The following is a 55,157-nucleotide window of genomic DNA, read 5'->3' on the forward strand; positions in this document are numbered from 1 at the left end:
CGATGAAATTAATATGTGGGTAGGGGAAAGTTATATATATATTAATTTCCCAAATTAAAACCAATCTATTTAAATAAAATAATATTATAGATAATTATTGTCGTATTTTTTGTCATTTTAAACTATTATTATTTCAGTTTAAATATATTGATAATTCTAGAAATAATAATATTATTAACTAGCATAGAAACTTCTTTGAAAGAAAAATCAATATTGATTAGATTAATATTATTAAAATCAAATATTTGACGAGATATAATAAATTAATATAAATTATATATATATATATATATATATATATATATATATATATATATATTTTTTTTTTAATTATTTCGTTGATTATTTAGAAATATAATAGAAAAATAGAAAGAAAAAAAGAAAGGAAAATTGATAAATTTCACGTCGATTGGTAAATTTCGAAGAAATCCAATTGGCATTCGAGAGAATCCGATAAATTCAACTGCATGTTGTCGATAATAACATTTTCCTCGTACCCGTTGATTTATTTATCGAGACGTGTTACCGGCCAACGTCTCTCACCAAGACGAAATTCGAACGATACAGATGAAATATACATATCGAATATCCAAAACTGTTCGATGGAATACGATCGCCGATAGAGGAACGATCAAACACTATAGGATCGTTATGACCGCACGTATTCCAGGCAATTCCCATTCTATGCAAATATTCGTATATTTCAAAAGTTCATGGGAAGGGGGAGGGGGTGGGATAGAGATGAGGGGTAGGTACTTGAAGTGGGGATTAACAGAAACGAATGAAAGGGCTGTGTCTGTTATTGGGGGATGTTCAACTATATCTAACTATTAAATTTGACATGCATACAAAGACATGAATCATATCCAATGAACAATATTCTTAATTTTCTTTTTTTTTCTTTTCCAACGTTCCATTCCTTTTTTTTTTTGTCTTTTTCTTTTTTAACACGAAATTGTACAAGTTTACCGTATTTTTAATGTGAACCATAAATCGTTTTATAATTTACGATATTTTTTGTATTATTAACTTTATGTAATAGTAAAATCAGGATCATATAAAATCATTTAAGGTGCAGCATCATTGCATTCAATATCAAAGAACCGTAATTTCGAATATTTACTGTAAATATTATACTTATTTTTTTTTTTTTTTTTTAAATATTATCCTTGAATGACAATATATAATCTTAAAGTTATACGTCATTATACTGCATTCGTGACTAATTATCACGCTATAAGAAAAGAACATATGCATTTATTAAAAAAAGAAAATAATCAAGGTGATCTTAAAACCTTCGATATGCCATTACACTCATGCAAAAAAAATTTACACCACTTTTTGTCCCTCCCCTCACACCTCATTCCTCATGTTCATGTCATATAAGTTTCGTATGAAACATTTTTTTATATTACGACGAATAACAAAGATATTTAAGTATCAACAGTTAGTGTGTACCACCCTGTATATAATGTAATACCATAATAAATACATTTACATATAATTATGAATTCATAATACGTCATAAATATTACAAATGTTGTTTATAATCAACTGCACAATAAAACTCGATTAAATGGTAAACCCAATGCAAATATTCCTCACATATTTCTTGTATATATATATATACATATATACATATGTTTATACACACACACACACACACACACACACACACACACACACACACACACACACAATAGTTACTTACATTTACGATTTAGCAATCGCATAACTTTCTGCAACAATAAGTACGATAACGAATGGCTATAAAAGATTGTACAGTGTAACTCATATGATCTTACTCTTTCTCTCTTTTTATTTCTACTATTTAAAATGTTTCTTTTCTATTGATTTTTTTATTTATTTTTGGGTAATACTAACACGAGCATCAATTAACCAACGTATTCCACGTTGATGAAAATATCAAAAAAAGAAAGCAAGAAGATTTTATAGCAGGTTTCATCTGACACAATAGTACATACCATAAAACGAAAAAAAAATCAAATTAGAAAATAAAACATACGAATTTATGCTACTACAGTATACATAATATATACTACATTATATATATATATACAGAAGTTTCATTGGGATTTCGTTAAACCAACAAATAGAATCGTTATATATTCATAAATATGAATATGAACAAATAAAATTAAAAAAAAAAGAAAAATAAAGTAAATCAATAAAATAATAATAATAATAATAATAATAATAAAAACTCTGGTATAACGAATCCATAAGTAAATAAGGTAAATAAATAAATAAATAAATAAATAAATAAATAAATAAATAATTGCAAATAGCAAAGCACATTGGGTTCGACGTTTGAAAAAATATTTTTTTGCATTGCGACCTACAATTCACCTGTACTCGCGAAACTCGTCTAGTTCGTTAGAAAACTTTAATTGAATAAAGGAAAATAATATTTAGTCTTCATTAAGTACCTCCTTTCCCCACCCCCTTTCTCTCACCTCCTTTCCCTTCTTCCCTTTTATCTCTCTCTCTCTCTCTCTCTCTCTCTCTTTCTGTCTGTTCTTATCTTTCTTTATCTATCCCTTACCTTTGTTACTTTTCATTCTCGTTTAACTTCTTGCACCAATTGTTTCCATCCCTACGGGTACAAACAGGTCAACCGTATTTGGAATCCTTACGATTAACCTTTACAAAGTCGCAACTATGTCGACCCATCGAGATTTAAACTCGATGCCCAATTAAAGGCTTACTAAGATTAACGCGAATGAGTATTCAAAGCCACGCGCGATTCCCTTCAACCCTACACCCAATCCCCCGCCATCTTAAAGTGTGCCCTTTTAATCTGACGATCCTAATGCGCAAAGAAAAAGGTTTGCGGTTAAGAAATTTATTGAATAAGATTAAATAACTCTGTCTCGTTACTGTTATTATTATTTTGTTTGAAATATATGAGTAATAGATCTTATTCATATTTAAGAAATTTATTTTATAATATTAATTTATTATTTATAATAATATATATATATATATATAATTTATATAATTATATAATTTAATTAATATTAATTAAATAATTTAAATTACTATTATTATTTAATATTAATTTTAATATTAATGTTAAGAAAATTATTTTAATAATAATTTTCTTTCGTTTTCCTTCGTATAAATTTCTAATCCTGATAGTATGATAAAAAAGAATGCAAATATTAGGAAAAACAAAAAGTTCGTCGAATTGATTTATAAAAATATGTTTTCTTCTTTCTTTCTTTCTTTCCTTTTTTTTCTTTTTTTTTTTTTTTTTAACTAAAGCATCTATTATAACGAACAATATTTATTTCACGAATACAAAACGTTGTTTTTTTTTTGGAAATAAAGTATGGGTATTCATTGCTCATTTTCTTTTCTTCTTTTCTTTTTTCTGGTTTGACAAATGTTTAAACATTAATTGAAAGAAGAAGAAAACAAAAATAGAAAATGTATTAAAAATAAATACGAGCTAATACGAATAACGAATGATTTTTATTCAGTTTTAAATTTTATTAAAAATAAATACGAGCTAATACGAATAACGAATGATGTTTGTTCATTTTGTTTTGTTTTATTTATTTATTTTTTTTTTTAAATAAATCGAACCAATTGAAAAAAAGTTGTTACAAAAAATTAACTTGTTATTCAAATATTCCAATCGCAAAAGAAAAATAGAGAGAGAGAGAGAAAGAGAGAGAAATAGAGAAACGCCCACACACATTCACATGAACGATTAAACGTGAACGATTAAAATTTATAAAAATCCACGAACGAATCTATCTTTGATAGTATCTATTAAAATAATCTTCAGCCTACTACACTCGTCGTGATTTCGAGAGAGAGAAGATTTATATTATATATTTTATTTATTTTTTTTTTTTTTTAATTCTCCTTTCAAACAAATTCGAATATCTTTTTTAACATCATTCAAAATCTCTCCTCTTGAATAATATTTTACGAGGTCAACTATAAATATAGTTTATAATATATAACTTATATACTTAATACACTAATATATACTAATATATATATATTTATTAATTTATAATAAATATATTTTATTTATAAAAAATATATTTATTAATATATATATTATTAATTTATTAATTATTAAATTTTTAATAAATTATTTTATTACTATTTTACTACAATATTATACGATTTTATTAAAATTATATAATTTATAATAACATATTACTATAAATAAATAATATATTAATTATAATTTTATATTACATTATATAATTATTATTATTATATAATATCTTATGTCATTTGCAATTACAGAAATACAAGGACAAGGTTCCTTCTTTTTTTTTTTTAATCTTTCTACTTCTCTTCTATTTCTTCTTCTTCTTCTTTAATTTTTTTTGTTATCTTCCTTCATTTTCAAAAACCTTTTTATCCTTTAGCGCATAATCTTCGAGTCGCTTAGTAGTTCATTAATTATTTAATTAGAATTTGAAAGGTAATTTGAAAAAAAAATGGAACGAATTTTACATCGTGAAATCCTTTTAATCTTTGAAGATAAAAATAGAGAAAGAGAAAGACAAGGATGGAGACAGATGGAAGATAAACGATGGTAAATAGAAGAGATCAAGAGATGAAAATAAGATTTTACGAATCTTTAAATAGTGAGGAGAATATCGAATATCGATATCTCGATATTCGAGTTGAACGTCTAATTCCGTTGACTGCGGAGCTCGCGTTAAATTCTGCAATATTAATCAATTTGGCCGATTACGTTGGACGATGTGTCCCATGAAATAGAGCTCATTAATAATAACCAGAATATGCGAGCGGAATATGCCACTATTCTGTATATAAGATTATTAATCATGTTTCTGTGACGTAAATTTGCAAGGATAAAGAAGAGATCGTCTGCTAAACGTATGCATGTTTTTATCCTAACGATAATCTCAAATATTATCAAATGAAACAAAAAATAAATGTAATATCCCATATCAAAATTATTATACCCTCATGTTATGGTTAAAATAAAAATTAAAAAAAAAAAAAAACAACGACGTATTATAAAAATGATTATTATAATAATTATAATATTAAAGAAAAGATTTTCACATTGCAATTTTTCAACATTTACGATAAAAAAAAACGTACGAATTACTCGATTAAATATTTTTTGTTTGCTATTATATTGTTTTGTTTTTTTTTTATATATATATATTATTTTATTTTTATATTTGTATTATTTTTATTTTTATTTTTATTATATTTTTATTATACAATATTATAATAATATATTGTATGTTTTGTTTTAAAATTGAGCTAAGATTTTATACGGGTTCTTTTTATTACTTTTATCTGTTTTTTTTTTCTTTGATAAAATGTACATAAATTAATACGTTTTAAATATTTTACAATCGAATGCATTTACGTATCTTATTTTAAAATAAAATTTTATTGTTCTTTTTATAAATCAATGTATTATTCATCGCAATAAATAATATTAGTCATTTTATCGAATATTAAACGTACAATGGATTATTTATTTGATTATTTAATATTACGTATTTGAATAAAAATTATTACACGAGATAATAATGTTGAATAATAAGTTAACAACTAGATTTACGAACTGAACCAATTTGACTCATTTCAAATTTGTTTACTACATATATATGAAACTTAAATATTATTTTTTTTTTTTTTAAATATACCTTGTAGTTTTTAATTACGTAATGAAATATATATTTAAATATGAATTATTACCATCTATTCAATCCTTCATTCAAACAATATTTGAAAGACATTAAAAAATAATAAACAAAACATCCGTAAATTTAGTGTTAATTTAACAAAAATCAACTTAGTCATAATGACCGTCCATTATCATTTCTTTGCATTAAGTTAAAATATATTTTCAAAAGTAAAATAGACAACGGTAATATCGGTAAATAAGATTGACCGAATCGATTTTTAATAGAAATTATTTTTTCTCAGTTTGTCCAAACTCTTGAGTTATTCAAACATGAAATCCCATAATCAAACATAAATGGCAGATACAATGAAAAAACCGGTTTAGCTATACTTTAATAGTCTTTAAGGTTTATTTTTAGTATTTCTAACTGTACTATTCCTCTTAAATCAACAAACGGAAAGATTATTTCCAAGAATTGATAATAATACAAATAACTTTTGCCATACTAAGTAATTCATGTTATACGTACTCTCATACATCTACGTATATATAATACATAAATGTATCAATTTTTCTTTACATTATTGTAATATTTATTAATTTTTCTCATATTTCAAAAAACAGAAAATTATTATAATCACGTGTTCAAAATTTTCTATACAATAATTCATATAAATTAAAATCTCATTTCTATTTAAATGAATTCATTTTTATAGACACACCTACATATAATATACTCTATGCATGTATAAATTAGATAAAAATTCTTTTTAACATAAACCAAATTTAATGTTCACCTTAGATAAAAGGAAAAGATTCTTATTAAGAAAATAACCACACGTGTTCGAGAACTTCTTGCACAATTCCCCATACAAATTAAAGTACGTTTTCTATTCTAATTAATTAATCTCAGTTGGGATGCATTAGGTAGTATCGTTCATAGGTATACACTACTATACATGCTTACATGCGTGTATGTACTTACTTACTTACTAACATACATACATACATGGGATAGTCGAATCAGAGTAAATTAACAAGGGACGCGCGAAATTGCGCCGGCCACGAGGGCGTTCTCGAGAATCCGAGTGTGTTGGATTATAATAGGGTTAACAACTGACTCTGAAACATCCTCGTGAAGTTATGGTAACGCAAATATAAGCCTTGCGACAAAACGAAGGACTTGTGATAAAAGCAAAGTTACACGTAAAGGGTGTAACACCCCCCCTCCTATTCCCCCTTCCTTTTCCTTCGTGGCGATCGCAACATTGAAGTATAGTTCGTACGTGCGGTATTAACGTGATTTCAAGCTTTGTCTACAATGAACCAATGTTCCTCAAGCAAGTACTTGTGAGTTAGTTCTCTAGTATTATGTTACCCCCATACTCCCATAGTGGTCAGTGTCCATTAAATAATGACAACTTATATACGTAGCACACGTTCTATCGTCTCTTAAGTTAGACGCACGTTTTAATGCAACAAACCATTCATTATTTCTATGGTCAACTCTATTATATAATTTTCATTTAAATTATTAATAATAACACGTATATACGATAATTATCTTTTGGTTTATTCTTTGTTCTTTTTCTTTCTTTTTTTTTTTTTTATGTTTAATGGTCATTCTTTTTCATTTTAAAACAAAATTTGTTATAATCTTTTGCTAACACCGTACATATGTTGAATTATAAACCGCGTAACGAGTTCAGTAATATAATATAATAAAGTATAGTATAATAATAAAAAATAGTATAATAATAAATTATAGTATAATATTTATAATATTTTACTAATATATAAATATAATAATATTTATATTATATAATATTATAATATTATACACAATAACTAATTAATATATATTAAACTATATGTACTATAATATATAAATACTAATATATATAATATATAAACACATTAATAATATTACTATAATATTATATTTATACAAATTAAATAGTATTAAAATTATATTAGTATAAATTATAATTATAAATATTAGTATATTTATATATTAGTATAATATATTTATAATATTATATATATATATAATATATAATATATAATAATAATGCTCTAATATATAATATAGTATTTATAATGAATATAAAATAATAGTATAATAATAAAGGATTTAAATAAATATTATTTTGTACTTCTTTTTGTTTCTTAATTTTTTTTTTTTTTCGTCTTTTTATTATCCACTCTATCTCATTTGTTTATTGATACTATCGTCATAATTATTCTCACGAATTTTAATTAATAATAAAAATATATATTTACGTATTACATTTTACGTTAAATCATTATTCATCCTATACTATTATGTTACAGAATGTAAAACTAATTTTACCAACCTCACGTAAAATCAATTCGTATTCATTTTATTGCTTCGGCCTTTACTTTTATGAACCTTACTGACGCAATAATACTCACACCGCATAATAATAATAATAATTATTATTATTATTATTATTATTAAAATTATAATAAATATATATGCATAAACAGAGACAGAAAGATAAAAAAAATTTCGTCTTATTGAACCCGTCTCTCCCAAGGACTTGTAAAACCTGTCTCTTGGGAAAGTTTTATTCACGTACTTAAACACACATATACACACATACATATATTTACATTTATGGAAATATATCTGAGGATATATTTTTTTGTTAAGTCCAATAGTTCACGTTTGTATGACGAATTTTTTTCAACAAAACTCGAACGTAATACTTTCCTTTATTATTCAATGATATTTAACGAGTATTACTCATTCAAAATGTTTCATAAAAGGAGACAAACATCTACGTAATGTTTAATCTTAAAAAAATATTGTTTCCTTCTTTTTTTTTTTTTTTTTTTTTTTTTTGACTATGACAAACACTTTACGAATCAATTTGTATAGACACTCACACACAAACACAAGTAAAAAGAGACAAATTCACGTATGTGAATTGAAAGATTTTTTTAAACCCAAATTTTTCGTCATTCCATTACGTTAAAATGTAAATGTAAATATATGAATGTACCTACTACATGCATATCAATGTAAAATAATAAATTCATATTATTATTATTATTATTATTATTATAATAAACGATGTCTATGATAATTTATACACCACCGGTAAAAAAATATTGGACCATTACGTAAATATTCCGAGAAACTAGATATTTTTTTATGAAAAGAAAACAAAAAATGAAACAAAAAAATAAATAAATAAATACCTTTAGAGAAAAACCGTGGTGTAGAATTCATTAGTAAAACAAATTTACGAGTAGTATAGTTTCACATGTTGTATTATTTTTATTTTATTTTGTTTTTTTCGTTTTTTTTTGAATCAAAAAAAATTGAATATTTTTCAATCAAATTAAACCTGTTATCAAAAAAAAAAATAAATAAATAAATAAATAAACGTCGCATTTATTTGCAGAACAAAAGTCCTGACATATATTCCCGTGACATTACGGAAATTAATTTTTTGAAACTAATTTTTAATTGAATATTTATTCCTGATTCTTTCGTAAAAATTATCAAAGATATTTTCAGTAGAAAGGTTCATACAGTATTAGAAGCACAAATAAAAAATTTCCTCTGGGGAAAGATCTATTTTTAAGGATTCTATTTCTTGCAAATTCATATTCCTCGCAAATACTAAAAATTTTATCTTAATAAAGTAATGAATCTTCACTTACAATTAGATAAGGATACCAACTTAGAAAAGAGTATATTTTCTATTTTTAGGGGGCCAACAATTGTGCAAGTAATGTTCGAAAAATCTCAAATCGTTAAGTAGAAGAGAAAATAATACTTTAAACGAAAATTAACAAAGATTTATTAACAATCTTTTCTTCACCTTATTTCTAAATATATATATACAAAAAAAAGCCAAATACAAAAACTACAATCAATAAGGGAATCGTTCCTTTCATCTGTGAATTGAGTTTTAAGAAATATATTTAATTTTAGAAACTGAAACTTAACTTAACAGATAATTAACCCTTTTCGGACGTATTCAATTTGGATATGGGTGTCATAGTGGTCAGAATTAATTCATATATATATTTATTATGTAAAATACATATTATGTAAAAATACATATAAAATATATATTCTACATAAATAGAAATTATAATTATAATATTTTAATAATAATACGTCAAATAATAATATTATAATTAAATACAATATAAATTATAATTAAATACAATATAAATTATAATTATAATATTATTAATATTTCAATAATAAATTTAAATACTTAAAATAATGATATTATAATTAATTACAATAGAAATTATAATTATAATATTTTAACAATAATACGTCAAATAATAATATTATAATTAAATACAATATAAATTATAATTGTAATATTATTAATATTTATATAAATATAAAAGTTGTAAAAAGGCTTTGGTGGCTGAGATTGGACACGCGTCCGAAAAGGGTTAAACTCGTTAATAGTCGATATAATAATAAAATGTATCGAAATATTCAATTCTTTTTTTATTTCATGGCAATCGGCAAACGTTTCATTACAAGTGAAATAAAAAAAAAAATAAAATAATGAATTCCTAGTGAAGAAAATAAAAATAAAAAGACTTGTCAATGAGAATGTCGTATATTCGTGCAAATATTTGAAACGATCGGTATAAGATCAGACCTCCCATTACCATTTTCCCGAAAAGGATTTCCCATTGTTCTCATCGGTCGTTAATTCGTTCGACGGATATGGTTAGAGAGCGAGAGAGAAAGAGAGAGAGAGAGAGATAAAGAGAGAGAATTGCGTATGCGTTGCACATCCGATGTTTCCTGGAGCGTTGTCATTATATAGCGGTGATTATGCATATTCGGATAAGCAATCAACACCATTGAAGTACTTGTACTACGACAACACATGTACATAATACACACGTGGGGGTGGGGGGTGGGTTAGAGAGAGGTTTGGTAAAAGGGCCAAAGGTCGCAAGCTAGTAATAATAATTCGAGTATCTTCTCCAATGTTTCCTCTTTCCTAGAGCTAGAGAATTATAGGGAATTATCATCATTTTATCACAAATAACATGTATAGAAACTTTGCAATGTCTATCATAGCGATTGACAAAAAAAAAGAAAATTTAAAAAGAAAAACAACATTCTATTTAATATTTTTTTTCTTTTTTTTTTTTTTTGGAAAAAAAAATCATGAAAAAGAAAACAAATAATAAGTATAAAGATAAAGGAAAGAAAAACATGATGAAAATTGCATAAAAATGGGTAGGTATTCCTTGTTATAAAAAATGATCACAACAGTATTAAGATTATCCAGCTCATACTACTCCAGTACCTTCGGACTAATGAAGTACTGAATATCAAAAAGATGTAGGGATATACGATGCTTTACGTGGAACAGAAATAGTACAGGTAATATCTTTCGCATGCTACTTACGAACTGTTTTGAGAAGAAGAACCCACCACCAGCACCTGCAGCAGCAGCGCCTGCAGCAGCTGCAGCAGCAACAGCAACCTTCATCCCTTTCTCCTCTTCTTCATCTCATTTTCCTCCTTCTCTTTTACCCACCCATATCCTACAACCATCCACTTACCCACCTACCTCAAACCCCCATGTTCTAAAGCATGGCATCGCGAAAAGGGGTAGACGTGGGTTCTCTCGTTCGATGATGGAAGAGAGACGACAAGCCACTGGAGAAAGATGTGCTACGTGCACAACGTTGAATATAATTAAGCTTTCCGAGACGTCAAAGCGAAATACAGCTCGCTTCATTAAGAACAGAGTTATACTTGCAATACTACTATATTCCCCTGTCATAAACCCCTACCCCTTTCTTTCTCCCTCCTCTATCAAATGAAAGATAGAAAGAGGATAGATAGAAAGATGAAATATGATTTATATAGTAAAATATATTTTAACGAAAATAAAGGATCAATATAATAAAACTATGTAATAATTATGGATCTATTAAAAATAAACCACCCTTTATCGATGCACACATGTGTACACTGGGAATATTTGACTACCATCCTATATTATTAACCTGTTAACCAAAGAGATCCCTTTTTAATTGAGCACCTTTTTTTTATTTATTATTTTTTATATATTTATTTATTTATTTATTTATTATTTATTATTATGCTTAAAGTAAATGAAAAGACTATGAAATATATATAAAGTGCAAAGGTTTGTACCTTTAGCTTTAAAGCTACGTTAAAGCTATATATTCGTATATAGAATAATACGTTTGACGTATTAATACGTCCCGCCCGGTTAACAAGTTAAAAAAATTTTAATTGAATTATTATTCTTATTATTAACTTTTTTCTGATGTCTTTATATTACATTATTCCTTTATTAATAACAAAATAATAAAACTCTGTATAATTTATAAAGAACTATACTTTTGTTGCAACAGAAACCTTTTTATTTTCTCAAATTTCATGCTTCAAAAGATTAAAAACCAACCATGCCATCTCGCTCGATGATATTTCTAAACGATTTTGATTATGCATATTGAAATAAATATGACTACTTGTAATTATTCTTCTCTCTATTACTTTTCTAATTATTAATACACTCAACCGAACTTTAACACAATTATTCATGCCGTGCTGCATGAAGGTTGATTCGAGTTTATTAAGTCGAACTATATGGAAATTATGTTACATAAAGGGCTGTCGCAATTTTCCTATGTGCGTTTACAGCATATCAGGTTATAAGATGATTTAGTGTATATATATGTATAAATTATTCATTAAACAAAATTACAAGTATCTGCATTACTTGCGTACTATATAAGGATAGGAAAATTTAATGTTATATTAAATAAACATTATACAAAAAGTTATCTAATGATATATAATTTCTTATACATTAAATATAATAATTTAAATAATATGATAACGTGTGTGTATCAAATGAAACTGTGCATAGATACAAAAACAATGAGAAAATATTATTCAAAGTTAATACATAATACACGAACGGATGTTAATTATGAGAGATGGTAAAGTGATCCTACAAGACTAATTCGTAAGATGATAAGCAAGCAAGAAAAGTGCCATTTCCAGCACGTGAGAACAATTCGTGGCAAACAAGCCACCGAGTTTCGTAGCTGCTCATTAACACGTCAGCGTTGAAGAAATAATGCTTCGAAACTGACGTAACGATCATCATTAGGCTTCTCCAATTTCTACGGACTTCGGGATTGATGATGAGTCATTTTCTAAATCTAACATATGTAGAAACTTTCCCAAGAATTCTGCGTCTATTCGCAAATTTCCCTAATTTCATTATTTTATTCTCACATTTCTATATCTAATTAGATCACTTACATATATATATGTAAAAGCATATATATATATATATTTTTGTTTATGAATGAATATCTTTTAAACGATTAATTTAATCGCCAAAACATAAGACACCATTTTTATAGAACAGTTAATTTTCTACAAAAATTTGTATTGTACACTTTTTAATAGTCATTTATTGTCGAGTTATAAAATTCATAGACAAAAATGAAATTTGTCTTAAAATAATCAAACTTAAATCTTCAATATCATTCAAATGGTGACGTTTACGGAAAAAATATAAGATACCTTTTTTGTAGAGCATTAAATTTCCTACAAAATTCTTCCACAACATTTTTCTCTACAATCAATTAATGACGAACTATGAATTTTATTCTATTGGACTGAGAAAAAAATAAAAAAACTGCAATGCGGAGGATCTTCCTATTAAAATTAAGAGCTCACATTTGATGTGAATTTTTTTAAGGTGTCTAGCAACCCATTTTTCCGTGGCACTTGTAAAAAAAAAAAATTGATTTTTTCGACCCACCCTATATATATATATTTCCTCGAAAATCGATGGTAAATGTTACAGAATGAATAAAGCAAACCCTTGAAACGTTGCTTTATTGCTATTAAAAGAAGATAATGGTAGGAAGAACGATTAAACCTTCTGAAAAATAAAATAGCCAAGGGAAACGAAGGAAACGAGCTACTTATCGGTTACTTCAATACATCATGGCTGTTAAACGAAAATAGAAGGTTTCAAGCGTGAGTTTCAAGATCGATTAGGTACTATCGCAAAATAAAAAAGAAGGTAAAAGTGTCAATCAACATTATACTAAACATATAAATACGTTATCGCCCATAAATCACGCTTAAATATCCCATTATTTCTATTAACGTTATTATTAACTATTTAAATTATGCAAAAGAAAATAATATGAAAAATATACAGTAAAACGTAGCAACAATTTTCTATTGATATTAATTAACTTAATTCTTTTTTTTTTTTGTTTTTTTTTGATTACTCCAAGAAACCCTTATGATTTATGGTCCGATTGTTTCTAATAAAATTAATTGAAACTCTACTTACAAAAAATATATAGTACTATTTACAAAAATATACAGTAAAACGTAGCAACAATTTTCTATTGATATTAATTAACTTAATTCTTTTTTTTTTGTTTTTTTTTTTGATTACTCCAAGAAACCCTTATGATTTATGGTCCGATTGTTTCTAATAAAATTAATTGAAACTCTACTTACAAAAAATATATAGTACTATTTACAAAAATATACAGTAAAACGTAGCAACAATTTTCTATTGATATTAATTAACTTATCTCTTTTTTTTTGTTGCTTCAAGAAACCCTTATGATTTAGGGTCCGATTGTTTCTAACAAAATTATTAAATTAAAACTACGTACAAAAAAATATACAGCAATATTTACAACATGAAAAATGGCCAAATATTTTTAATATAAAATTGTTAACTTATTAACTATATTCAATTTCTTATTATAATAAAAAAGTATACTAAGCAATACTAATAAATTTAAATAACAATCTCCTATATATATATATACGTAATATCATACCCTCAATCCCATGAAGTATTGATCTTTAAAAGGACTTTCTAAATACGTTTTAAATCACTATACTATAACATAAAATGTTGAAAATTATTCTCCCTAAAGGGCCGTAACCTTATTCTAAGAACTTCTAACATAAGAGAATAATACCTTAACCAGAAAAAGCATTATGGAGTCATATCGTGTAAACGCATAATCGGCACTTTTTTTCTCGCTGAACACAGCGAATTAAAGGGAAGATGTATAAGGGGCAGACATTTAACTTCGAAGGTAGAGAAAATGAAAGAGAAAGAAGGACAAAGATAGGAAGCAAGTAGTAGTAATCCACAGCAAAGGGAATCTACACAGCATGGAATATATAATATTTTAATTTCGTGGAAAATCTGATGATGTAATTTCAGGAGTAGGGCAACGCCCAGCAATTGTTTCAACGGGCTTTCACTCTTACATTATTCATGAATCCTTTAGTTTTTCTCTCTCTCTCTCTCTCTCTTTCTATCCTTTTATATCTCCTTTTTTTTACTTCCCTACCAAAAGAAAAAGTCATTCCTATTTCTTTCTTTTTTCTTCTTCTTCTTTCTTAATTTGAAGTTTAAAAAAGTCATTTAAAAAATATAGATTAGTAACATATGAAAATTATTTTCTACTTAAAATACCCTGATAGATCAGTAATGTTTAAAACAAATATATATATATATATATATATATATATATATATAATTGTTTGTATTTTTAATTATTGTACAAGCACATTGAAATATAATCAAATAGTAATTATTATGCAATAATTATTTACAAATGTTTAAATTTTTTACCTTTAAATTATACAAGAATCTAAATTTAGTTAAATCGTATTAAAACAAATTTCAATTAGAAATAAACGTCCTAGTTGTGTTGTAAGGATCAAAAAGGGATATTTACAAGTGCTAAAGTGTCACACCCTTCGTATCGTCTGCGTGCTAATTTGTAAAGAAAACGTACGCGCAGTGATCAACCACAGTGCTGGAAAGTTGGCCTCGTTACTACTGTAAATAGACATTAGCGCCGTTTCGTGTAAATATACAGTTTTCGCACCTAATTGCCGTATACGCGTAAACGTATCCAGAATCGTCCGTAAAATAAAAGGAAATACTTAAATGATCATCGTGATCGTAATATTGATACAACAACCAAATGGTTATAATAATAACGTAGTACCCTAGACAATTAAATATTTCATTTTTTAATAAATACGCTAACGTATGTATTAGTTTAAATAAATATTTATCAGCACCGATTACGTAAACGCGTTTAATTACATGATGTACAACAGTTGTCTTATAATAAAAAAAAATATATTAAAAAATAAAATTCTAGAAATTGATATTTCTAACGATAATCCTAATAATTTATATTTCAACATACTTTAGGATGAACTCGTTACAGTTCAAAATCAATATTATTAGATTACTATATTACTGTTAAATTTATTACGGATATTCATAAATAGTATTGTTTTCTAACACTGTAAAATATTTTATTTTATTTATGAATTAATCTAATTTAAGATCTAATATTAATTATCGAAATATATTCAACAAAAATGTTAATTCATAATTTGTGTAATGAAAAACATCGAAATTCTTTCCTTCGTATAAGTTTTAAATGATTATTTTTCAATTGTTTCAATAAAATAAAATATACACGGGATATAAATAAATTCTATTTAAACAATATATATAGTACATTTAATTAAATTAATATTACCTACCTATTAATGTACTTCGAATATTAAATAATTTTTATTTGGTATTTTATTAGATCAAAATTTTCAACTAAAACTCACCATTGGTCACAAACTTTAAAACAATCCAAAATATTAGTAAAGTATATTAGAGTATTCGACATATTACCTTAAATAATTATTAATTAAACAAAGGAAATATATATTATAATTTAAAAGTACAGAATATAGGTCCAAGCGTGCCATCCTCTTCGAAATTCACTGTTAAACTGAATCTTTGTCATTTTTTAAAGTCATTCAAATTTCTTTTATTGATTGTTGTTTGTATGATTTTCTGAAGGTATAATTTAATAATAGACTAAGAAATTTTATACACAATTACATATTATAATTTTTATATAATGTTCACAACAATCAACAAAAGTAATGTTTAGTAATTTGGAATAAAATGAATGAACTTGAAGGTAACCATACGGTATCTTGTAATTATATTCGGTGATTAACTTTTTTATTATATATAATTTATAATATTAAAAAACCATTCGTTTCATAAAACGTAAGAAAAATATCAACCCATTATTTTCCTATCATTATTATTATTATTATTATAGTATTTATAGATAGATATAAAAAATTAACGGAATTACCATGACATATGTTCCATTTGCAACGATCCGGAATCCAAATAAATTGTTGACTTCAAATAAATCTTCATTACCACAGCCAAAGTGATAACTGTAAAATATATTTTCATTTTGTAATATTTACAGTCTAAATAAAAGTATTTAAATAAAAAAAGAAAATAATAAAATATCAGTTAGCAAATACATGAACTAATCATGGCACTCATAGATCTCGGTGGTAAAGAACTTCATCATAAGATAATAAATTTAAGGAAAAATTAAAGAAATATTCAATTTTATATATATATATATATATACTCATCTTTTAATTGCAATTGTCCGCTTGAATTATCTTCATTAAATTCTCTTGTCCAAACTGTAACAATAAATTTTATATAAGTAATTTAGGTAACATTACAGGAAATATTAAAGATTATAAATTAATATGTTATCAGAAGTAGCAAATAAAATATTATCATGGCACTCATAGATCTTGGTGGTTGCAATATCATCACGACTGATTTTAATTATAATTAATTATTTTTTTCTAAAGTAAAATTCATAGACGAGTATAATTGGAAATATAAAATGTACATGTATTATTTGTATATGTATTTATATATGTATTATTTAAAAACAACCAAAAATGATATTTACCATTATTTCACATATAATTCTTTTCTTTCTCTACAAATTTCCTTGTAGCCAGATCATGCATGAAACACTGTAAAATAAAATTCAAATTACTTATACTTGTATAAAACATATATCTTTAAAGATATTGTAATTGTTTTATATCAGTTAGCAAATACAAGAACTAATCATGGCATTCATAGATCTTGGTGGTTGAGTTATCATCATATATATTTGATTTTATAAAAAAAATTATTTATAATATTATTAATTACCATTTTTTTACATAAATTCCTTTCATCTTTAAAAGTTTGCTTCCTCTTCTATAGACCATACTAAAAATACTGTAATATAAAATTCAAATTATTTTCATCAAAATATAACAATTATCAATTAAAGATTATAAATTAAAATATTATCAGAAGTAGCAAATAAAATATTATCATGGCACTCATAGATCTTGGTGGTTGCAATTAACATCATCATTGATTTTATTAATAAATAATTATTTTTAAAAATAATAATTACCTTCATTTCATATAGATTCCTCTCCTACATATTTATTTGTAGTTAAACCATACCAGAAAATTCTACAAAATAAAATTTTGATTATTTTTATCTGTATTTGAAATATATATCATTAAAGATAATAAAATTATTTTACATCAGTTAGCAAATACAAAAACTAATCATGGCATTCATAGATCTTGGTGGTTGAAACTATCATCATAATTGATTTTATTAATATATAATTATTTTAAAAAATAATAATTACCTTCATTTTATATAGATTCCTCTCCTACATATTTCTTTGTAGTCAAACCATACCAGGAAATCCTACAAAATAAAAATTTTGATTATTTTTATCTGTATTTGAAATATATATCATTAAAGGTAATAAAATTATTTTACATCAGTTAGCAAATACAAAAACTAATCATGGCATTCATAGATCTTGGTGGTTGAGTTATCATCATATATATTTGATTTTATTAATAAATAATTATTTTTAAAAATAATAATAATAATAATAATTACCATTATTTCACGTACATTCCTTTTCTACAAATTTCCTTGTAGTCAGACCATACCGAAAAACTCTATAAAATAAAATTAAAATTACTTATACTGGTATAAAATATATATCTTTAAAAATATAAAAAATGTTTTATATCAGTTAGCAAATACAAGAACTAATCATGGCATTCATAGATCTTGGTGGTTAAAACTATCATCATATTTGATTTTATAAAAAATTATTTATAATATTAATGATAATTACCATTTTTTTTACGTTAAGTTCCATCCTTAATAGTTTCCTTTCTCTTCTACTAGACCATACTAAAAATACTGTAAAATAAAATTCAAATTATTTGCATCTGTATGAAACATATATTATAAAAAATATAAAAAGATTATTTTGCATCAGATAGCAAATACAAAAACTAATCATGGCACTCATAGATCTTGGTGGTAAATATAATTTCATCATGAACAATTAATTTAGAAAATTGTAAAATTGTACTATATTCAAATAAACCTTCTTACCAATTTTTTAATGGTCCACTTCTCATGCATCTTCTTGTGCTATTTTTTTTCTTTTTTCAATCCTTCATATTCAAAATACTTTTGATAAATCTAAAAGCATGAAAAATTGTTTAAATCTTTGTTGTTATTATGAAATACAAGTAAACCGTATGTACTCACCAAACATCAGTTATAATATTAATATTAAGACAAAAAAGGTGTGTATAATATCTTAAATAAAATTAAAATAAACTTTAACAAAGCAGAAATGAGTGATCATTTCACTTTAAATAAAATATACGTTTACATGAATTATGAATAAAGAAATATAATTAAACATGAAATATAATTAAAATTAATAATCCCACATATCTGCTTTGTTCAATTAATTGATATAAAATGTTTTATTAATATGAAGATTTATTTAGATGTACAATTATTCTGTTTTCTTAGGTACACGTGTCTTTTTAGCTGGTAAAGGTTTCTGCGACCTCAAAACTGCACTTGCACGACGTAATGCAACCTGATCAATAATAAATATTAAATAGTAACAAAATTGAAAATAAAAGGTGTAATATGTTAATTTTCAATTTACCTTGGTAAGATCTACACGATATTTGTTTGCCTTGAGCAGTCTTCGTAGCTTGTACAAAGAACGTCGAGCTCCACTCTTCATCGTGCTTCGAACAGTAGCCTTTGCAGGCTTGTTCATTTTACTTGCTTTCTTATAAACGACTGTGAATCCTTTTTTATCAGGTGTATCCACAATTCCAACACTTTTCTTATGAACTAAACCGGAATAACGATAGCTACTGAGATTGGTCAAGTTGCTTGGTTCCTACAATATTGTTCAAGAATAATTATAACCTATAACTTTTATTAGAATATTTTATTATAAATTATGAGACACAGCGGATTAAATGTATTTTAAACAAACCGTGGAAAAAGGTTTATTGATGTTACGTTTCTTCAAAAGAAACGCATTATTGTTGCGAATAATCATCCAGTTCAGATGGGACGACATTTTGAGTTTTTCTATAACTAACAAACATCAAATTTTCTTCAATTAAAATGTATTCAAAGATATCTAAATTATATTAATGCATATAACAAGCGAATGCATCAAAAGCAAAGATGCACATAAGTTACACATCGAAATACGAAATCATAGTAAACTAACCAAAATATGGTATATAAATAAAATTTTATATAAATTATATAATACGATTGTAATATTATATATTTTGATAAAAAATATATATAATTTGCATATTAAAAATATTACAAATAACAAATAAAATTCGATAATGTACTCACCACGTGTGTCGTTGCAGGAAATTCACTAAAAAGAACTTTTCAATATGGCGACCACTTACACTCATCGACAATGAATATGGTAGAGATAGAAACTACCTACTAGACTAACCCTAAAACTTATCGCAACGCCATCTAGTGTAAGAATAACGAATCATATCTTATAAGCTAAATACACGTGAGTGAGTTGCATATAACAAAATATATATTATAAAAACATAATTATACAGAATAAGTAAGATCATAACATATATATATATTTTTTATTAGAAATAATTATTACTTTTTCTCCAAAGATTTAATATAAACTTTTTCAAAAGGCATTGGCGCTATGTGGCCTTCTGTACTATCAAAATTATGAACTATTACCTTACTGAATTCCAAATCAAAGTTTACAATTCTATTTTTTACATGGGACATTTCTTCAAATTCGGCTATTGTTGTATCTGTTTTATCGATTATTAACTTTTCAGTCAAACTTGGATTTTCAGGATACATACAGTCTCCAGGTAAAACAGATAATTTGCCATCTCGTAGCATTACAATGATCTGAAGATTCAAAATTATACATTATTTCATCATTATGTCAACATTATTATATCACATGATTGAAAAGTTATTTATATATCATACCGGTAAATATAATTCTACTCCACGTTTACTTCTCTCTATTGCAAAGTCTAATAAATTTTCCAAACACTCAAATCTGGCTATTCTTGAAATTTCATAGTATTGTGGTGGTGCCATTATCATATTTGGAGTTGAACACAGATCTTTTGGTGTATCCCACTAAATATAAAATTTAATCATGATTTTTTTTTTTTACAAGTACTGCAAATGAAAAATTGTTTTTTATATTAAAAAATAAGTCTTACTTTCATATCTTCCATTTCAGTAGTTTCATAATTGGAATATGGCATCGATGGCATACAAGCAATATAAAAAATTGTATCAAAACGTTTTTTAAAATGTGTTGGTGTTAACCAATTACTCCATTCGTGCAGTGACCATAAATCTGGATAACATTTTAACTTTTCACACATTTTATAAAATTCTGTAGCATCTTCATGTACTTTGGTTTGCCAATCTTGTATATCTTCTTGAGGAACTAAACAAATAATCTATTCATTAGAGAAAATCATATTATATTGTAAATAATTTATCTGTTATAAAGAAATTTATATGGACAAGGTGAAAAGTAAATATGTTATTTAAAAAAAGCATTACTTGGTATAGTATTGGCCCAATTTGAAAGAATACCATCTCTTTTAACTTGCTTGCAAAGTAAAATACCACATTCTTCAAAAGTTTCACGAATAGCTGTTATACGCAATGAAATTTCTTTTGGTAATTGGTCTGGCTTAGCTTGAAATATTTGTGGACGTAAAGTAGTATTTGGAATAAGAAAATTGAAGCTGTTGGTGTCAAAACCAAAGGTACGAAACAATTCATGCCATTTTAAATCAGCATCAGATGGATGTATAGCTCCTCCAGGAAATACATAAGATTCTGGATAAAAACTTGAATTTCGATGACGTTTCAAACATAATAATTTATAATTATACTGAAACTATATAAAAATAATATCCATGTCAATAATATACTGTCTTAAAAGTTTATCATTGTAAAACAAGAAAAAGATTTATTTGTTTAATTATTTAAACTCACAACTACAGGTGGTAGAGCTCGATTAAATTTTTTTCCATTACGTGCAGCTAAAATTAAACTTGCTGATTCTTTCCAAGCTTTCATTTTTTGTTATTCCGTATATATTTTCTTTTATAAATTTAAATATCACAAGTAGATTTTTTTACTAAAAATTAAACAAAAAGTTCATAATTACCTAACCTTTTTAATACTATGTTAATTATAAAAAGTATCGATATTTACCGATATCGATTTATATAGTCTCGATTAAAAATATACATTAAGAAAGTGATAAATTCGATTCCTATTTCATTATATGTTTATATAATACTTTTATGTTATTAAAACTAAATTATAATGAAAAAGTATACTAAACATCAAACACATATATACTACACAGTATTTATAATTACATAACCAAAAAGATAACTTAAATCTCAATTCTTTTAAATAATATAACATTTGTATATCTTATTTGAAATAAGTACTAGAGATTAGTATCTTTCTATTCTTTACTTTACGTTCATAAATATTGAATTTATGATTTATCTGATTTATTTTCTGATTTTCCTGTTGCTGCTACCATTAATTCATATAATTGATGTAATTGTTCATCCTTTAATTTATCCAAATCTCCTTCTGTTAAACTTTTTCCTAGTGGTTGTGATGTCTTTGGTCCACGCAATCCAAGTTGTTTAGCTAATGACAATGCATAATCCTGTACATCAAGTAATAAGATAAACATATGTCAATTTTTAATAATCAGATCAATAATGAACAATGCAATATGGGTAATTACAGATACATCAATTAGAATTTTATTAAATTTAACATAATCTATGTTACTCTCTCTCTCTCTCTTAAATATTTTTATATTATAACATAGTATTTGTTTATATTATAATATAATTACCGTCCATTCATTTAAAAAAATATGTGATTCAGTAGGATTGCACGTTTTATGTCTTCTAAATTCATCATGAACATAATCATTTCCAAGAGATTGCATTTCAACAGGTAAACCACGATGTAACCTCAAAATCATTTTGTATAACATTCGTACACGTTGCACATGTGTAAGAGTTTTCATAATTGATTTTAAAAATAAACAATTATTTAGTATAAATGTTTCCAAGACTATGTGTTTACTTTCTTAAGTTTAAATTAATTGAATTATTGTCTTTAAAAATAACAATATATTATAATATAAATGGAATACAAGTGGACACAGTGCATTATAAATGTGGCACTCAGTGGCGCGAAATTTAAATTATAATAAATTAAACTATATTTTTATTTCACATTACTATGCATTACAGATCGTAATATTATAATCATAAGTATTATAATTTACAAAGATAACAATTTTTATTCTTATTTTTTAATTTTATTTTTTAAAATACGAGAATATTATTTAAAATAATGTATTTTTCTATACTATCATTTAAATATATACATACCTTTTAAGTTTAATTTAATATTTCAAACATCATTATTTAATAATAAATTTAAATATATTTGGATATTCAGATAGCTGCCTTATTATATGATCTAAAATTAAATTGATAAGGTACCGTACATTGTATAATAAATTTTGATTTATTAATTGTCCTCGGGATCTCTGGTGTTTTGGATTTGCTGTAAATATAAAGAAACAAATAATTAATTTTACTTATTTATATAAATTATTATAAATTTAAAACAAAAGATATATTTTATCTTACACGATTTCGTTTCTCTCCATATTTGGACCAAAACGTAACAGCAGCTGCAATTCTGCGTCCAGTTTGTTTATTAAAAACCGAACAAGTGGAAAATGGGGGAGAATAAAGGTGTAACGATACAGAAGGATTAATAATACTCGAATTTTCAACTCTATGCAATCCTAAGGAATCTAAAAAATAAAAATGATCAGTAATAATTAAATTGAATTTTTTTATTTAAGACAAAGTATTTATTTAATACCATTGATGTAACAAATCTCGTTGCATTTGAGCGTGCTCCTTCCAATTTCTTTTAATTCGTTTTCCGATTCTTTCGTCGTATCGTTGTTTTCTAAGATAGAAGGCCACTCGTACCGTGTCTTCATTGACAACATAAAACATTTATATTAATTTATTGTACATTGACAAAAAACGAAAAAAAAAAAACAAAAACAAAGACAATCATAATTTATAAACTTGAAGTATCGAATAAGAGAAAGACTTGTTGAAAAAAATACTGTTATTGAATATCATGGTCATTGACCACTTTGATAACTGCATTATATAAATGTGTATTTTAAAACCAATGTGATATGATATTAAAAAAAGAAAAAAATGTAACAAAAAAGTTTATTCTGATTGTATTAAAATAAATAAATAACCTCCTGAAGTTCTCCTTGAAGAACTTTCATTACGCAGTGTGCATTAGCGTGATCATGAATGGCCGAACCATGACCTTCGCCCCAACATAACACCATAAGATTAAACCTTCCATTTCCTTCATCGACTAAATTCCTTGTATACCTATAAACAAAGAATTCACCTAAATTAGAAATATTCATACTAATTATTTATTTTTTATTCAACAGGAAGTAAAAAAAGGATTTACACCAAATAAGTCAAGTATTGTCATTGATATGTTTTTATTCTTGATTACTCATTGAAATGATTTTTCTCTTGATTCTAATTTTAAAATTTAATAAGATAGATTTAGAAATAAAAAAAAGAAATTAATATACTTGTAAGGTACCTGTTTTTTTTTTTTTTTTTACTTTTTCTTTGATATCTTATGCTTATATTTATTTCACGAATTGTGAAATTGGAATTTACAAAATGGTTTGCCGCAAAGTATACACTGTAGTTATAGTAATTACCATATTTTCTTCGTAATACTTACAGTCTTTCGATCGGATGTCAAAGAACCGATGTTCTGGATCGTATAGAATGTCTACATACAGAGAAGGGGACATACGTGGAAAGTATGGGTAACGAGCCATTCACCGGATAAGTGCATTTACAGTGATATACTTGTACGGTCAGCGTGTACAATTTAGTCAATTTGTATAACTATAACTTTCTCTAATATTAATCTACAATTATAGTAAAACGATATGAGATGCATATTATTTAAACAAAAATTTTTGTTTACAATATAATGTCCTAATCAAACATATTTAAATATTTCATTTGCTATGACCCAATAACTAGGTTTTCATAATTAAATAATAATAACACTAGGAAATGTTTATTGCATAAATTTGATTTACAATTTCCAAGTGCGTCGCTCGTTATCTCTTTTATTTTATCTTGAAATTATTCTATTTCACATCGACAATAATACGATACAAAATTCTGGAACAATCTACGTTATTTCTCGACTAGGTCAATGTATATTATTCGTTGTAAATGTTTATTGTGTATGTGCATATAAGAAATATATATATATATATATATATATGTAACTATTTCATAACGTTTGGGTTTTTTCCCCCTACTAAACTCAAGAAATATGATGCTTATGTGCATCCCTTATCAACAAGAGATTTTCTTCGTTCAATTCGATAATTCATTTCTCACAGATACGCGATAAAAATGTATTCTACAGACATGATTGATGATTATTCTCATTGGCGAACAAAACAGAAAATTTAACGAAGAGAAGAATTTAATGAATACAAACATAAGAAAAGAAAGAAAATAAATAAACGATAACCTTTGTTATGATCTTAGTCGTGTGTTATATTATATTTCGTCAATGTATCGTCGAAAATGTATTAACATATGTTTGTAAATGTTAACACAAATAATAAAAAAAAAAAAATAAAAAAAACTAAAAACATTTATCTCTCAGAGTTGAACCAACACAGAGACAGTAACGAATATCTACGATCGTTCTTGAGTAGCTCTGGTGAATAATCTGCACACGTTGAAATATTTTATATCATTTTTCTCCTTTATCATTATCTAAAAATTTTTGTGATCTTTTTATTTTTTCAGTTTCTTGACCCATCGACATTTGACGAGATTATTATAATTTTATCGGTTACTTCTTGAATGAAGAAGACTGTTTTAAAGTGTTAACTTTTCAAATGCAATATTTGAAATTCTTTAACGAAAGCAATGTTAATGATAGTATTGGCAAACAAGGTGTCGGTTTGATCTAATGCATGCAATATAAGACTAATGCTTTCAATCGCAGTTAACTCGATATCTATTTAATAGAATGTTTATAGTCACCTGTGTCTATCAAACTTAGCGTATTTCTTCCACTCCAATGGATTACTCTTATATGATTTCATTAAATCTTGAACATGATCGATGTCCACGTGGTCGGTCTTGAATGCATCGTGCAATCCATCGATGAGCTCACTAAGAGTAGAAACCTTCCCTTGACGAGAATTTTCATCCCCCAAACTATTATCTTGACAGGGCTCGAAAAATTCTTCAGATTTACGCTTACAAACGTTCATTTTTCTTTCTTTTATGTTTTATCTTCCTTTTTTTGTCCGTAATTGAATTTTTTTTTAATCTTATTTTTAAGAATATAATTAAATTGATTGTAGAAGAGACACGTTATTATTTAAAATTTATGAAACACTTTTTCTTTGATTTTTAAGATTAAAATTAGTGCACGTTCTTTTCTTTTCTTTTTTTTTTTTTTTTTTTGTCGAATTACAAAGTAAAAAGAAAAATGATATTATTTATATTTATATATGTTTGATCGTTTAATTCGCACAAGGAATACTGTCTAATGCGTATCACTACTACGACTTTTACTCGTCTACAGCTCATACAGGTCTAGTACAACTCAACTACAGCATCTTATATGCAACCTAAGATGCTCCCTACTCCTTCAGCCTGTCCATAGTCTGGAATTTTCGTTAAAAGTTCAGAATACTTGTATTTTTGTTTATCTCATATCCAAATAACTATATCTGTTTCAACATCAAAGTTTGATACGGTCATTCAACGATTACAGTTTACCAAATAGATTATGTGTTTACTCAACGAAAGAGAAAGTAAAGAAAAATTGATAAAATTATTTACATTTTGACTCATCATTTATTTAACAACGAACAAATTGTTTTCCTATCGAGATTATGATCATTAGAAAAAATGTAATATTTAAAATCGATTTTATCCGTAGTTTTCTACAAATGTTTGCACTTAAGTTGATTCGTTTGCAACAAATATTGTATGCTGTTTGAATTTTATTTTATTTTTTTTTATTTCGTTGCTCATATGACGAAAATTAGTGGTGTCACTAAACTCATATATACCAACCGGTTTATGGTAATTTTGCTACAGTTATTACCAGTGTTCCTCAACTTATGAGAAACGTCAACTAGATTTCAAGTATTTTGAAATATTGTATTATACGTTTTGATAAGACTATCTGTTTTCTATGCAACTGAAGAAATATCGCGTAATAAATTTGACCAATAATTTTCTTTCGAGATATCGTTAATACGTTCTAATGTGATTTATTATTATTATTATTATTGTTATGTTATGTTATTTATTGTAATACATGGAACAAAATTGAATGATTAAATTCCTACCTCTAATTGCGATAATAATATTTCTAAACTACGACAATATGTTATTGCATTATTTGACGTATGATCAAAAAATAAATAATAAATATTCGTACTTGTTTGTAACTTTTCAAAAGAAAAAGAAAAAGACGAAAACAGAAGAAAAAAAAAATACGAGCATGAGAAACGCGATAAAACATTTTATTATTATCGAAGTGTCTTGTTTAGCATTCAACTGGTTACGTCTTTTATCTTCGTACTTATTTATATTTTATAATAAAATATTTTGTGCAATAGACTTTTTATAACTTCGGTATAGTTTCGTTAACGGTCAGGTGGAAAAATTTTAATCACGGCTACAAAGTATCTTTTCTTCGTTTTTCTTCCGTGCATCATTGAATGCCTTTCCACATACCGCAGTTTCCTTTTCTTTAGTGCGACACGTTGAATCACCACACTTGCATGACCTCGACTTGTTTAGTTGTCTTCCACTGATACAGCTGTAAAATATTATTGTTAATTAATACCACGAAGAAAGTAACTATTTTTTAATTGATAATATTTTTCCTTTAAAAAAGTGTTAATAGAACTGGTTAGTATTATTTGAGAATATTTGATTTAAACTTACGTGCAGGGACAACTTTTACAGTAATAACATTTAGCTCGTGGTCTTTTTGTAGTTGCCTTTCCTTTTTTACATTTACAAGGTAACGCTTTACAGGAATAACAAATACGAGAAATAGGCATCGTTCTTCTTTGAATATTTCTGTCCGGACTTCTACCGTATCTGTAGTTTTTACAAGATAAACCTCTAACGTGCTCTACTTCCGGACTTCTCGACCTTTGTCTTAATATATTTGTTATAAAATTTTGATGATTTTTATTTAAAAAACAAAACACAATACACAAATCGTATTAAAAATAAGATAATTTACCTGACATAACATCTTCCCTTCCTCTCGTCATTCCCCACGTTTTTAGAACAACTTGCTCCTCTGCAACAACAAGGAGTCATTTTACATCTCTCGCAACACACAGAATCACTTATTTTTTGTTGTAGCTCGCTCATAACATCCGAAAAGACGCTTAATCGTTGATAAGGAAGTTCGTTATAACCATATGCTTTATGGATTTTACGACAATAACATTCGTCAAGGGAATCCGATGTAAATGCATCGAAATTTCTTGAAAAATATCGTTTAACTTCGGATTTGGGTTTCCAAGCAGTAACGCATATTTTTTGATCACCGTCACAATCGGTGGTAACGATCGGTCGACCATTATAAATTTGAAATTCATGACATTTACATATGTCAAAACTGAGATTGCAATATGAACATTTACGAATTGGTGATCTACAAATACATTTATCTCGAGGATATTCACAATAAACGCAAATCATTGTCTCGTTACATGGATTTTCGTAATTTGGAATGTAATGATCGATCTGAATCGTATTACAACAACATTTGTCCCTTGGTTTTTGACAATCGAGACACAATACGTCATACCTGTATATCATATTATTTAAACTATTATATTTTAACGTTTAATAATCGATTATTTTATTACCTTGAATAAATATCCGATGTTTGACAAAGTTCGTCGCAAGTCAATGGTTTGTCGCATTCACAATTATCCACTAAAACAGGACGACAATCGCATGCTGCAGGACGATCTTTAAAAAAACATGAAAAATACATTTTGTCAAAATGAAATTTTCTGAGAAATATGTAAATGTGTAAAAATGTTTTTTTTTTTTTTACATTCACAAGTACAATCGACAACAGGTAGACGACAGTAACTGCATCTATTTATCGTGGGTTTCGAGCACTTTTCTCCGTAAGAATAATGATCTGCCATAGAACCAAGATTTTCCGGTTTCCTTTCACAAGTCACTTCCTTATTCGTAGAAGTTTCTTCAAAATCACCTTTAGCATCTTTACCCGTTAAATGTTGTTCCCTTTTATCTTTTTTATCTTGCACCTTTTCAAGTGGTTTTGTATCTTTCGATTCTTCTTGAAGCGGTTTCAACGTTTTCTTACTTGCCAAAATATTTTGCAATTTAGTTTTGGGACGTTTATTTGGATTTCCAATTAATTTAGAAGATTCTAACGTTTCTTCATCTCTTCGCGAAGTTCCTGGATTTCCAATATTCTTGGTTTCTAAAAAAGAAAAATAATAACATATTTAAATATAACAATTGAAAATTCCTAAATAGAAAAAAAAAGAAATTTCAAAATTTATTTCAAATACCTGGAGAAAATGTTTCGATTTCAGATTTGTTAGGTTGAATTGTTTTCGAAATTATTGGAAAATTCGTAGGATTATCTTTTGGATTGTTATCATAACTATCCTTTCCAGGATTAGTCGGTTGATTTTTATTTTGTCTTACTATATTCATCGCCCTTTTAAACGATCTACCCAAAAACGAACTCTTAGATTTCTTCTCCGATATGTTCTTTTGTTTTTGTCCTTTTTCTTCTGACATTTCTGACCCTTCGTCTTGTAGATTTTTATCAGCATTACTAGAAACTTGTTTTACCGAACTATTACTTTTCTTTTCGGATGAAGGAACAACAGTTTTTTGTTGTCTGGTTACTATCTTAACTTTGGGTATTTCTATGATATCGTTGGTAACAGAATATTTGATAACAGGATTTATCTTTTGTGTAGATGACATTTCAACTTCTGTTTTTGAAATGTCTTCTAATTTTCTCGAAAATTTAGGATTGTCCAGACTTTTCGATGACGTTTTATTAAAAATTTCATTATCTCTTTCTAAAGTATCTTCGTTTTTCATAACATTTTCTGGATTATTCATTAAATTCTTATTTTTATCATCTGTACTTTTATTAATCCTACGATCATGATAATTATTCATCGTTTCATTATGATCATCAATATTATTAATATTATCAAAATTATTTCGACAAATTGTATGTTGTATTGGAACATTGGTGCATTGATCTTCTAATTCGTCTTCTTCAATGATACAAGAACATTTCGACCATTTTCTATATAATCCTCTGGCGTGTATTATATCAAACGAATTTCTTCTTCCTCTTCTTCTGATTGATCGAAATACCGGTCGTTTTTTACAACAACATTCGGAAATATCACCGTAATAATCGCAAGGTTGTTCAATCGATCGATCATACGAATCGTGACAACGCAAACGTTCCGGTTCTTTAGTACAAATCGATCTTTGTATCCAAGATTCGCTAATTCTATCATCATCCTGACATCTTGGATAAATTGTTGCCGTGCAAGGACCTTCCAATTTGTCACCGTAAATTGTAAATCTTGGTTTTAAATGCGATAAATCCGAATGATGCAAGTCAATGTAACCAGATGCAGTGTCGCGACAACAACAACCATCTCTCGTTGATGAAATGGTTGATGAAATCACGCTATCTTCAACGTTTATACTTTTACTTGACAAACTTGAACACTCCAAATGATCATCCATGTTTGAATCATCCAACGAATCGTCGTATTTTCCCTCGCAACAAGTTTCATTACATTTATTGCTATCAACCACACACGGTGCTTCCCTCATCAAAAATGAATTGTCCGAATGTTCTTCCTCCACCAAATTAGGACACCTCGTTTGTATATTATTCGCTAATTTGTTGTTAGATGAGCCACTTGACGTTCTTGCGCATGTTGAATCCGTTCGTTCCGTTGTCGTTTCGGAACTCGATTCTGTGCAGGATTGAGACTTTTGTTTTTGTTTTTCTTTGCGCTAAGAACAATATATATTTACATAATAATACTAATTAACTATAATACCAACCCCCCCTACAAAAATCGTTTCAATTCATTTACCTGAGTCTTATCGTTAGCTTCAGAACATATATAAATGTTAACGTTTCCAGTCATACGACGATTATCCGTTTTCACGTTTTTTGCTGTTTTACAATCCTTCTTATCTTTATCATGACAAGTATCTTTTACATTATGACATTGGGAAATGATCGAACCCTCGCATAAATCTTCTTTAACGTGTCTACCTTTGGATGATTTTATACTTGTTCCTCGTTTATCAAATTTTTTCGAATAATCACATGGATGAGAATGGTAATGCGTTCTTTGCATACACCTGTTATTATCCTCGTTAAATTTTCGAATCATTGCTGTATCCTGTCTCTTTCTACGGGGTGATCTTCCACGTTCCTTATATTTTTCTTCTAATGGAATTGATTTTTTTCCATCCTAAAGTATTAACAGATTAATGATTACTTTATATGTTGATTAATATTAAAATATTAACCCTTTCGTTATGGTATGTTCGTTTTTGTGTGAACAACCCGTATATGGGTCGCTAATAACAAAAGAGTTAAGAAAGAATTAAATAAAATAAAACTTTGGACAAAAATTGGAATTTAACATACACTAATGTAACACAAAACTTAATTCTTAAGTTTATCGTGGATACTTGCATCTTAAATACCATTGCACACTGCTTTATTAACGTCTGCATAGCTTCTTTGATCGAACTGTTAATCATCTCGTTTAATTTTAATTGATCTATATCTTTTTCAGATAATCGCTTTTTATCTATCTCTCGATTGCAAAGACTCGAATTACAATTTTCGTTAGAACACGTCTTAGAGTTGCAAGCATCTTCAGAATATTGTTTTTTCACTTTGGTTATACTTTCTTTGCTATCTTCTTTTCCTTGCGATTTGGAATTCTCTACTTTGGTTTCCAATTGTTTATCATTTAATTGCAATTTTAATTCTTGCGACGCTGAAGTTTTTTCGAAGGTTGGTATAGATGTTCCTCTTTCTTGATGCTTTGAAATTGACTCATTCTTTGATTGAGAGCTTGATAATTTTGTTTGATTATTAGGATTGTTGTTTTGTTGAACAGACGTATATGAATATTGAATTCCTTTTTGTTCTTTTTGTTTAATTCCAAGTTCTGATTCAAGATTTGACAATTTCGATGCTTGATTACAAAGTATTTTACCCAATTTAAACATTTTTACCTTTTTTTAATTTTATTTTAAGTTGATGAAAAGTTGGTTAAAATTTTGTACACAACACTTGAATTGATTGAGATTTGTTTTCTTTTTAATTTTCTTTTCCACGTTCTAAAAAAATTTCTTCAGGAACGAGTTAACGTCTACTCTCGTCGACATCTCTGCTTAGGAAAAATGATTCGACAAGGATATTCGTATTTTTTATTTATAAATTTGTTCTCTTCATCGTAATTTTGTTGACACATGTCTCTCAAATTTTTTCTTAACTTTTAACAATTTTTACAAATATTCATTACTTGTTTTCATTATCGGTATAGTTAACATTGTTTGAGTATTATTTTGTTATTGTTTTACTGTTAAATAAAATAAATGTATTTAAATTTTCGTTTTATATACTTATATAAGAAGATCACTTGATAATTTTTATAATTTAGGTTAATCTTATAAAATTTTGTTAAATTTTTTTAATAAGAAAAGAAATAGAAATAAAATGGTAAAACAATCGATAATTTCTGACAACTTCACGGTATATTAAAATATGTTTACGTAAACAAAATAATTTTTTTTTTTTTACTAGACTTACTAAATTTAATTATTTTACCAATCATTGTTATCTGTTGTATCATCTGATGAAGATGAAACGTCAGATAAATGTCTTCTACATTGTGGCTCGTAAACATTCGATGACATTTCATGAATTTCGGGACTTTTTCTAACACATTTTGTATGATGATGCATTGGCTGTGTGTAAAAATAAAAATAAAATAATCAACAAATACAAATAGAAATATTTTTCATAATTTTATATAATTCAAATTGACGTATTAATTACTTTAAATGCATTGACTATTCTGTGAGTGATATCAGAAACAAAGTTGGATGATTTTAGATTCTTTTCATTTGGTGGAAACAATTGTTTGACTTCTTTAGATTTATCTGCATTTTTTGATTGTGAAATTAAAGGCACAGTTTCATCTTTTTTCGTAGATAAAGTTCGTTTACGAAATTCTTTTGTCACTTCCTTAAATGCTTTAGTTTCTTGATAAGGAAGTTTTTCATTTTTGATTACAGGGTACTGCAAAATAATGTTTATTTAATTTAAATTAATTTAAAACTTATAAAAAAATTCTACAAAATTTAATCCTATTTCTTATTAGAAAAAAAACCCTGTAAAAAATTTAAAATGTTTTAATTATAAAAAAAGAAACAAAATAAATTAATAATAAATAATTTGTAATACATTCACTGATTTTCCACGATCGCAATCAACGAAAGGTTCGCTCAAAGTTCGTTCTTTTTTCATTTTAGCAATAAATGATAACTTCCTACATTCCAAAGGATTTGAAGTAACACATCTCATAGCTTCCTTTTCCCTAATCAATCTCATTCTATCGTGTTCCTTTAATTCTTCGATCAATTCCGATCTTTGATACATAGGCAAATATTTTCTAATTACAGGAGGATGAAATTTATCTGGAGATGTTGCGGCATGATAAATATTTTGTTTATAACAATGTTCCTCGTCACGTTTGCATCTTTTCATAGTTGGTGATAAACTTTCTGTAGAATTAGTTTTATTTTCTGTACAAGTAGTAATTTCTTCTTCAACATGTTCTTCATTCGGATGATACCGATAACTGATTGAATAAAAATATAATCATTAATATTTAATTACCTAACTTATATAGTAATTTAGTAATTATTAAATATAATATTAGGCTATAAAATAAAAATAGTACATTTATAAATTATTTAAATATAAAATATATTAGCTATTAAATATAATAGTAATATATAGTAAGTATATATTATATACTAAGTTATATAGTAATAAATAAATATTTAATTAAATTAAAAATATGTTTATATGAAAAGAAGACGTTACTCTTGGTGTCTACTATCATCAGTTTGTTGATCATCTTCATGTTGACGAGTATCACGATATTTTTTATAATAATATCGCGATTTATCGTCATCCCGTTTAGATTTACTAATTCGTGAATTATATTGCTGAAAAATTGGTCCAATATCACTCGTTTGTTCTTGCTTCGATATTTTTTCACGATCTCTTTCGTGTAAATCAAAACACGGTTTGTAATTTTGCAAATGTTCAGGATAAACGATCGGTATGAAACCAGAAATTAATTGTCTTTGTTTTTCTTTAGGATAAATTCTTTCATGCATAAATTCTCTTTCATTATTTTCAGGAAATTGATGAGACTCGTCACACGTTTTTCTAATATTTTGAATTAATTAATAATCGTGATCAAACAAATTATAATATACAATAAATTCTAACCGTTTGTAAATAGTTTTATTCTTCTTACGATTTTTTCTCGTTAAATAAAATTTGTCTTTCATAGTTAATTTATTTTTTAAATCGCGTTCCTTCCAATAAGATTTGCCATCAAAATCGTTCGATTGTTTATTTTTATGCCTGTTTGAAAAATAAAAAAAAATATTGTGTTGTTCGGAAAGTAATTTCGTTTTATTTCTATAAAAATGAAAACAATTTTTTGTTTCGAGGTTAAACTTAGGATTTTCGAGTGAGTTTAAATAGTTAAATTTGATAACTTTAAACTATCAACGATTTCACGTGTTATTATTTGCCAATTTGCATTAACTAATTCCAAAATTGTGTTAAGAAAAAACGAAATTACTTTCCGAACAATCAACAATAATTTTATCAAACATATATATATTTTTTTTTTGCAATTACCTTTTACGTTTTTTATATTCCTCGATACATTTTTTCCATCTTTGTTCTTTCGATTCTGTAAATCTGGTTTTTAAATTGTCATTAATTTTGTTCAATTTTCCAGATTTCTTACGTTCATTAGTTCGTTTGTTTCTACGTTTTACTATTTTCGTTTGTACTGCTTTGTCATAATCCAAAGGATCAGTTCCTGTGTCAACTTTGTCAATAGTTTTCTTTCGAGTTTGATTAATATTCTTTTTCTTATCTAATTTTTTCTTCATCTTATCTTTAACACGATACAATTTTTCTTTCTTTGTTTCTTCTTCATCTTCCACTGTAACTTGATCGGTTTCTGTATTTGTATATTTGTCATCGTAATTACTTGATTCGTTTGTATCATTTTGATTTTTATGAACAATCTTTTCAGTTTCATTAGTTGAGTTTTGATTTTTCTTCATTTTATCGGCTCTTTCATTTATAATATTTACATAAGTATGTTTAGATGATCGAAGATCATAATTCTAAAAATATGATAGATTATCAGGCTTAATGAGGTTCATCAAATTATATTTTTTTTTTATTATTATCTCACTTGTGAATCATCTTCACCAATGATATTCCACGTATCAGTTTTTCGACTGTTAGATGACGTTCTTGCATCGGATAAAATGTTAATGTCATTTCCTTTACGAACACATTTACAAGATGATTGTGAATCCCCAGTTTCATCGATTTCATAATAAGACACACACTTTGAAATTGGTTCTAAATGTCTGAGAATCAAAATTCCCATTAAAATGAAAATCAAATGAACATTTTCAAATAATTTTGTTAATGAAAATCCATTTACCTTGGTAAATCTTTTGTAATAAATTTTGTTTCACAAGGATATTGCCAATTATTATCATCCACTTTACGAGTGGAATAAAGAATCTTTCCTTTTTTATCATTTTTAGCATGAATTATATCCTCAGGATCCTCCCATTCAATGTTACGATGAGTTCTTCTTGATTTGAGTATACATTTTTTCGCTTGATTTTTATTTATTAAATAAGATCCGTCATTATCGTCACTTAACGTTGACGTTGACGATAATATTTCTTCCAAATGTTTTCTTTTACATTTTATACGTCTGTAAGTTTGTACAGGTGAATTTGATCTACCTTTAACGTTCAACATTTTAATTATTCGTTTGATCAATGATTGTCTACGTGGTTGCAATCCTTTTCTTCCCTTTAAAATGAAAAAAAAAAACATGTTTTGTTCATACTTATTATTAATTTATTTTTATATTAATTTTATATTAATATAAAATAATTAATATTGTATATTATATTTTAATATATTATAATATAAATAATATAAATATATTATAACATATTAATTAAAATTAATATAATGTATAATATTAATAATATTATAAATATAAAATAAATATTTATATAAATAATTTTATAATTAATTTGATGATTTGTAACATATGATACTCACGCTACTACCAAGCCATGGAATTTTGGTCAATGCTGCAATTATTTGTTTAACCCGATTTTGTCCTTTACTTTCATATTTATTTTTAATTAATAATTCTCTGGAACCATCATCATTCGTTAATTCAATGTGTATCACTTCATCCTCATTTATTTCCTCGCTTGGACAATATTCAGAATTTGTTAATGAACTTGACGAATTACTATCATCACATGGAAACAAAGTACGTGGTTTTTTCTTTAATCTACTTCGAACTTTTCTATGTGCTCTTACAACGAAACAAGATGGTGTTGTATCACTGCTCAATGTTATACTTTTAGCAATTGGATCGTTAAATATCTAAATTGAATTTTTCAAGATTATTACAAAGAATTTTATTTTTCATTGATTTTATTTATACAAATTGAACCTGAATGGTAACGTCATCTCGTATTTTTTGAGCTTCTAAATCTTTGAATGGTAATTTTCGTTGACAAATTTCTGGTTCTCGGGTCAAATCATCTTGGTAACCTAATTTTATACTAATTATATTTGATTACAGATTTATTTTATTTTTATATTTAGAATAATTTAATTTACTGTAAGAATAAGTTGAAGTAGAACTGGTTTCATCGGAATCTTCGAATTCTTTTTCATCAGTTTGTTCTCCTACATCTTTCGTTTCAATTTTTTTTAATTCTTCTATACCATCTTCCTCTTCTTCTTCTTCCTCTTCTTCTTCTTCTTCTTCTTCTTCTTCTTCTTTTATCATTTTTTTCTCTTCCTCTTTTTTCTTTCTTTCAATCTCAACTAATTTTAATTTTTTTTCGTGAGCAATTTTTAATTGATCGTCCGATGAATCTCTGTTACATAAAATACTTTTCTTTCAAATTTAATTTACAATATTTATTTTATACAACTACGGTTTTTAGAATTTAATTAAAATAATAAATATTATTAATATTATTATCATTATTATTTAAAAATTGTTTTAATTTTTATTTCAACCTTTGCATTGTATTTAACATTGTCTAAGTTTAATTACAAAAAGAAAAGAAATAAATTTAATATTAATAATATTATTAATATTAATATATTATAATTAATTGTATAATAATTACAATTTAAAAATATCTACGTTTAGTTATAAAAAAAATTTAATATTAATAATATTAATATTAAATAATTAAATATAATAATAAATAAAATCATACATTTCCTCGCTCATATCCGATAAATCACCGTATTCCAATGGCGATTGACAAATCGTACAAATATTTTGTAAATCCTTAAAACATTCTAAACAAAATAATCCAATGCAACCTGGTGTTGGACATTTAACGTGAGTATTGTCGTCATATTTAACAGCACCACACAATAAACATGTTTCTTCCTTTTGTGGAAAGCATAATTTTAAAAATGGACAAATTGCCATAAAACGTTGCTTCAACGTAATCCTTTCTATGGTATCACCACTGATACTATATTTTCTACGTAATTGTCGTCTAGCGTATTTAACAAAACTACCTCTTGAACTAATCAAATTAGAATTCATTTTAATTTATAAAAATATAATATCAAATTCAATTGTGTCAACGTATTGTCAATACAATACAAATGTGTCTATGTTTTGAATTTAATTAAAAATTTCTAATCGTATCAACGTTTATTTTTTAATTAACAAATGTGTGTATGTGTATTTTGAATTAAATGAAATCATTTATTACCGCATTATGTGATTGTAAAGCCAAGTAGCACGTTGTTTTGCTCTGTCAGGATGATACTGACACATTACAATCTGTCTCAATCGAAGACTATAAGGTTCAAAAATTGTCATAATCCAACAAAAAAATACCAAAGATAAAATTCTGATATATCCATCGTAATTAGGTGGTATTGGATCAGGTAAACACGGAACTGAACTTATTTCGATATCTTTGATATGTGGTGTAAATGCTTTAACAATACTTCTGTATAATTCAGCAAGAAAACCTGTTCCTGAAACGTATACTCCAACAGAATTTGGCTGATCTATCTACAAATAATTAAAATATTTGATTAATTAATTAGATTTTGGATTAATATATCATTTAGTGAAAAGATAATTAGAAATACCTGTGTTTCGATACGACCATGATATCTAATTAAATTGAGTATCCAATAAAGACTGTAATCAGAAACAATATGCATACAAATTTTCATAGTAGATAAAGATAAAAATATTGCTGATTTTGCTAATTTAATTCTTTCTATTTTAATTAATCTAATAGACGTGACAGATACATAACGATTTCTTTCACGATGATTCAATGGTAATATCGTTTCCTTATCTTGTTTTGCTCTTATCAAATCAATCGTACGAATATCATCTGTAATATATCTATTGTCAAATCTTTCGCTAGTTAACCATTTATGTCGATAATGCAACACTCTGAAATATATAAATATAAGGAAAGAATTAATTCAATAATTTTTTATCATATTATACAATATATGAATTGTAAAGTAAAGAAAAAAATGTTTATTACCTGAGTAACATGAAAAATATAAAGAAAGCTGTTAAACAATTGACCCAATCGAAAACTGCAATAAATCTTTCTGTTCTTGAATTAATTTCAGCTGCAATGTCTGTAGATATTTCGTGAATAGTTTTAGTTTTATTTGTTACAAAATGAAACGAATGAGAAAATTTGACTTTTACGTAAAACATCGTTTTCATGTGTCGAGTAAATTTTCTTATTTCTGTAATTTATTAATAGAAAATAATAAACGTGTAAATGAAATCTGATAATGATCAAGTGATGAAATCATAAAAATTTACTTTTTTTTACTGCACCAACTATAGTATCGGCTATGTATGAAACTAACATACAAATAAAATCTAATGGTTTAACGATCCAACAAATGACACTCACGATATACGCGAGATCACAAATTCCACCAAAAAATGGGCCAAGTTTGGCTCGGCAATCGGCAACGGCACCTTCGAAAACTCTTTGACATCTTTCGAAAGGTGTGCCTAATTTTTTGTTACATATGTTCACTACACTACCCAGCCATTGAAATACTGCGGTTATTACTTTGACTGTCAATAAAAATGTCATGATCAAAAAACATCTATTATAATTAAAAGTTATAAGAATATTACAATTATTATAATATATATATATATATATATATTAAGTTATATAAAAAAATATTTATTATATTTAAAAGTTGTTTTCATTTTTAGTTGTATTTTTTCCTTAATTTATTAGAAAAAAGAAAAATTTCATTTTGTTAATTTACTTATACTAAGAACGAGTCTTTTTATTGCAATGAAAGTTTTTTTAATCCTCGATACGATAATTCTCACTGCTTTGACTACTTTCATGATAGCTTCTTTCAAAGCATAAAACGGTTCCTTTAATATATCCAAAACGGATTTAACAGCTTCTTTCAATTGTTCCTATAAATTATTGCATAATTATTTTATTATTAATAAATAACAGTTTTTGCTTGTACTGTGTATCAAATTAATCATAGTATTGTACCTGACCACAGACCAAAGATTCCGTAAGTACGCTTACATTTCTTAATACATTTTTTCCTGGTCCAGTTAGTGTTAAAATAAAAGCGTATGCGATCAGTGCTTGTCTGCCACGTTTTGAAAAAAATTGTGGTAATAATAAAAATACAACGCATCTGTTTAAAAAGTAAATAAACATATGTGAATTGTCTAATTTATTTTTTTTAGGTCGTGCAAACAATTTTTATTTAAAAAAAATATATTTTATATATATATATATATTGAAATATTACCAAGGTGGGTTGAAAAGTTTTGAACTTATACATTGTTTCTATAGTATATTAAACATTTTTTAACTCACATACGTACTGTAAAATTGAATACTAACCGAACTCCAGAAAAAAATGATAATCCCAGAGTTAATATTACTCCAATAATCGAGCATAATAGTGTTGCCGATGTTAATGAAAAATTTAATTGTACAACAAAAAACAAGAAGAATAAATATGTGAGAAAGATACCACCGAAAAATCCAAATATACTTTTTAATATGTAATTTTCAAAGGTACCATTGGTACACAATAAAACAGCTTTTTTCTGAAACCACGAATCTTCCGGAAAACTTGTTACACTTTTCCAAAAGTTTTTCACTTTTCTTTTCAATCTGTGAAACAAATATGTTTTTGAAATAACGTATGAGTAATATAAGTTTTTATTTACGATAGTTCTTAACATTTCTAGATTGATTTTAAAGATGAGAATTCACAGAGTAGAGGGAACGAAACTTACCGCAATTTTTTTCGACGAAATCTTTGACTCCAAGTTAAACTTTTAGCACCTTTCGTAAGCTCGATCGATCGCAATTTTTCCAACTCGTATGAACGACGAAGTTTTTCCAAACGATGAGCTTTCAGTACCAATTGGAAAAAAGCCATGTTACTTTATACGATCAAATGTGTTTAATAAATTATACTGTACGATATTATTTATAAATCTTCGTTGAATTTTTTTAGATTTCTCATTAAATTATATGACATTTTTCACATTTCTTCGAATTATTGAAATAACGTTATATATTATTAAATTAAGTAACTTATTTTTTATTGTTAATTAATATTATTGATTAACCTATTAATATTAACTAACTTTGACAGATAAATATGGTTAGTATGTTACTGCATGCCGACGAGTAAACAACTCAACACCTCAAAATAATGTTTACCTTTCATCAAGCATATGTCAAATTAACAATTATAATAATTAAAAAGAAAATTGTTACAACAATATTCAAATTGTTGAATGTTAAAATTCAATAAGGATTTGAATATTATATTTCTAATATTGTATAAAGATTTTTTTTTAATATTGTATAAATACTTATATTTGAATATTATTTTTTAATTTGAGAATTTAGAATTGAGAAATTAATTTCAAGATTAAACGGCATCTTTATTTATCATCTTTAATTGCAAATACCTAAAAAATTATTTAATATTGGCCCTTATAATCATATATATTCATGAACAAGAAAGACATGACTATTATCCTATAAAATTTGAACCAAATCCGTAAGAAAAAGACCTTTCATACCCCTTGTCTGTTTTAGTTACAAATAAAATTATATTATTTATGCTTAAATCCGAAAATTATAATCTTGAGTTTTCTTTATTAGAATTATAATTAACGTTGCACACATGATCAACATATATGAAGTCATATAAACAACTTTCTAATCAATGTTTTGTTTTAGAGAACAACGGCTCAGTCTATAAGTGAATTTCGAAGAGGAAGGTACTCCGAAAATAAATTTCGTACTTTTAAACAATAATCGATACTTCTATCGATTAATTAACAATGATTTTAATATTCTAATACACTTTACTAATATTACAGGATATTTTTGTCCTGAGAGTGATTTCTGCGCAGGGACAATAAAATAATTGCATTAGAATAAAAAGAATGTTAAAATCCAAACGTTATAATCTTGAATTTTCTTTATTAGAATTTTCATTACCGTTGCAGAAGTAATCAACATAAGAAAAATCATAAACAACTTTCTAATCAATGTTTTGTTTTAGAGAACAACAGCTCAGTCTATAAGTGAATTTCGAAGAAGAAGGTACTCCGAAAATATATTTCGTATTTTTAAACAATAATCGATACTTCTATCGATTAATTAACAATTATTTTAATATTCTAATACACTCTACTTATATTACAAATAATTTAACACTTGGAATTTCATTAATGCGCATGAACAATAAATTAATTATATTAGAATAAATAAAATAATAAAATCTGTACGTTATAATATTGAATTTTGTTTATTAGAATTATAAGTACCGTTGGATACATGCTCAAAATAAAAAACAAAAACATAAACAACTTTCTAATTCATGTTTTGTTATAGAGAATAACGGTTAAGTCTATAAGTGAATTTCGACGAGGAAGGTACTCCGAAAATATATTTCGTACGTTTAAACAATAATCGATACTTGCATTGATTATTTAATAATTATTTAATTATTCTAATACACTTTACTTATATTACAGGATATTTTTGTCCTGAGAGTGATTTCTGCGCAGGGACAATAAAATAATTGCATTAGAATAAAAAGAATGTTCAAATCCAAACGTTATAATCTTGAATTTTCTTTATTAGAATTTTCATTACCGTTGCAGAAGTAATCAACATAGGAAAAATCATAAACAACTTTCTAATCAATGTTTTGTTTTAGAGAACAACAGCTCAGTCTATAAGTGAATTTCGAAGAAGAAGGTACTCCGAAAATATATTTCGTACTTTTAAACAATAATCGATACTTTTATCCATTAATTAACAATTACTTTAATAATCTAATACACTTTACTTGTATTACAGCACAATTTAACCCAGAAAGAGTCATCACTGGGTGGGTGCGATAAAATAATTATATTAGAATAAAGAGAATGTTAAAATCCGAACGTTATAATATTGAATTTTCATTATTAGAATTATTATTACCGTTGCAGAAATAATCAACATAAGAAAAATCATAAACAACTTTCTTATCAATGTTTTGTTTTAGAGAACAACAGCTCAGTCTATTAGTGCATTTCGAAGAGGAAGGTACTCCGAAAATATATTCCGTACTTTTAAATAATAATCGATACTTCTATCGATTATTTAACAATTATTTTAATATTCTAATACACCCTTATTATATTACAGCATAATTTAACACTCAAAGTCATCACTGCGCATGAACAATAAATTAATTATGTTAGAATGAATAAAATAATAAACTTTGAACGATATAATATTGAATTTTCTTTATTAGAATTTTAATTACCGTTGCACACATGATCAACATATATGAAGTCATATAAACAACTTTCTAATCAATGTTTTGTTTTAGAGAACAACAGCTCAGTCTATTAGTGCATTTCGAAGAGGAAGGTACTCCGAAAATATATTCCGTACTTTTAAATAATAATCGAAACTTCTATTCATTAATTAACAATTATTTTAATAAACTTTGAACGATATAATATTGAATTTTCTTTATAAGAATTTTAATTACCGTTGCAGAAATAATCAACATAAGAAAAATCATAAACAACTTTCTAATCAAAGTTTTGTTTTAGAGAACAATGGGTCAGTCTATAAGTGAATTTCGAAGAGGAAGGTACTCCAATAATATATCTCGTATTCTTAAACAATAATCGATACTTCTATCGATTAATTAATAATTATTTTATTATTCTAATACACTCTACCTATATTACAGCATAATTTAACACTCGAAGTCATTATTGCTCATGAACAATAAAATACTTACTTCAGAATAAATAAAATAATAAAATCTGTACGTTATAATATTGAATTTTCTTTATTAGAATTTTAATTACCGTTGCAGAAATAATCAAAATAAGAAAAATCATAAACAACTTTCTAATCAAAGTTTTGTTTTAGAGAACATTGGGTCAGTCTATAAGTGAATTTCGAAGAGGAAGGTACTCCAATAATTTATCTCGTACTTTTAAACATTAATCGATACTTTTATCAATTAATTAACAATTATTTAAATATTCTAATACACTTTACTTATATTACAGAATAATTAAACACTTGAAGTCATCACTGCTCATGAACAATAAATTAATTATATTAGAATGAAAAGAATGTTCAAATCTGAACGTTATAATCTTGAATTTTCTTTATTAGAATTTTAATTACCGTTGCAGAAATAATCAACATAAGAAAAATCATAAACAACTTTCTAATCAAAGTTTTGTTTTAGAGAACATTGGGTCAGTCTATAAGTGAATTTCGAAGAGGAAGGTACTCCGAAAATATATTCCGTATTCTTAAACAATAATCGATACTTCTATCGCCTAATTAATAATTATTTTATTATTCTAATACACTCTACCTATATTACAGCATAATTTAACTCTTGAAATCATCACTGCTCATGAACAATAAAATACTTACTTTAGAATAAATAAAATAATAAAATCTGTACGTTATAATATTGAATTTTCTTTATTAGAATTTTAATTACCGTTGCAGAAATAATCAAAATAAGAAAAATCATAAACAACTTTCTAATCAAAGTTTTGTTTTAGAGAACATTAGGTCAGTCTATAAGTGTATTTCGAAGAGGAAGGTACTCCGTAAATATATTCCGTACTTTTAAACAATAATCGATACTTCTATCGATTAATTAACAATTATTTTAAATATTCTTATACACTCTACTTATATTACAGCATAATTTTTACCCCCGAAGTTATCACTGCGCATGAACAATGAATTATATACATTAGAATAAAAAGAATGTTAAAATTGGAACGTTATAATATTGAATTTTCTTTATTAGAATTTTAATTACCGTTGCACACATGATCAACATATATGAAGTCATATAAACAACTTTCTAATCAATGTTTTGTTTTAGAGAACAACAGCTCAGTCTATTAGTGCATTTCGAAGAGGAAGGTACTCCGAAAATATATTCCGTACTTTTAAATAATAATCGATACTTCTATCGATTATTTAACAATTATTTTAATATTCTAATACACCCTTATTATATTACAGCATAATTTAACACTCAAAGTCATCACTGCGCATGAACAATAAATTAATTATGTTAGAATGAATAAAATAATAAACTTTGAACGATATAATATTGAATTTTCTTTATTAGAATTTTAATTACCGTTGCACACATGATCAACATATATGAAGTCATATAAACAACTTTCTAATCAATGTTTTGTTTTAGAGAACAACAGCTCAGTCTATTAGTGCATTTCGAAGAGGAAGGTACTCCGAAAATATATTCCGTACTTTTAAATAATAATCGAAACTTCTATTCATTAATTAACAATTATTTTAATAAACTTTGAACGATATAATATTGAATTTTCTTTATAAGAATTTTAATTACCGTTGCAGAAATAATCAACATAAGAAAAATCATAAACAACTTTCTAATCAAAGTTTTGTTTTAGAGAACAATGGGTCAGTCTATAAGTGAATTTCGAAGAGGAAGGTACTCCAATAATATATCTCGTATTCTTAAACAATAATCGATACTTCTATCGATTAATTAATAATTATTTTATTATTCTAATACACTCTACCTATATTACAGCATAATTTAACACTCGAAGTCATTATTGCTCATGAACAATAAAATACTTACTTCAGAATAAATAAAATAATAAAATCTGTACGTTATAATATTGAATTTTCTTTATTAGAATTTTAATTACCGTTGCAGAAATAATCAAAATAAGAAAAATCATAAACAACTTTCTAATCAAAGTTTTGTTTTAGAGAACATTGGGTCAGTCTATAAGTGAATTTCGAAGAGGAAGGTACTCCAATAATTTATCTCGTACTTTTAAACATTAATCGATACTTTTATCAATTAATTAACAATTATTTAAATATTCTAATACACTTTACTTATATTACAGAATAATTAAACACTTGAAGTCATCACTGCTCATGAACAATAAATTAATTATATTAGAATGAAAAGAATGTTCAAATCTGAACGTTATAATCTTGAATTTTCTTTATTATAATTTTAATTACCGTTGCAGAAATAATCAACATAAGAAAAATCATAAACAACTTTCTAATCAAAGTTTTGTTTTAGAGAACATTGGGTCAGTCTATAAGTGAATTTCGAAGAGGAAGGTACTCCGAAAATATATTCCGTATTCTTAAACAATAATCGATACTTCTATCGCCTAATTAATAATTATTTTATTATTCTAATACACTCTACCTATATTACAGCATAATTTAACTCTTGAAATCATCACTGCTCATGAACAATAAAATACTTACTTTAGAATAAATAAAATAATAAAATCTGTACGTTATAATATTGAATTTTCTTTATTAGAATTTTAATTACCGTTGCAGAAATAATCAAAATAAGAAAAATCATAAACAACTTTCTAATCAAAGTTTTGTTTTAGAGAACATTAGGTCAGTCTATAAGTGTATTTCGAAGAGGAAGGTACTCCGTAAATATATTCCGTACTTTTAAACAATAATCGATACTTCTATCGATTAATTAACAATTATTTTAAATATTCTTATACACTCTACTTATATTACAGCATAATTTTTACCCCCGAAGTTATCACTGCGCATGAACAATGAATTATATACATTAGAATAAAAAGAATGTTAAAATTGGAACGTTATAATATTGAATTTTCTTTATTAGAATTTTAATTACCGTTGCACACATGATCAACATATATGAAGTCATATAAACAACTTTCTAATCAATGTTTTGTTTTAGAGAACAACAGCTCAGTCTATTAGTGCATTTCGAAGAGGAAGGTACTCCGAAAATATATTCCGTACTTTTAAATAATAATCGATACTTCTATCGATTATTTAACAATTATTTCATTATTTTAATATACTTTAATTATTTTTCAGATTGTTTCAACGCATATACATTAATTTAAACGTTACATACCTATTAACATACTTTGAATAGAAAATAATTTTAATATGAATTTATTTTTTCAATTTATCAGATAACTGGCTTGAACTTGATTGCGTTCCCAGATCGGAAGGTAATATAATATACTCCAATTACTTACATTGCAAATAAAATGGTATTAATATTCATTAAAAATTTCTGTTTCAGAAGTGGTTTAATGGGTAGCGGGTAAATTTTTTGTTCGTAAAGGGTGGTACCATTTACAAATAAAGAATTTACTTCAGGGATGCGACCCTGCCCACGCGAGCCATGATTCTATCTTACTCCCAAGGATAGAATCATGTTCATTTGACTTTTAAGCTGGAGCTACCGTCTTTTTTTCTTTTTTTCCTTTTTTTTTTTTTTTCGGCTTTTTGATATGCATAGATAGATATGCATTTAGCATGAGAAACTGAAGCTTCATTGTAAGGGAAAACATCTTCCGCTAATTGTTAGACGGACCCAAGGATTCTTTTCCGTAAGTTCGCAATAGTATACGGTGTTGGACTGAACATTTAGTGTAGGTTTCTCCTAAATTTAGAGTCAGTGGACTAGTCCAATCGGGGGGAAACCACTTAAAAAAAAATCGTGAAAAGTTCCGCTTTAAAAGTTACACCCATCCCCCCTTTTTTCCTATCCCTTTTATTTTTTAACTCTTTTTTATCCCTTTGTTTTCTGTTGCAGATTGGACTATGGTAAGGAAACGACCACAGGTGGATCAAAGGAGGACCATAAAGGAACAAGAAGTGGACTTGGTAATGTAGGATAGTATAAAATAATTATTTGTATAAATAAAATGAAAATGTGTATCTTTATATAATTCTCTTTTTGTAGCATCGCACATGTGTGATCATTATTTATAATGTATTTTCTTTATTTATAGATTCCATGAAACAAATCATAATTGTATACTCTTTTTAATTATTATACTTTATTTTATGGAGATTGAAAATTATGTATATAAATGTATATAGATTGTATTTCTATAAGTTGAAGTTATTCTAGGGTGTGTTAGTTTTAAATATCATCGATGATTCTATTGAATTTCTTTTCAGGTTACACTTCTTATTTATCATTTTGTATTTTTTGGTATTGAAATTTTTCTCTTGTATTTTCGATAATAATTTTAACGATTTTTCGGATGGTACTCTTATGGTGGGGCCTAAGAGTTAGGTTCATTCCTTTGAATTATATTCGGATGGTGGCATCTTTAGGATTCACATCCCTCTTGGGTCTTCAGAAGCGGTTACCTCCTCGTGGTTAGACCCGGGCAATGGATATTACTTTCCATGTAATGTTTAACATATTTTTATATGTTTTACATTCCATAGCAAGTAAAATCTAGCTAAAGACCGCTTATCATTAATATTATAATAATAATTAGTTTCTTTCATTTTCCTAATTAATATCATATTCACATTCCTCTCATTGTTTTCCCTTAAATATTCACCTTCATATTATATTTCATACTTTAATCATATGTCATGTTTAATCATATTATACAATTCATATAATAATACTCGATTTATTTTATTGTAAATTTAATCATGTACATTCTTACAGTCGATTTTTTTGACGTGTAGTGCGGTCGGTTTAAACACGTCTCGGTCGCGATCGCGTTCGTGTTCGCGTTTGTAATAAAAAACTTTATTATAGTTTTTTATTTTCGTTACCGTCTACTAGTCATCATCATCTTAAGGGTAGGAGACCCATCGGGCATTCATCACAGAAGACTACAAGTAAGTATAATTTTTCTATCAAACATTTTGATGGTAATTTCAAAGTGATTTTATATTATGACGATGATATTAATAGTTCTTTTTCATTTTTCTGTTTCAGAGTACCATTGCAATCGTGCGTGTTGGCAATGAAGGGATCGTTTGCTTGCATCGTTCAACAAAATCGCGAATTAGAGTCAGTGTTTGTTCGTCGTATATAAAAATGTCGGTTTTGTTCGGGAAAAGAAACTCCGATAGTTTCTTTTATTCGATTTACACGCGCGTGCATCGTCATCCTAAGGGTAGGAGACCCATCGGGCATTCATCACTGAAGATAGAAGGTAAATGAATTTTTCTATTAAACTTTTACTTTAATAATTACTTATAATTTTGAAATGATAACGATGATTCTAATCGTTTTGTACTTTTTTCTTGTTTCAGAAGGATAAGCAGTGTTAGTGTTTGAATTTTTGAACTGCGTGCAATGCAGTTAATAAAAATTAGAGTCAGTGTTTGTTCGAATAATTAAAGTAAAATTGAATCGCGAAGTAGAGTCAGTGCCGTGTTCGCGATAAGAAACACGTAGAAGTTTCTCCGTCGTTTGAACCGTCTACAGCATCGTCATCTTTAAAGGTGGGATACCTGTCAGGCATCATCTAAAAAGATGAAAAGGTAAGTTAACTTTTCTATTAAACATTTCTTCAATAATTTTATATGATTTTTAAATGATAACAATGATTCTAATCGTTTCATTTTTCTTTTTTTTTGTTCACAGGTAAGACGTGTGTCGGGTTTTGATATTTCAACTGTCCGGTATACAGTTGTAAAAATAGAGTCAGTGTTTGTTCGAATAATTAAAATAAAATCTTTTATCGCGAAAGTAGAGTCAGTGAAGTGAAGACCGGGAGTGAAATTTTCGTGTGTTTGCATTTGACTGCGTGCAATGCAGTTTTTAAAGTAGAGTCAGTGCTTGTTCGATTAATTAAAAAGTACAATTTTTATCGAGAAGTAGAGTCAGTGAAGTGAAGACCGGGAGTGAAATTTTCGTGTTTTTGCATTTGACTGCGTGCAATGCAGTTTTTAAAGTAGAGTCAGTGTTTGTTCGATTAATTAAAAAGTACAATTTTGATCGCGAAGTAGAGTCAGTGACCGGGCGGGCGTAAAATTAAATTCAAATCATACGCGTGTGTAGAGTCAGTGTTGTTCGCCGTATAAGAGAAATTTCAGTTTCGCGATAAGAAACTCATCTATAGTTTCTTATATTCGTTTACCGCGTTATTAGAGTCACGCGAGTGAGTGCAAGGAAAGTGCATCAAGAAATTCTCCGATGGACCTGGTGGACGAGGGATGCAGCTGGGACCATTTTCTACGAAGTAGGAGTGTTTTGGAGCCACCGCAGAACTTCTAATGCCAACTGTTCATATATCATACATATGACATTTTATTCTAATAAAATGTCACATCTATGTTATATAACATTGGTAATGAGTGAGTGAAAAATTTTAAGTCCCTCCGGTGCTCAATCATGCCGAGGATGAAAGGTCCGAATCGGCACGAGCTCTGGTTGTAATTTTTACCAAAAAAATTATTGACGAGCACATGAGTTTATTCCAATAAAGGATTATTCCTTTTTTGGAATGGCTCATGAAACTGTATATTTCATTGTATGTATGTTTCATTAGTTTAGGATAGGTCTTCTTGTCTTATCGGTTAAATTCATTTTAATTTACAGTGCAAATTACTTAAATGCACTTTTATTTTTTATTACGTGTTTGATTCGGGTTTTAGTAGTGGTGAAATCGAGTATTAATTTACTCGATTTCGTACCAATAAAGCATGTAATAAATTTCTTACATGCATTGCTTCGTAATTAGTTTATTTAATCGCGATTAATTTCGATATTATAAATAAATGAGCAAGAAGACAAACCCCTTTCGCGAACGGATAGACTCTGGCAATTAAGTGGCGGCTGTAAAAAGCCCAGTTCTTTAATTAGAACAGCTAACTTAATCAAAGGAGTCGTCCGAGGTTTTTTAATTATTTTCAATTTTTAATATCTTTTTTTTTTTTTTTTGAAAGTCTTAAAGACTTGTAGAGTCATAGCCCGCTTAGATTTATTTAAGAATATTTTATTGTATTAATCAATTTTTAGATTAGGATTTTCAGCAACTAATATACTAATACCCCCTTTTCTCCCCCCTATGCATTCTTCGTTCTCATCTATGCGTGTTACCCAGGTGTTACACGTATGGGTGAGAAAAAGTTTGCATGGGTTATTAGTTTTTAAGTTTTCCTTTGGCGGCTGTCATTGTGCTAGTGATTGCACGGTGTACAGTGTACCTGTGTGTGCGTAGTAGGTGGTGCATTGTACATCGTTCGGGATACGTGTAATATCGCGTATTTTTGAAAAAGTTATTTAAATAAAAATAACTTGTAAAGTCACGCGTGCGTACGAATTTTCTTTTTTTTTTTTTAATAATCGTTTTGCATAGTAGAGTCACCCACATTTATTTGTGGAAACATACACGTATATAACTAGTATGCACATATACTAGTGTATACTTGTATTTTTGCAGTAGTTTTATTTGCAATAATCACTAGCCTTGACAGACGATTACAGCAACTGGTACGTAACCTTTTAGAATATAAGTTTAGAAAACGTGGTTGAACTAGGGTGACGGAGGTGCCCCGGGGCATACTCTCTAGTGTAGGCTTTTGCACCCTGGTGGAGTGTGTGAGAACCGTGGAGTGAATGGGTGGGTATGCATGTGTTTTTTACTGAGTGAATGTGAAACTTTAATTTTAAGTATGTAGGACCCCGGAAAAGCACATGGTACACTTGCACTTTAATAGTGCAAGTCCCATCTCCGGGTTTGTTATATAGAATTGTCATAAAATTTTATCTTTTTATTCTATCATGCTTACCTAGTAAATTTATTTTGTGACAATTCTATCATGTTTAATATGTATCATGATTCAAAGGTTGGTTGCAACCATTTGAAAGATTTATTTTTACTTCGATTCTATCTCGAACGAGATATAATCGAAATTAAATTAGCAAAATCTTTGATGAATTTGATACTTAGTTTTAAGTATAACAGGTTTAACACTTCGCACTATCGCGACTTTGTCTTTGAAATGTTTGATATAATTCAATTTAAATTAAATAAAACTATTGGAAAGAAATGCATTGCATTTTTAGTATTAATTTTATTTCAATTCGTTTTTATTGTAAGATAGTAATAGTGCGGAGTGTCATAGATTAGCTCAATTAACTGCTCGGACATTCGATTAAATGTGCTCGTGTAACATGTGCACAGTCGATGAACTTTAAGTTCATTGATTGTCCACGAGCTAGGATAGTTAACGGTAAACGCGAATTTATTTTGTAATAATTATTTAACAGAGTTATAACAAACATCGGAATTATTTTGCAAAATGGTATGTATGATAGAAAAATAAATGAAATTATTTCATAGGTATTGTAATATGAAATGTATTTCATTTATATTAGTGTTATAAGCAGTTGAGAGTAATTGGGTGAAAATGTCTTGAAGTCATTTCTAAATTGTAGGACCATAATTTGGCATGTTACAACGGTATGGTATTAGAATAGAATCGATATTTTACATAGTTTATAATATTCCTTTCGACGAAGAGATATCTCTCGATCAAAAGGTAATAATTATTTTCTATGTAAAAAGAGCTCAGGATGTTTTACTAATCATATTTTTATTTTCAGGGTTGTGTTAGGGTTGGTTAGGTCGGATTTTTTATTCATTTTATAATTTAGAATCAGGGACGATTCTGATTCTATATCATTGATCGTTGTAACATGCTAAATTATGAGAATACTTTTTGGGAACGATTGATGTTTTTGGTCAATGATTCTTTTCATGCTCGCACGTAGGGAATGTCCGACAGTAGGCATCAAGAAAGAAGAGGCAAAATGCCGAAGAGGCCCCCACTTAATTGTGGCTCAAGAGGGCAACTACAGACTCAATGAGTTATTTGCAAATTCAACAGCGTGGTTGAATTTTTGCGAATAGCTCTTTGGTCATTTGATATTTTGATTGTTTTATTATTTTGCTCGTCAATAATTTATAATGGTTTTTTAAGAATGGAAGTAATTAATATAGTTTCCTTTATGTTATAGGTGAACATCGTTGGAATTACCACCACCAACTACCAGAGATTTTTATTGCCAAAAATAAATCGAGTATTTGATAAATTTGATTTTATAGAGTACAATCCCATTTAGAATCCCCCCTCACTTTAATATCATATCATTTTTTCATTTCCAATTACCACACACCTTTCTTCATTCTTCATTTTATTCATAGAAACTAATTATTTTATAGTATTTTTTAATATATCTTTTTTTCTAGGTATTAGAAACTTAATTTCCATTTTATTTTGTTTAAGAATATGATTAATTCTAATGCACTTGTAAGTGCATCGGATTTTTCATCAGGAACTTTCCCTTCGATGCATTCATTGAATCATTGAAATCTATCCAAAATAATCTTTTCTTTTTCTTTTCAGGTTCGTTTTGAGTTTCTTTTTTCAGTGGGTAACGGGTAAATCTTTCTTTGGTTTCTTCACAAAGAAAGGTCTACTTTAGGGATGCGACCCTGCCCTACGCGAACAATGATTTTCTCCTACCTCCAATAATTAGGAGAAAATTATGTCCTTACCTAGAATTTCACCCAACCAACCATCACTCATCCCTATTTCTTTATTTTTCTTTTTGTTTTAGGATTCTTCCTGTTCTAGGTTTCTTATAATAATTGAGTATTCAAGTGGAGAGGAATATGGACCAGAAGAGGACTGAGTTATGGTAAACAGGTTGTATTTTATTCATTTATTACTTTTTTTATTCACAGGATGAATTATAAAAACGATGCAATATTACATCCAAGAATAATAGGAAGCAGAACTTAAGAGGACAATCATTATAGTAAAGGGTAATATAAAATAATTACTTGCAAAAATAATTCAAGAATTTTAATTCTTTTTATTTTATTCTTTCTAGCAACGTATATGTATGATAGTTATTTTTAATGTACCCTTTTTCTTCTACAGGTATCATCTAATATCTTCTTTTTTTTCACAGGTACCGTCTATTATATATATTTATTTTTATTATACTATATATTAGGTAGATTAAAAATTATTAAATATAGAATATTCATAACTTGTAATTTCCGAAGGTACATATATTAAAATTATTCCAGGGTGTATTAGTATTAACTATCATCGATGATTCTATTGAATTTCTATCCAAGTTACACTCCTTATTTATCATTTTGTATTTTTTAGTAATACAATTTTTCTCTTGAATTTTCGATAATAATTTTATTGATTTTTCGGATGGTACTCTTATGGAGGGGCCTAAGAGTTAGGTTTATTCTTTTTAATTGTATTCGGATGTGGGCATCTTTAGGATGCACATCCCTCCTGGGTCTTCAGAAGCGGTTACCTCCTCGTGGTTAGACCCGGGCAATGGTATTTTACTTTCCATGTAATGTTTAACATACTTTTATATGTTTTACATTCCATAGCAAGTAAAATCCAGCTAAAGACCGCTTTTTACTTACATTGCAAATAAAATTGTATTAATATTGATTAAAAATTTCTGTTTCAGAAGTGGTTTAATGGGTAGCGGGTAAATTTTTTGTTCATAAAGGGTGGTACCATTTACGAATAAAGAATTTACTTCAGGTATGCGACCCTGCCCACGCGAGCCATGATTCTATCTTACTCCCAAGGATAGAATCATGTTCATTTAACTTTTAAGCTAGAGCTACCGTCTTTTTTTTTCTTTTTTTTCTTTTTTGGCTTTTTGATATGCATAGATAGATATGCATTTAGCATGGGAAACTGAAGCTTCATTGTAAGGGAAGGCATCTTCCGCTAATTGTTAGACGGACCCAAGGATTCTTTTCCGTAAGTTCGCTGTTAGTATATGGTGTTGGACTGAACATTTAGTGTAGGTTTCTCCTAAATTTAGAGTCAGTGGACTAGTCCAATCGGGGGGAAACCACTTAAAAAAAAAATCGTGGAAAGTTCCGCTTTAAAAGTTATACCCATCCTCCCTTTTCTCCTATCCCTTTTATGTTTTAACTCTTTTTTATCCCTTTGTTTTCTGTTGCAGATTGGACTATGTTAAGGAAACGACCACAGGTGGACCAAAGGAGGACCATAAAGGAACAAGAAGTGGACTT

General features: G+C 26.9%; 6 protein-coding genes and 1 long non-coding RNA gene across 7 annotated transcripts; 1 reads left to right on the forward strand and 6 right to left on the reverse strand.

Moving 5' to 3' along the window:
* Window positions 1-19,449: 19,449 nt before the first annotated feature.
* On the reverse strand, window positions 19,450-20,509 carry RpL28 (ribosomal protein L28). The gene is made up of 4 exons (XM_015325259.2): window positions 20,378-20,509; window positions 19,998-20,101; window positions 19,656-19,898; window positions 19,450-19,583 (listed from the first exon to the last, which is right to left on the reverse strand). Exons 2-4 carry the CDS (start codon window positions 20,082-20,084, stop codon window positions 19,497-19,499), a joined length of 417 nt encoding a protein of 138 aa, XP_015180745.1. The 5' UTR covers window positions 20,085-20,101; window positions 20,378-20,509; the 3' UTR covers window positions 19,450-19,496.
* Window positions 20,510-20,623: 114 nt separating this feature from the next.
* On the reverse strand, window positions 20,624-22,183 carry LOC107068622 (acyl-coenzyme A diphosphatase NUDT19). The gene is made up of 5 exons (XM_015325255.2): window positions 22,043-22,183; window positions 21,602-21,944; window positions 21,250-21,482; window positions 21,008-21,163; window positions 20,624-20,923 (listed from the first exon to the last, which is right to left on the reverse strand). The coding sequence occupies exons 1-5, from the start codon at window positions 22,124-22,126 to the stop codon at window positions 20,654-20,656; spliced, it is 1,086 nt and encodes a 361-aa protein (XP_015180741.1). The 5' UTR covers window positions 22,127-22,183; the 3' UTR covers window positions 20,624-20,653.
* A 226-nt stretch (window positions 22,184-22,409) lies between these two features.
* Sdhaf3 (Succinate dehydrogenase assembly factor 3) lies at window positions 22,410-23,257 on the reverse strand. The gene is made up of 2 exons (XM_015325261.2): window positions 22,935-23,257; window positions 22,410-22,739 (listed from the first exon to the last, which is right to left on the reverse strand). Exons 1-2 carry the CDS (start codon window positions 23,109-23,111, stop codon window positions 22,560-22,562), a joined length of 357 nt encoding a protein of 118 aa, XP_015180747.1. The 5' UTR covers window positions 23,112-23,257; the 3' UTR covers window positions 22,410-22,559.
* Window positions 23,258-23,477: 220 nt separating this feature from the next.
* Window positions 23,478-26,780, reverse strand: LOC107068624 (cysteine dioxygenase type 1). Its single transcript, XM_015325258.2, has 5 exons — window positions 26,242-26,780; window positions 24,387-24,528; window positions 23,987-24,104; window positions 23,746-23,915; window positions 23,478-23,659 (listed from the first exon to the last, which is right to left on the reverse strand). The coding sequence occupies exons 1-5, from the start codon at window positions 26,472-26,474 to the stop codon at window positions 23,624-23,626; spliced, it is 699 nt and encodes a 232-aa protein (XP_015180744.1). The 5' UTR covers window positions 26,475-26,780; the 3' UTR covers window positions 23,478-23,623.
* Window positions 24,568-25,466, forward strand: LOC149030486 (uncharacterized). The gene is made up of 2 exons (XR_016178746.1): window positions 24,568-24,622; window positions 24,904-25,466. It is a non-coding gene; the product is annotated as an uncharacterized LOC149030486 (long non-coding RNA).
* Window positions 26,639-32,532, reverse strand: LOC149030487 (uncharacterized). The gene is made up of 8 exons (XM_089178958.1): window positions 31,999-32,532; window positions 31,374-31,760; window positions 29,799-31,290; window positions 29,309-29,707; window positions 29,115-29,220; window positions 28,478-29,053; window positions 28,171-28,389; window positions 26,639-28,042 (listed from the first exon to the last, which is right to left on the reverse strand). Exons 1-8 carry the CDS (start codon window positions 32,530-32,532, stop codon window positions 27,889-27,891), a joined length of 3,867 nt encoding a protein of 1,288 aa, XP_089035084.1. The 3' UTR covers window positions 26,639-27,888.
* A 597-nt stretch (window positions 32,533-33,129) lies between these two features.
* On the reverse strand, window positions 33,130-39,407 carry LOC107068552 (uncharacterized). The gene is made up of 15 exons (XM_089178959.1): window positions 39,226-39,407; window positions 38,813-39,128; window positions 38,425-38,732; window positions 37,912-38,232; window positions 37,298-37,560; window positions 37,128-37,228; window positions 36,722-37,057; window positions 36,081-36,463; window positions 35,823-36,003; window positions 35,252-35,682; window positions 34,832-34,969; window positions 34,418-34,768; window positions 33,764-34,169; window positions 33,365-33,604; window positions 33,130-33,273 (listed from the first exon to the last, which is right to left on the reverse strand). Exons 1-15 carry the CDS (start codon window positions 39,405-39,407, stop codon window positions 33,130-33,132), a joined length of 4,101 nt encoding a protein of 1,366 aa, XP_089035085.1.
* Between the last annotated feature and the right edge of the window lie 15,750 nt (window positions 39,408-55,157).

The sequence above is a fragment of the Polistes dominula genome, unplaced genomic scaffold, assembly GCF_049000335.1.
Source record: "Polistes dominula isolate Pdom_NZ unplaced genomic scaffold, Pdom_raw_medaka contig_18, whole genome shotgun sequence".
Taxonomy (NCBI): domain Eukaryota; kingdom Metazoa; phylum Arthropoda; class Insecta; order Hymenoptera; family Vespidae; genus Polistes; species Polistes dominula.

Excerpts from the sequence above, each read along its gene's own strand:
- RpL28 (XM_015325259.2), bottom strand. The coding sequence starts at position 20,084 with ATGTCGTCCCATCTGAACTGGATGATTATTCGCAACAATAATGCGTTT. Across the intron at positions 19,899-19,997 it reads TCAATAAACCTTTTTCCACG|GAACCAAGCAACTTGACCAA; the intron begins GTTTGTTTAAAA and ends ACAATATTGTAG. Across the intron at positions 19,584-19,655 it reads ATCGTGTAGATCTTACCAAG|GTTGCATTACGTCGTGCAAG; the intron begins GTAAATTGAAAA and ends ATTATTGATCAG.
- LOC107068622 (XM_015325255.2), bottom strand. The coding sequence starts at position 22,126 with ATGAAAGCTTGGAAAGAATCAGCAAGTTTAATTTTAGCTGCACGTAAT. Across the intron at positions 21,164-21,249 it reads CTGAAATGGAAGATATGAAA|TGGGATACACCAAAAGATCT; the intron begins GTAAGACTTATT and ends TTTTATATTTAG. Across the intron at positions 20,924-21,007 it reads GAGTAGAATTATATTTACCG|ATCATTGTAATGCTACGAGA; the intron begins GTATGATATATA and ends TTGAATCTTCAG.
- Sdhaf3 (XM_015325261.2), bottom strand. The coding sequence starts at position 23,111 with ATGAAAACTCTTACACATGTGCAACGTGTACGAATGTTATACAAAATG. Across the intron at positions 22,740-22,934 it reads TTTTTTTAAATGAATGGACG|GATTATGCATTGTCATTAGC; the intron begins GTAATTATATTA and ends CTTGATGTACAG.
- LOC107068624 (XM_015325258.2), bottom strand. The coding sequence starts at position 26,474 with ATGAACGTTTGTAAGCGTAAATCTGAAGAATTTTTCGAGCCCTGTCAA. Across the intron at positions 24,529-26,241 it reads GCTAAGTTTGATAGACACAG|GTATACAAGGAATTTAGTCG; the intron begins GTGACTATAAAC and ends CTTTGTTTATAG. Across the intron at positions 23,916-23,986 it reads CGAGATTTGTTACATCAATG|ATTCCTTAGGATTGCATAGA; the intron begins GTATTAAATAAA and ends TTTATTTTTTAG.
- LOC149030487 (XM_089178958.1), bottom strand. The coding sequence starts at position 32,532 with ATGTTTAAATTGGGTAAAATACTTTGTAATCAAGCATCGAAATTGTCA. Across the intron at positions 29,221-29,308 it reads TGTCGATTGTACTTGTGAAT|ATCGTCCTGCAGCATGCGAT; the intron begins GTAAAAAAAAAA and ends GTTTTTTTAAAG. Across the intron at positions 29,054-29,114 it reads ACATCGGATATTTATTCAAG|GTATGACGTATTGTGTCTCG; the intron begins GTAATAAAATAA and ends TATGATATACAG.
- LOC107068552 (XM_089178959.1), bottom strand. The coding sequence starts at position 39,407 with ATGTTTTACGTAAAAGTCAAATTTTCTCATTCGTTTCATTTTGTAACA. Across the intron at positions 37,229-37,297 it reads TACTTCAACTTATTCTTACA|GTTACCAAGATGATTTGACC; the intron begins GTAAATTAAATT and ends GTATAAAATTAG. Across the intron at positions 33,605-33,763 it reads AATCAGTGAATGTATTACAA|CCTGTAATCAAAAATGAAAA; the intron begins ATTATTTATTAT and ends ATTTTGCAGTAC.